The following is a 72,089-nucleotide window of genomic DNA, read 5'->3' as shown; positions in this document are numbered from 1 at the left end:
GCACATGCACGCGAAAATAATCATTAGTTCCTGCCTGTGCTTGGTAAAGATATGAGGGGGGCAACATGAACCCCTCCTTAGGACCATCTGGCAAAATGCCCAGAATATGTTCCATAAGTAAAGATAGGAGATAGGTGTGCCAGACACATGCATGAACCAAACCGATGTAACTTGTCTGTAGTTACTATAAGAGATCTAATGGGACTGTGTCTAAGTTTGACTGTGACCTCTCCAGCTAAACAATGATTAATTTCAGATTGACTTCGAGTGTCCAATTGGTAGAATTTTCACAACAATTTTGCGTCAATGAACAGGATGATTGATTCTGCCTATAGAGCTGTCCAGTGGGGGTCTGTGAGGAACACCGGTGGCGCATTTTATGAAGCGTGAGGGAAATTCCCTTCTTACCAAAAGACGACGATGACCCTTACTGTGAGCTGCCCAGGAGGAGACATCATCCACAAACAATTGAGGGACAAGGTGACTGAATTTCATTTAGTCAATATAAGTGAATCTGTATAAAAAATAATTCAAATGAACGATAAAACTGAATTAACCTGTTGGGGATGGGGGCGCTGTTTAGACTATTTATGCTAATTTGGCAAATTTTTTAAACGGCTTCCCACAAAATCCTTGATCGTACAATATGCATATTATTATTATTATTGGATAGAAAACAGTCTATAGTTTCTATAGGAGTTGAAATTTTGTCTCTAAGTGGAACAGAGCCCATTCTACAGCAATTTCCCTGACATGGAGTCAGATTTGAGAAATGTTGGCCACTCTTCTGAAGTCATTTAAAAGGGCACTGTCGTTGCTATGACTATACGGACACTTCTTACGTCTTCCCCTGGATGCCTTTACGTGATGACGATTCCAACGGGGTCGATTGCGCGTTCACAGGCCCTACAAATGAAAAAACCCTGAAGCTAGTCATTCTTTGGGAGCTGCGTCATGAGCCTAGAGGACACCGGCGCGCACCTGTTCCAAGCGTTAGTTTAGCCTGTTATATTTCTCCGGTCATCTTTTCACTCGTTATAGGAGTTAAAAACATCATAAGGTAGTTAATTTAAAGCGTTTTATAGCAATTTATATCCGTTTAGTGCGATTTTGGGACATTTATTTTTGCAACGATGTGAAAAGTTGGGCACGCTTTTCAGTTCATCCCGAACGCAGTTGACATTTCCACATGGCAAGAGGACAGCTTTCCACCAAAAGACGATTTCTCCCAAGAAAGGATCCTTTGCCCAAGATACTGATGGAAGAACAGCTCAAGGTAGGACATTTTTATTATGATAAATCGTGTTTCTGTCGAAACATTTTAGTGGCTTAGGACGCCATGTTTTTTGACGTAGCTTCGCTTGGCGCAAACTGTATTGAAAAGTAAGGATAAATTTAAAAATGTAATAACGCAATTGTATTAAGAATTAAATTGTCTATCAATCCCTGTCCACCCTATATTTTTTAGTCACGTTTATGAGTATTTATGTATAAGAGTAGATCACTGTCTAAGTGGCGCAAGGACATTTTCTGACCAGCTGAGCTACATTTCACATTGTCTAACCATGATTTTGGTGGCTAAATATAAACATTTTCGATCAAACTCTATATGGATTGTGTGATATGATGTTACAGGAGTGTCATCTGAAGAATTCTGAGAAGGTTAGTGAAAAAATTAATATATTTTTGGCGATGTTGACGTTATCGCCCACTTTGGCTAGAATCAATGCTGGGCTGCTATGTGCTATGTGCTATGCTAATATAACGATTTATTGTGTTTTCGCTGTAAGACACTTAGAAAATCTGAAATATTGTCTGTATTCACAGGATCTGTGTCTTTCGATTCGTGTATGCTGTGTATTTTTACGAAATGTTTGATGATTAGTAGTTAGGTAAACACGTTGCTCATTGTAATTATTCTAGTCCATTTGTGATGGTGGGTGCAATTGTAACCTATGCCATCTACCTGAAATATGCACTTTTTTCTAACAAAACCTATCCCATACCATAAATATGTTATCAGACTGTCATCTAATGAGTTTTTTTGTTGGTTAGGGGCTATAAATATCTTAGTTTAGCCGAATTGGTGATGGCTACTGGTGTTGGTGGACAAATAAAAGATGGTGGATTATGCTAATGTGTTTTTAGGTAATAGATGTACATCTTTACATATTGTGTCTTCCCTGTAAAACATTTTAAAAATCGGAAATGTTGACTGGATTCACAAGATCTGTGTCTTTCATTAGCTGTATTGGACTTTAATGTGTGAAAGTTAAATATTTAAAAAAAATATTTTTTTTGAATTTCGCGGCACTGGTTTTTCAGTGGGGGGGGGGGGGGGGTGTGCCGCTAGCGCCACGCTGATCCTAGACAGGTTAAAATGTACCCATAGTCTTATGAGTAGGCTATTTACTAATTTATGTGAGAAGACTAGAGTGAGGGCAAGAACTGTCATGACATTGCCCTCTTTGGACACAGCTAGCACCATCCCCCTACCTCTGCACAATCCCCCTCTCTCTGTTTCCTACACTCAGGCTGCTGTGGTCAGAGAGGTCGTAAATTCCTGGAGTAAAATCTCTCCTGGCCAGAGTAGAGAGAGTGAGTTTTCATAGAGAAAAAATGAATTTCTTCCACCTCACAGAACTTGACAACCGAACAATATTCATGTTCTGGAGAAGGTATAACAGGTCGGTGAAGAATCCAGCTACGAATTGGCCTGTTCGGTACAGTTTTGTGAAACTGTTTATAGAAGAGTCTCAGTTATGAAGCTTACATCTAATGGTTGTATAAAATAAATGAGTAAAGATGAAACTATTTGTGAAATTATGTAATGTGATGTTACACTGTTTAACTTCTTTGGGGTAGGGGGCAGTATTTTCACATCCGGATGAAAAGCGTGCTCAGAGTAAACTGCCTGCTACTCAGGCCCAGATGCTAGGATATGCATATTATTAGTATATTTGGATATACTAAAACTGTTTGAATGATTTCTTTGAGTATAACAGAACTCATATGGCAGGCAAAAACCTGAGAAAAAATCTAACCAGGAAGTGGGAAATCTGAGGTTTTTAGTTTTTCAATTCTTTGCTTATCTAAGATACAGTGGAAATGGGGTCATGTTGCACTTCCTAAGGCTTCCACTATATGTCAACAGTCTTTAGAACCTTGTTTGATGACTCTACTGTGAAGTGGGGGTAAATGAGAGGGTTTTGAGTAAGGTCTCTCCCAGACTGCCACGAGCTGACCATTCGCGTGGCAGAGTTAGTTTGAATTAGCTTGAGTTCCATTGCATTTCTGAAGACAAAGGAATTCTCCGGTTGGAACATTATAGAAGATTTATGTTAAAAACATCCTAAAGATTGATTCTATACTTCGTTTGACATGTTTCTACGGACTGTAATATAACTTTTTGGACTTTTCGTCCGTACTTTCCGCTGGACTTTTGTGTACAGATTGTGTACTGAATGCGCAAACAACAATGAGGAATTTGGACATAAATGATGGACATTATCGAACAAAAAAATTTTTTTTGTGGAACTGGGATTCTTGGGAGTGCATTCTGATGAAGATCATCAAAGGTAAGTGAATATTTATAATGCTATTTCTGATTTCTGTTGACTCCAACATTGCAGATATCTGTTTGGCTTGATTTGTCGTCTGAGCGCCGTACTCAGATTATTGCATGGTTTGCTTTTTCCGTAAAGTTTTTTTGAAATCTTACACAGCGGTTGCATTAAGGAGAAGTATCTTTTATCAATGTTTATTATGAGTATTTCTGTAAATTGATGTGGCTCTCTGCAAAATCACCGGATGCTTTGTAACTACTGAACATAACGCGCCAATGTAAACTCAGATTTTTGGATATAAATATGAACTTTACCGAACAAAACATACATGTATTGTGTAACATGAAGTCCTATGAGTGTCATCTGATGAATATCATCAAAAGTTAGTGATTAATTTGATCTATATTTCTGCTTTTTGTGACTCCTCTCTTTGGCTGGAAAAATGGCTGTGTTTTTCTGTGACTTGGCTCTGACCTAACATAATCGTCTGGTTTGCTTTCGTCGTAAAGCCTTTTTGAAATCGGACACTGTGGCTGGATTTACAACAAGTTTATCTTTAAAATGGTGTAAAATACATGCATGTTTGAGGAATTTTAATTATGGGATTTCTGTTGTTCAGAATTTGGCAACCTGCAGTTTCACTGGCTGTTGACGAGGTGAGACGCTACCGTTCCACATACCCTAGAGAGGTTAATGAAGAAAACTAAATCAGAGGGTATAAAGAGGATATAAATCAGAGGATATGAGCACAGTTATGGTCTGGCGAAACCCCCACCCAGGTTTTATATCACCAGACCGAGCTTACCTCAATTACGAGAGGGCTAAGGTTTGAGACGAGACCAGCTTACCTCGATAACGAGAGGGCCAAGGTTTGAGACCGGACCAGTACCTCTATCACAGAGGGAAATAAGGTTAACCTGTTTGGGCTGCAGGGGCAGTATTGAGTAGCCGGATAAAAGGTGCCCATTTCAAACGGCCTCGTACTCAATTCTTGCTCGTACAATATGCATATTATTATTACTATTGGATAGAAAACACTCTCTAGTTTCTAAAACCGTTTGAATTATATCTGTGAGTAAAACAGAACTCATTTTGCAGCAATCTTCCTGACAGGAAGTGGAAAATCTGAAATCGATGCTCTGTTCTAGGGCCTGCCTATAAATGTCCTTGATATATATCAGTATACATGCACTTCATACGTCTTCCACTAGATGTCGACAGGCAGTGAGAGAAGAAATTGAGTGTATAACTTGATCTGGGCTCGAATAAATGCTCTTTGTATGACGTGTCACCAGTTTCCTGTTTTCTGGAGAGCGCGTGAAGGGACCTGGCTTTGCCTTCTGTACAGCTGTCGTTATAGACGACTAATATCTCCGGCTTTGATTTTATTTGATACATGTGACAATATCATTGTAAAGTATGTTTTTTCAATATAGTTTTATTAGATTATTGAAATTTTTTCGGGACGTTAGGCGTGTTGCGTTGTCTGCGTTTGTTCACGAAGGAGAGCTTAGCGCCACTATGCTATCTTTCCGTGCTAATTGACTGGAGAAGAGGACATTCTAAATCCAAACAACGATTGTTCCCGACAAAGGACCCCTTGTACAACATTCTGATGAAAGATCATCAAAAGTAGGACCCATTTTATGATGTTATTTCATATATCTGTCGAACATGTTGTACTAGTAGTTTGCGGCCAGGTTTTGGGCACGCTCTCGCCATAACGTAAACTGCATATCGTAATGAAGTTATTTTTTGAATTTTAACACGGCGATTGCATTAAGAACTAGTGTATCTATCATTTCCTATACAACATGTATTTTTTAGTTATGTTTATGAATAGTTATTTGGTCAGAATATGTGAGTGCCAGAAAAATATCCGGACGTTGTGGGAAAAAGTAGCTACGTTAGCACAATGTATAACCACTGATTTCAGCTCTAAATATGCACATTTTCGAACAAAACATAAGTGTATGTATAACCTGATGTTATAGGACTGTCATCTGATGAAGCTTATCAAGGTTAGTCAAAAATTATATATCTTTTGCTGGTTTGTTACGATCGCTAACTTTTGCTGCTGGGGAATGGCTTGTGTTTCTGGCTATTGTGGTAAGCTAATATAATGCTATATTGTGTTTTCACTGTAAAACACTTAAGAAATCGGAAATATTGGCTGGAATCACAAGATGCCTGTCTTTCATTTGCTGTACACCATGTATTTTTCAGAAATGTTTTATGATGAGTATTTAGGTATTTGACGTTGGTGTCTGTAATTACTCTGGCTGCTTCGGTGCCATTTCTGATTGTAGCTGTGATGGTAGCTGCAATGTAAAACTGATTTATAGCTCAAATATGCACATTTTTCGAACAAAACATAGATTTATTGAATAACATGTTATAAGACTGTCATCTGATGAAGTTGTTTCTTGGTTAGTTTGGTTGGTTCTTGGTTAGTTAGGTTGGTTTTGTGCATGCTACCTGTGCTGTGAAAAATGTCTGTCCTTTTTTGTATTTGGTGGTAAGCTAACATAAATATACGTGGTGTTTTCGCTGTAAAACTTTTTAAAAATCGGACATGTTGGCTGGATTCACAAGATGTTTATCTTTCAAATGCTGTATTGGACTTGTTAATGTGTGAAAGTTAAATATTAAAAAGAATATATATTTTGAATTTCGCGCCCTGCACTTGAAGTGGCTGTTGTCATATTGTGCCCGGCTTCGGGCTTGCAGCCAGAAGAAGTTAAGTAGATTGCTGAAACTTTTAACCATCCCACGTGGTTAAACTCTTAGACTACCGACAGAATAAGAACAAGTCTTTGATCTTAATTACTAGTCTGCAGCTAGGAATTCGGTATCATTGAACGCGAAGACCGACAACCACCAAAACATCTATTCTAATACAACATTTCTGAATGGGACTGAAGTATCCATTCTAACCACGAAAGATGGGCGGATGAACTTCCAACAGAAAGAAGAATGATTCCAACAGAGGTCACGTGACACACTGAGCGTAAATAATATTGATTGCAATTATTCCCGAATGAGCGAGCATTCATGTGCAAAGGATTAGCATTTCAATTGTTATAATTATCAACTTTGTAGTGTCTTTTATCTTTTGCGCCCCTCAGTCTTTTGTCCACCAAGCCGTCATACCAGTTTAGCCCACTAGGGCACATTCCCCTATCATTTCTTTGTAACCATATCTACTTTGTTTGTTTGTGTTATGCATTTCTGTGAGTACTTAGTTAGTAAATCAATTATTTTAAGACAATTGATGTATGGATGACTCAGTGAAGACTGGGTTCGTGCAGATAACCAACAATTTACGACGCTTGGAATGAGACTAACTTGAGGTAAAGAATAATTCATTAATCAAAAGACTAAGTGATCAGATATTAAAATATCTGAAAGTTATATAAGGAAAACTATAACTTTGTAATCTGAATATTTTCTCTGGTGCCCCGACTTCCTAGTTACAGTTAATTTATTAAGTAGTTTAACCTGTTTAGCCCAGGATTAAGTAGTTTAACCTGTTTAGCCCAGGAGTAGTTTAACCTGTTTAGCCCAGGAGTGGAATGTGGGAGGAGTTCCGCTAGCGGAATGTGCAGTACATCAGGAGACGTGGAGGAGGCCGTAGGAGGGCATTTTGCAGGGCGCTGGCAGTGCACCTCCTTGCACAAAGGCGGAGGTAGCGGTCCTGCTGCTGGGTTGTTGCCCTCCTACGGCCTCCTCCACGTCTCCTGATGTACTGGCCTGTCTCCTGGTAGCGCCTCCATGCTCTGGACACTACGCTGACAGACACAGCAAACCTTTTTGCAACAGCTCGCATTGATGTGCCATCCTGGATGAACTGCACTACCTGAGCCACTTGTGTGGGTTGTAGACTCCGCCTCATGCTACCACTAGAGTGAGAGCACCGCCAGCATTCAAAAGTGACCAAAACATCAGCCAGGAAGCATAGGAACTGAGAAGTGGTCTGTGGTCACCACCTGCAGAATCACTCCTTTTTTGGGGGTGTCTTGCTAATTGCCTATAATTTCCACCTTTTGTCTATTCCATTTGCACAACAGCATGTGAAATTTATTTTCAATCAGTGTTGCTTCCTAAGTGGACAGTTTGATTTCACAGAAGTGTGATTGACTTGGAGTTACATTGTGTTGTTTAAGTGTTCCCTTTATTTTTTTGAGCAGTGTATTTTTAGTAATATTTTGCGCCCTGCAATTCAGCGGTTGTTTAGGAAAATAATCCCGTAAAGGGAATCCGTGCGCAGAGAAGTTAACAAGAAGTTCTTTAAAATGGTGTATAATACCTGTATGTTTGAGGAATTTTAATTATGAGATTTCTGTTGTTTGAATTTGGCGCCCTGCAATTTCACTGGCTGTTGGCGAGGTGGGACGCTCACGTCCCGAATGATCCCAGAGAGGTTTTAACACCCCGGCTATCCTACAATCTAAGCTTGATGCCCTCAATTTCACACAAATTATCAATGAACCCACCAGGTACAACCCCAAATCCATAAACATGGGCACCCTCATAGATATCATCCTAACCAACTTGCCCTCCAAATACACCTCTGCTTGTCACGCCCTGGCCTTAGTATTCTTTGTTTTCTTTGTTATTTTAGTTAGGTCAGGGTGTGACATGGGGAATGTTTGTGTTTTGTCTCGTCTTAGGTGGTTATATGGTAAAGGGGGTGTTGGGTTTAGTGTATGGGGTTGTGTTTAGTGAATGTGTCTAGGTATGTCTATGGTTGCCTGAGTGGTTCTCAATCAGAGACAGCTGTCTTTCATTTGTCTCTGATTGGGAGCCATATTTAAGGCAGCCATAGGCATTATGCGTTTGTGGGTAATTGTCTATGTAGAACGTTTGTAGCTTTTGTATTGCACTTACGTTTGTAGCTTCATGGTTGTTTTGTTATAAGTGTTCGTTTCGTGTTTCACTCGTCTCAAATAAAAGAGATGTATTTTTCACACGCTGCGTCTTGGTCCACTCATTATCCTCAAGACGATCGTGACACTGCTGTTTTCAACCAAGATCTCAGCAATCACTGCCTCATTGCCTGCATCTATAATGGGTCTGCGGTCAAACGACCACCCCTCATCACTGTCAAACGCTTCCTAAAACACATTAGCGAGCAGGCCTTTCTAATCGACCTGGCCCGGGTATCCTGGAAGGATATTGACCTCATCCCATCAGTAGAGGATGCCTGGTTATTCTTTAAAAGTGCCTTCCTCACAGTCTTAAATAAGCATGCCCCATTCAAAAAATGTAGAACCAGGCATGGGTTCTCTCCAGACCTGACTGCTCTTGACCAGCACAAAAACATCCTGTGGCGTTCTGCATTAGCATCAAACAGCCCCCGTGATATGCAACTTTTCAGGGAAGTGAGGAACAAATATACACAGGCAGTTAGGAAAGCTAATGCTAGCTTTTTCAAGCAGAAATTTGCATCCTGTAGCACAAACTCCAAAAAGTTCTGGGACACTGTAAAGTCCATGGAGAATACGAGCACCTCCTCCCAGCTGCCCACTGCACTGAGGTTAGGAAACACTGTTAACACCGATAAATCCACTATAATTGAGAATTTCAATAAGGATTTTTCTACAGCTGGCCATGCTTTCCACCTGGCTACCCCTACCCCGGTCAACAGCCCTGCGTGCTCCACAGCAACTCGGCCAAGCCTCCTCCATTTCTCCTTCACCCAAATCCAGATAGCTGATGTTCTGAAAGAGCACCTTCTGAAGTAAAAAATCCCAGAGCCCTTTCCTTGGAAAGGATGCACACACACACACTCATGGCCTTAGTCACAGACACACACACACACTCATGGCCTTAGTCACACACACTCATGGCCTTAGTCACACACACTCATGGCCTTAGTCACACACACTCATGGCCTTAGTCACACACACTCATGGCCTTAGTCACACACTCATGGCCTTAGTCACAAACACTCATGGCCTTAGTCACACACAAACACATACTGTAACAGTCTTGACTTGAGGTTATTGTTTATAGGGGTGCCAGGTAGGTTGTGCCTACCAGAGAAAATATTGTTTTCTCCTTTTGGTTTGGGAGGGAATGAGTCCCATCTGGTCCGTCAAGTCTACACCAATACAAATGACTTTTAAAAGTCAGGATGGACATACACTTTTCATAAACCCTTTAAACATTGTTAATAACTTAAAAAAACCACTATTCTTTTGCGTGGGTTGTATTACCAACATAAATGATCACACACATATAACAATATAACAAATAATGAGCTCCGGTTCCTCCAGAAAAGTCGTGTACCTCGGGCCTAAAAAGAGTCCAGCCCGGTAAAGAAGTGCAGGGAACTCAAGTGACCTTAGTCACGCAATGTTTGTCCGTTCATACAAAAGCACACTTTTAAAGAAGAACAAAACAAACGGAATAGAGACGCTTCGGAACTGAGGGTTGAACAATTCCTCATTCGCGGCTCCATCACAACCCCACTTTTGCGCAGCTGAGGCTGGCTATTTAATTGGTAATTTAAGGGGAAGCACCCTATTGGAAGGAGAAGCACTGAGACGGTTCAGACAAATTCAGGGCCGTCACAATACACTCACACACCCTGCCCTGTCTGAGCCAGAAATACACACGCAGGCACTCCAAAACAGATCACACACATACACCGTACACACTAAATATCCCAATGAACCAAAGAAATTATGGGCTCAAATACACAATAAATTCAGGCTGACATTCCTCCTGCTTTTCTCTATCTCTTTACCTCTCTCATCCTTCATTTTCTCTCTTTCCCTCCTTTGATCTGTGCCTCAGTGCTGTCTGGTCCTGTCTCATTCTGTGATGTCAAACACATTTACAATATCTTGCCCCCATATCTCATCTCTCTCTTTGCACTGTGTCTCTCCCTTTCTCCTCTCTCCTGTGGGTGTGTGTTTGTCATTCCTTCCTGTGTAATGGATTTTGTGGGGCTGTTCAGCACTGCTGACCCAGTCTTTGTATTAACCCAACAGTCCCTGCTGATGGTATTGAATTAATGTTACTGATCCCAAGCTGATAAACACATCTGTCTACTGTACTGTAGATGTGAGCGTTTACGTGTGTGAGCATGTGTGCGAGCTTGTGTGTGCATGCGACTTAGGAAGAGATGTACTGTTCTCCATGTTTTCTGTGTTTGTGTTCGCCTTTGACTCTGAGCTCAACCTGTCACCCAACTGCCATTTTCTATCCTCCCTCGCCTTTCAAACTGTAAAGAAACTTCCCTCTGTAAAATTAAAAAACAAAGCACCACCACTTCCAGTGTAACTAACTAATGTGAATCCTGAGTATTGTGTGAGTGTGAATTAATGATAATATTGGGGAGGAGATCATTATCAATATTTCCACCTTGTGAGAGAGAGAGAAGCCTACCGATTGAGAAAGAAAGAGAGAGGGAAGGAGGGAGGGAGAGAGAGATGTGTCTTAACGCCAAGCCAAGAGAGAAGCAATAAAATACAAGATGGAAACACTTTATTCTTTCGTCTCTATATCTATATTCGTCTCTATATCTATAGACAATATTATGTATTTATACAACGGGTGGGTCTAATCCTGAATGCTGATTGGTTAAAACAGCATTCCAGCCGGTGTCTATTCCACAAGTTACCATAGGCTAAATCTATGACGTTAATAAGGCAATTTACACTGTTAGGTCTGACCTCGCAATCCGCTGTCTCATCAGCCCAGCCAGACACTTTAAGAACTTGATCTCCACAGCAGAGATTTGTGTCCACCTTAAACATATGCAGGTGTGGCTACTTTGCTGTTATTCTGGCTGCACTTTTTGACGTGACTAAGTTAGCCATAGTTGTTTAGCTAGCAAGCACGGGATAAGAACGTTGCCAGCCAGTATGGCAATGGAACATTTAGAACAAACGACTGGGTCGCGTCCATAGATACAGAACCAAAAGACTGAACGACTAGGTTGCATCTCTGGCAACCGAACCGATAGAACGAGCAACCAGTTGGCTTGGGTAGCAACTCCAGACTTGTGTCGGGACAATATCTTGTTGAAGGATGAAGCGGAATGAATAAATTAAAGGAAATATCTCAATCATTATTTGAATATGTTGGTCACCCGTTGTATAAGAGTGATAATGCCCTCGAAGCTGGTGTTTGGAGGATATATTGGCACGGTTGACTGGCCCCTGACACCCGTGCAAATATATCCTCCAAAATCCAGCTTTGAGGGTATTATCACTTAAACAAATATATGTATTTGCAGATACTCTCAAACCTCAATCACTGATGGTTACAATCAGAGAGTCACACATTCATAGCCTGGTCTCAGATCGGTATGGTCTTGAACCAACTACATGTCATGATTAGTCAGGAGAGATGTTTAAAGCACATAAAGATATGATCTGGGACCAGGATAAAACATTACATTTTAGTCATTTAGCAGACACTCATATCCAGAGCAACTGCAGGAGCAATTTGGGTAAAGAGCCTTGCTCAAGGACACAACAACAGATGTTTCACCTAGTTTGCAATGTGTAACTAATGATGAAACTTGTAGGATTGTCACGAATACTACCGAAGGTGGCTCCCCTTCCCGTTCGGGTGGCGCTCGGCGGTCGTCGTCGCCGGTCTACTAGCTGCCACCGATCCCTTTTTCCTTTTCGTTTATGTCTGTCTAATTGTTTTCACCTGTTCCTTGTTGGGGTTTTGGGAGGTGTACTATTTAGTTTCGTTTCGCCCGCTAGTGTTTGTGCGGGCTTATTGGTTGTCATTGTACGTAGGAGGTGTATTATTGATTTTGGGTTTTCGCTGTCCAGTTTATTTAACAGTGGTCTTTGGGTTGTGTTTTGCGCCTGTGTTTTGCCGTCACCCCTTTTGTACCTATTCCTGTTGACTGTGGACATTAAAGCGTTTGTTCCCGTGAAACTTCTGCTCTCTGCGCCTGACTCTACACCCATCATTCTCCTGACGTTACAAGGATATTATTTTGGAGAGAATAAAGAGTGCAGCTATGCTTCAGAAGTGTATTCAATCATACAAGTGCTGAATATGAAACAGATACACACAATAAATCACACAATAGATCTGCTGATTTTATTTAGCCATGTACTCAGAAACAAGAATTTTTACTTTAAGATACTGGAGTGTGTTCGATCAATGCTAGAAAATTACAAATCGTATTCAATGTATTCAAAGTAGATTAACTTAGATCAGGAAATGAACAATTTAGGTAAAATGTTCAAAATGCACATTAACATGAATTATTCACATCCTCTTTAGAAAAATACAGAAAGATACAACGAGATTAGCTCTATAACAGTGTTCAAACTAGGGGAGAACTATACTCCCTTTGGCATTGATTTGACCATGAAATATATGATGTATAGATGTGGGTCAAGGCTGTGATGCCAACCTGGACTGTATATGTTAAGAATTCCAATTTGCTGTGGCTTACGTTAGCTAGGTGGATAACGTTAGCTAGGTGGATAACGTTAGCTAGGTGGATAACGTTAGCTAGGCTAGGGGTTAGGGTTTAGGGTTTAGGGTTTAGGGGAAGGATGCTATGTTGTTGCAAAGTAGCTAACATGTAGTAAGTAGTTGATAATTAACTAAAATGTGAAAGTTGTCAGTGATATGATACAAACACCTTTGGATAATAGAGTGAGTAGCTGCTACTCATACTCACTCAGTGGATATTGAACATGTTTCTGTTTTAGGAAATTATTATGATTATGATTATGATCATTATGATTACATTATCAGCAGTGAGGCTTAAGAAATAACCCATTGTATTTTTTCCCCTTGGCAATGAAACCATGTCACCCTAGCCTATGAGAGACAGAGGACTTAGCTAGAGCTAATTATATTAAAGCAATTGTAATTTACATTAACATTTTTGTCATTCAGCAGACACTCTATTACAGAGCAACTGACCGTTAGTGCATTCATCTTAAGATAGCTAGGTGGGACAACCACATATCTCAGTCATAGTAAGTACATTTTTTCTCAATCATCCATCCTCATCCATCAGAAAAGTCAGTGCTAGAAGGGGGAAAAAGGCAAGTGTGAGTGTTAGTTCATGAAAGGCAAGGGTGTTATATTTATATATACAGTACCAGTCTAAAGTTTGGACACACTTACTCATTCAAGGGTTTTTCTTTATTTTTTACAACACAACTGATTGGATCAAATGTATGAAGAATGAAATAAATTAATTAACTTTTATCAAGGCACAACTGTTAATTAAAATGCATTCCAGGTGACTACCTCATGAAGCTGGTTGAAAGAATGCCAAGAGTGTGCCATCAAGGCAAAGGGTGGCTACTTTGAAGAAATTCAAATGTAAAATATATTTTGATTTGTTTAACATTTTTTTGGTTACTACATGATTCCCTATATGTTATTTCATAGTTTTGATGTCTTACCTATTATTCTACAATGTAGAAAATAGTAAAAATTAAGAAAAAGCCTTGAATGAGTAGGTGTGTCCAAACTTGTGACTGGTACTGTGTGTGTATACGTGTATATATTTCGGAGAAGGCCCCTGAGGTACAGGACATACTACTGTCTGGGTCACACTGGCCCCAGGAGGAATGGATTAAATATGATGAGGGAGATGATTATGGGGGAAGTGAAGAGAACTGCTAACTAGACTACACATCTCAGGTGGCTGACAAATAATTTGGGGAGTATTATAGTTTTATTTCGGGGAAGTATTTTGTGTTCAGTTATTAAACATTACATGAACGAGGAACTGCCTTGGGCCAACCGGCTACACACACACACACACACACACACACACACACACACACACACACACACACACACACACACACACACACACACACACACACACACACACACACACACACACACATACACACACACACACAGTGGTGGTGCATTCTCTTTCACAGAGAGGGAAGAGTTGAGGGGAACCAATGGGAAACCAGGCAGCGGAAGGCGGTGTGACGAGAGGAGGAGAAGGAGGAAGGCGGAGTGGAAGGGAGGTGGAGTGGAAGAGGAGCAAAGTGACCTCTGTTGGTTACATCTTGGTAGTGCAGGTCAGGTCCTAATAGAAGAGGAGATATCAGAAGTGTCAGAAGGAACATAAGATATGATTCTGTGACTATGTGAATGAATCCATTCCTAAGAAATAATAACAAGAAAGTAGCTCATAAAGTCCTCTCCACTCACCAGAGCATACTCATAGATGATGGGTACGTCTGAGGCCCCATGCAGTCGGAGGCTGTGTAGCACCGCGTCGTGGATCGTAGTGAACACACAGCTCTTAGGGATGGACTCAGAGAAGAAGCCTGCACTCGATAACTGCTCCACCACACAGACTGGAGGAAAGACAAACCAGGTTAGACAATACACACGTGAACCACAAACACACACAGACAACACAAGCTAAGGCCAGAGTGACGAGCCTGAATTACCACACATAGCAGTGGCGGTCGGTGCCGTTTAAGAAGAGGGATGGCGATAATTTTTTTATGAGCATGGCCTAACAGTGTTTCTATTACAGCATATTGGATGACTGTCATTCATATTCTAGTCACCCAGCGAAACGTAACATCGATAGTTTTAGGCTACTACATGATACTCAAATGTTTCCTATACCCATCATGGGGTTGAAACAACCTAGCATATGAATGAACGTTTACAATGTAGGTGCACAGGTTGAGAGAAATTTTAGTAAACAAGGTAAAAGACATTCAATACCGCCTTACACACTCTTTCCAGCGTCTAGCTGATCTGGAGCGTAATCATTAGTCCAACAGTTGCAAATTATAGTTTTTATTGGACAAATTCAGGTATGTTTACAATTGGTTCATTCATCCTCCCTCCTCTTCTCTTTAACTATTCCCCAGGTCGTTGCTGTAAATGAGAATGTGTTCTCAGTCAACAAAGCTGGTAAAATTAAATATATCAAATAAATGTTTCTCTGTTTGCTTCCGTTTAAGAAACATTTTTCAATAGAATTGGCGGAATGAATACAACCCCTGATCAAAGCAAACACGTTTAAATTTCTTATCAGCCACATACAAACAGCATGATCTCTTTTGATCGTTGTATAATTCCTTTTCGCATCTACGCGCTTTCCTCCTCTCACCTTTTCTGTCACGTTCCTGACCTATTTATGTTAGTTTTTGTGTGTTAGTTGGTCAGGACGTGAGGTTGGGTGGGCATTCTATGTTATCTGTTTCTATGTTGGTTTCGGTTTGCCTGGTATGGCTCTTGATTAGAGGCAGGTGGTTTGCGTTTGCCTCTAATTAAGAGTCATATTTAGGTAGGGCATTCTCACTGTTTGTTTGTGGGTGATTGTCTCCTATGTCCGTATGTTATGTTCGTACCACATAGGACTGTAGCGTTTGTTTGTTTCGTTTCGTTTCGATGTCGTCTGTTTTCCTGTACGTAAGTTTATGTTTAATTATGTAAGTTTATGTTCAGGTTGCGTCAACGTCGTTTTCTTATTTTGTAGTTTGGAAAGTGTTTTGTTTCGTTTCGTGTGCCATCGTAATTTATAATAAAGATGGCTTATTTCCCTGAGCCTGCGTTTTGGTCTGAAGATCCTTCTCTCCTCACCTCTTCCGAGGATGAGGAGAGCGTCACCCGTTACAGAATCACCCACCTACAAGCTAAGACCAAGCGGCAAAGGAAAACGAAACGGAGTAAGGGACAGGAGAGAAAGGATTTCTGGACATGGGAACAGATAATGAATGGAGAAGGTCCCTGGGCTAAGGCAGAAGAAAATCGCCGTTCACAGGAAGAGAGGGAGGCAGCTAAAGCCCAGGAGCGGTGGTTTGAGGAGGCAGCAAGGAGACGTGGCTGGAAGCCCGAAAAGCCGTGGGAACAGGTGGAGGCACTGAGGAGAGCAGAGGCTACCGGGGAGAGGAACCGGAGCTATGAGGGAACGCGTCTGGCACGGAAGCCAAAAAAGCCCGTGAGTAATTCCCAAAAATTTCTTGGGGGGGGGGCTAGGAGATAGTGGGCCAAGGGCAGGTAGGAGACCTGCGCCCACTTCCCAGGCTTACCGTGGAGAGCGGGAGTACGGGCAGGCGCCGTGTTACGCAGTAGAGCGCACGGTGTCTCCTGTACGAGTGCATAGCCCAGTGCGGGTTATTCCATCTCCCCGCACTGGTAGGGCTAGATTGGGTATTGAGCCAGGTGTCATGAGGCCGGCTCAACGCGTCTGGTCTCCAGTGCGTCTCCTCGGGCCGGCATACATGGCACCTGCCTTACGCATGGTTTCCCCGGTTCGCCTACATAGCCCGGTGCGGGTTATTCCACCTCCCCGCACTGGTCGGGCAACCGGGGGTATTCAACCAGGTAAGGTTGGGCAAGCTCAATGCTCAAGAGTGCCAGTACGCCTCCACGGTCCGGTATTTCCGGCACCACCTCCCCGCCCCAGCCTAGTACCTACAGTGTATACACTACGCACTAGGCTACCAGTGCGTATCCTGAGCCCTGTTCCTCCTCCACGCACTCTCCCTGTAGTGCGTGTATCTAGCCCGGTGCCTCCAGTTCCGGCCCCACGCACTAAGCTACCAGTGCGTCTCCAGAGCCCTGTACACACTGTATATTCTCCCCCTACTAATCCTGATGTGCTTGTCCTCAGCCCGGCGTCACCAGTGCCGGTACCACGCATCAGGGATAGAGTAGGCTTTGAGAATACAGTGTGCCCTGTTCCTGCTCCCCGCACTAGTAGGAAGGTGCTTGTCATTAGCACGGTGCCTCCAGTTCCGGCACCACGCACCAGGTCTACAGTGCGCCATATCCGGCCAGAGCCATCCGTCTCCCCAGCGCCATCTGAGCCATCCGTCTCCCCAGCGCCATCTGAGCCATCCGTCTCCCCAGCGCCATCTGAGCCATCCGTCTCCCCAGCGCCGTCTGAGCCATCCGTCTGCCAGGAGCCTGCAAAGCCGCCCGTCTGCCATGAGCCCACAGAGCCGTCAGCCAGACAGGAGCCGCTAGAGCCGTCAGCCAGACAGGAGCCGCTAGAGCCGTCAGCCAGACAGGATCTGCCAGAGCCGCCAACCAGACAGGATCTGCCAGAGCCGCCAACCAGACAGGATCTGCCAGAGCCGCCAACCAGACAGGATCTGCCAGAGCCGCCAACCAGACAGGATCTGCCAGAGCCGCCAGCGAGCCATGAGCAGCCAGAGCCGTCAGAGCGCCATGAGCAGCCAGAGCCGTCAGAGCGCCATGAGCAGCCAGAGCCGTCAGAGCGCCATGAGCGTCGAGAGCCGTCAGCCTGCCATGAGCGTCGAGAGCCGTCAGCCTGCCATGAGCGTCGAGAGCCGTCAGCCTGCCATGAGCGTCGAGAGCCGTCAGCCTGCCATGAGCGTCGAGAGCCGTCAGCCTGCCATGAGCGTCGAGAGCCGTCAGCCTGCCATGAGCGTCGAGAGCCGTCAGCCTGCCATGAGCGTCGAGAGCCGTCAGCCTGCCATGAGCGTCGAGAGCCGTCAGCCAGCCATGAGCGTCGAGAGTCGTCAGTCAGCCATGAGCTGCCCTTCAGCCTGAAAAGGCTAGATACCCAGAACTGCCCATCAGTCCAGAGCTGTCTCTCTGTCCGGAGCTGCCTTTCAGTCCGGAGTTGCCCCTCTATCCTGATCTCCCTCTCTATCTTTATCTACCTCTATAGTCTTATCTATCCCTCTGTCTTGGTTTATCTCTCTGTCCCGGTATTGTCATTATTAGATATGTTATTAGGAGGATTTTGTGGGGGAAGTAAGAGGGTGGACATTCTTGAAGGGAGGGGGCTAGGATGGATTATGGTGGGGTGGGAACCGCGCCCGGAGCCTGAGCCACCACCGTGGTTAGATGCCCACCCAGACCCTCCCCTAGACTTTGTGCTGGTGCGTCCGGAGTTCGCACCTTGTGGGGGGGGTACTGTCACGTTCCTGACCTATTTATGTTAGTTTTTGTGTGTTAGTTGGTCAGGACGTGAGGTTGGGTGGGCATTCTATGTTATCTGTTTCTATGTTGGTTTCGGTTTGCCTGGTATGGCTCTTGATTAGAGGCAGGTGGTTTGCGTTTGCCTCTAATTAAGAGTCATATTTAGGTAGGGCATTCTCACTGTTTGTTTGTGGGTGATTGTCTCCTATGTCCGTATGTTATGTTCGTACCACATAGGACTGTAGCGTTTGTTTGTTTCGTTTCGTTTCGATGTCGTCTGTTTTCCTGTACGTAAGTTTATGTTTAATTATGTAAGTTTATGTTCAGGTTGCGTCAACGTCGTTTTCTTATTTTGTAGTTTGGAAAGTGTTTTGTTTCGTTTCGTGTGCCATCGTAATTTATAATAAAGATTGCTTATTTCCCTGAGCCTGCGTTTTGGTCTGAAGATCCTTCTCTCCTCACCTCTTCCGAGGATGAGGAGAGCGTCACCCGTTACAGAATCACCCACCTACAAGCTAAGACCAAGCGGCAAAGGAAAACGAAACGGAGCAAGGGACAGGAGAGAAAGGATTTCTGGACATGGGAACAGATAATGAATGGAGAAGGTCCCTGGGCTAAGGCAGAAGAAAATCGCCGTTCACAGGAAGAGAGGGAGGCAGCTAAAGCCCAGGAGCGGTGGTTTGAGGAGGCAGCAAGGAGACGTGGCTGGAAGCCCGAAAAGCCGTGGGAACAGGTGGAGGCACTGAGGAGAGCAGAGGCTACCGGGGAGAGGAACCGGAGCTATGAGGGAACGCGTCTGGCACGGAAGCCAAAAAAGCCCGTGAGTAATTCCCAAAAATTTCTTGGGGGGGGGCTAGGAGATAGTGGGCCAAGGGCAGGTAGGAGACCTGCGCCCACTTCCCAGGCTTACCGTGGAGAGCGGGAGTACGGGCAGGCGCCGTGTTACGCAGTAGAGCGCACGGTGTCTCCTGTACGAGTGCATAGCCCAGTGCGGGTTATTCCATCTCCCCGCACTGGTAGGGCTAGATTGGGTATTGAGCCAGGTGTCATGAGGCCGGCTCAACGCGTCTGGTCTCCAGTGCGTCTCCTCGGGCCGGCATACATGGCACCTGCCTTACGCATGGTTTCCCCGGTTCGCCTACATAGCCCGGTGCGGGTTATTCCACCTCCCCGCACTGGTCGGGCAACCGGGGGTATTCAACCAGGTAAGGTTGGGCAAGCTCAATGCTCAAGAGTGCCAGTACGCCTCCACGGTCCGGTATTTCCGGCACCACCTCCCCGCCCCAGCCTAGTACCTACAGTGTATACACTACGCACTAGGCTACCAGTGCGTATCCTGAGCCCTGTTCCTCCTCCACGCACTCTCCCTGTAGTGCGTGTATCTAGCCCGGTGCCTCCAGTTCCGGCCCCACGCACTAAGCTACCAGTGCGTCTCCAGAGCCCTGTACACACTGTATATTCTCCCCCTACTAATCCTGATGTGCTTGTCCTCAGCCCGGCGTCACCAGTGCCGGTACCACGCATCAGGGATAGAGTAGGCTTTGAGAATACAGTGTGCCCTGTTCCTGCTCCCCGCACTAGTAGGAAGGTGCTTGTCATTAGCACGGTGCCTCCAGTTCCGGCACCACGCACCAGGTCTACAGTGCGCCATATCCGGCCAGAGCCATCCGTCTCCCCAGCGCCATCTGAGCCATCCGTCTCCCCAGCGCCATCTGAGCCATCCGTCTCCCCAGCGCCATCTGAGCCATCCGTCTCCCCAGCGCCGTCTGAGCCATCCGTCTGCCAGGAGCCTGCAAAGCCGCCCGTCTGCCATGAGCCCACAGAGCCGTCAGCCAGACAGGAGCCGCTAGAGCCGTCAGCCAGACAGGAGCCGCTAGAGCCGTCAGCCAGACAGGATCTGCCAGAGCCGCCAACCAGACAGGATCTGCCAGAGCCGCCAACCAGACAGGATCTGCCAGAGCCGCCAACCAGACAGGATCTGCCAGAGCCGCCAACCAGACAGGATCTGCCAGAGCCGCCAACCAGACAGGATCTGCCAGAGCCGCCAGCGAGCCATGAGCAGCCAGAGCCGTCAGAGCGCCATGAGCAGCCAGAGCCGTCAGAGCGCCATGAGCAGCCAGAGCCGTCAGAGCGCCATGAGCGTCGAGAGCCGTCAGCCTGCCATGAGCGTCGAGAGCCGTCAGCCTGCCATGAGCGTCGAGAGCCGTCAGCCTGCCATGAGCGTCGAGAGCCGTCAGCCTGCCATGAGCGTCGAGAGCCGTCAGCCTGCCATGAGCGTCGAGAGCCGTCAGCCTGCCATGAGCGTCGAGAGCCGTCAGCCTGCCATGAGCGTCGAGAGCCGTCAGCCAGCCATGAGCGTCGAGAGTCGTCAGTCAGCCATGAGCTGCCCTTCAGCCTGAAAAGGCTAGATACCCAGAACTGCCCATCAGTCCAGAGCTGTCTCTCTGTCCGGAGCTGCCTTTCAGTCCGGAGTTGCCCCTCTATCCTGATCTCCCTCTCTATCTTTATCTACCTCTATAGTCTTATCTATCCCTCTGTCTTGGTTTATCTCTCTGTCCCGGTATTGTCATTATTAGATATGTTATTAGGAGGATTTTGTGGGGGAAGTAAGAGGGTGGACATTCTTGAAGGGAGGGGGCTAGGATGGATTATGGTGGGGTGGGAACCGCGCCCGGAGCCTGAGCCACCACCGTGGTTAGATGCCCACCCAGACCCTCCCCTAGACTTTGTGCTGGTGCGTCCGGAGTTCGCACCTTGTGGGGGGGGTACTGTCACGTTCCTGACCTATTTATGTTAGTTTTTGTGTGTTAGTTGGTCAGGACGTGAGGTTGGGTGGGCATTCTATGTTATCTGTTTCTATGTTGGTTTCGGTTTGCCTGGTATGGCTCTTGATTAGAGGCAGGTGGTTTGCGTTTGCCTCTAATTAAGAGTCATATTTAGGTAGGGCATTCTCACTGTTTGTTTGTGGGTGATTGTCTCCTATGTCCGTATGTTATGTTCGTACCACATAGGACTGTAGCGTTTGTTTGTTTCGTTTCGTTTCGATGTCGTCTGTTTTCCTGTACGTAAGTTTATGTTTAATTATGTAAGTTTATGTTCAGGTTGCGTCAACGTCGTTTTCTTATTTTGTAGTTTGGAAAGTGTTTTGTTTCGTTTCGTGTGCCATCGTAATTTATAATAAAGATGGCTTATTTCCCTGAGCCTGCGTTTTGGTCTGAAGATCCTTCTCTCCTCACCTCTTCCGAGGATGAGGAGAGCGTCACCCGTTACATTTTCCCTTCACATGTGGACTTCAGTAACAACACATCAGCTGTCTAAAACCAGACGAAAAAATCTTTCCAAGCCAAACCTTAATATAATAACCACTAACCTCTACACACAGCCTACATGCACTGCTAGCTAGCTGTAACTTTCAGTACTACGTTCATTCTCTGCACAACATGTCAGTTCATACTGCGAGAACTCTAATAGGTTGGAGGATGTCCTCCGAAACTGTCATAATTACTGTGTACGTCCATGGAAAGGGGTGAGAACCACATGCCTCCTAGGTTTTGTATTGAAGTCAATGTACCCAGAGGAGGACAGAAACTACGGTGCTACGCTACAGAGTGCTGTTGAATATACTGTAGACCTTCATTGCAAAACATTGTGGTTTAATAAATGATTTGGTGACGTGAATATATTTAGTATAGTTTATGTTATATGTTTGACTATTTTTTTCTCAGAATTTCACTGAAGAGGATGGTCCTCCCCTTCCTCCTCTGAGTAGCCTCCACTGACACATACTCACCTTGGCATCCAGTTAAAAAAATGTCAATGTCGATCTTTCTGTAGTTTAGGAATATCTGCAAAAAAAGAAAGTGAGAGACAGAGAAGGTCAAAAAGAAGTCCATGTTTCTCTCAGGGACTGTTTTAGTTACAGTTTGATTTATCTTGTTTTTCTCTTCCATACCTCTTCATTTCCACCCCCTCTTTCTATCTGTGCCTCTTTTATGTACATAGGGTACATAAAATAGAATTTAGGCCTCTGTTAACCTAACCTCTCTTTCTCTCTCACTTTCCTTGTCTCCTCTCTATCCCCTTTGCACTCAAACCCCACTCCTTCATCACCATTGTTCAAAAACAGACACTCTTACGTTTTTCAGCGTCTTCACAGTGGCCGTGTCAGCAAAGTTGGTTGTGGATAGGTCCAGGATGATGGTGTGTGTGTTGTTGACGGAGGTCCTCCCCATCTCTCCTTCTTCTTCGGTACTGGACGTCTGGGTTATGTGATCATCGCCATGAATACCAGTTTTAGAGTCCTGGTCGAACCCGTTACCTTGCTGCTCAAAGGCCCAGTTCACCTTAGATTGACAGAGAGACAGAGTTTCAATCTTTACTCTGCTCTGATAAAAGACACATTTCAAAAGCATTATGGGCTAACCTAGGTGCACCTGGATGTTGTACTGAAGCACTAAATTTAGCACAGCGGTAGATTTATGTAAACTGAAAAATGTCGATATGGAGCCACCCTAGATTTGGCCCATGGGGGAATTTGGCAGCAATTTTTTTAAATAGCCGTATACGATAACACTATTTTACAATTCAGAAGGTATATTTTGAGAAAAACACAGATTTATCTAGCATGAAAAATTTTAGATATGGAGCCACCATAGACTTGGACTATGTAACATTGCAATAATTTGAAACTTTCTGTCCAAAATTGATGCAGGAAAATAAATCCATGCATTTGTCACTTCTAGGTTAGACTACTGCAATGCTCTACTTCCGATAACCCAGATAAAGCACTAAATAAACCTCAGATAGTGCTTAAACGGCGGCAAGAATCTAGACTAGAACCCCAAAATTGTATCATATTACCCCAGTGCTAGCCTCTCTACACTGGCTTCCTGTTAAGGCTAGGGCGGATTTCAAGGTTTTACTGCTAACCTACAAAGCAATACATGGGCTTGCTTCTATCTATCTTTACGATTTGGTCCTGCTGTACATACCTACACATACGCTACGGTCACAACACGCAGGCCTCCTTACTGTCCCTAGAATTTCTAAGCGAACAGCTGGAGGCAGGGCATTTTTATGGAAGTGTCTGCCTATCCATGTGAGAGAAGCAGACTCGGTCTCGACCTTTTAGTCTTTATTTAAGACAAATTTCTTCTATAGGTCTTATGATTGAGTGTAGTTTGCCCCAGGAGTGTGAAGGTGAACGGAAAGGCACTGGAGCAACGAACCGCCCTTGCTGTCTCTTCTTGGCCGGTTTCCCTCTCTCCACTGGGATTCTCTGCCTCAAACCCTATTACAGAGTCACTGGCATAGTGATGCTCTTCCATGCAATCCCTAGGAGGGGTGCGTCACTTGAGTGGGTTGAGTCACAGACGTGATCTTCCTGTCCTGGTTGGCGCCCCCCTCTTGGGTTCGTTCCGTGGGGGAGATCTTCGTGGGCTATCCTCGGTCTTGTCTCAGGATAGTAAGTTGGTGGCCAGAAGACCACTGGCCACCCCTCATAGCCTGGTTCCTCTCTAGGTTTCCTCCTAGGTTCCGGCCTTTCTAGGGAGTTTTTCCTTAAAAACCGTGCTTCTACGGCTGCATTGCTTGCTGTTTGGGGTTTTAGGCTGGGTTTCTGTACGACACTTTGTGACATCAGCTGATGTAAGGGCTCTATACATACATGTGATTGATTGATTGGACCCTGGGGGCTGTGGCAGCCATCTTACAAAAAGGCCACTGTCAGTAATACAATGTTAGATAAACACACCAAATTTGTCACAGAGGAAGATGCATGTATCCTGTAAAGATTTAGATATAGTCCCATCATAGATCTGGCCCCTGGATCGTGACAGACATTTTACTAAAAGGTTGCAGACTGTACCACTACTTTACTAACCTTTAGTCTACAAAAAGTTATTGCCTATACTTCTTTTATGTATTTTTGGCCTATACTTCTTGCCCTGGATCACCTGAAAACCAAAATCTGTATCAGTAACACAGTATATTACAGTAGGCCAAATTGTAGAATAAATACATTTTCTGAGATGAATGCAGTGGAGGTGAGTTAAAACACACTCATAACACCAACTTCGGCCAAACACAGAACAATATTTTGGATTACTGGTTAAGACGTTTGGTCCCGGAGCGGGAGACCGGGGTTCACGTCCTATCACATGAGGTATTTAACAAATGGCCACTAAAGCTACTTTGGAAAATATCCTAGCCAATGAGGTGGAATAGTGAACTATTATCTCAGGTTATGTTTCAGTCAGAAATGTGCCTGTCGAGCAAAATATTTTAACTTCATCCAGTTTTTCTAATTCCAGCTGATTATAATGGACTGCAATTGGAAGAAATTAAAGTCTATAACAGAGTTTAGTCTGACATGGATTTAGCTGGTAACTGTTGATTTGAGACAGCATCAGGTAAAGGTGTATTTCATGCACCCTCAGGGACCTCTAAAATCATCATTCAAAAAATAATGACTGGGTCAGTGGAGCCATACACAGAATAGAAAGAGATGAGTACAGCATCAAAGCCATGACAGTAACCAGCTAATTTACTAGTGGCTAATAAACAAAATAAACTCAGGCCTTGGACCTGACCTAAATCCCTGTATTCAAGTGTATGCTGCACATCAACCAATGCTGTATATCAACCAATGTCAGGCATGTTACAAAAATGTTAGCAGATGCACACAAAGGTTTCTTCACTATAACATCCAGTATATCATCTAGCCTAATTGGGATCTAATGCATTTTGTAAGACAGCTGCCACAAAGATAGATTGAGCCACATTACCTTTGAGCATACTCAGTCCATGTTTATGCGTGCGGACAAGCAGACCCACACACACCCCCACACACACCGACACCCACACACACCCCGATGCACACACATACAAGAATGGGTCCAACCATATGACACTGGTCAGAAATAGGAGGGTCCAAGACTCTTGCCACCAGCCCAAGCCACCCGGGCCGACAAGCCCATCGACCGCCACAAGAGTGACCAGTAGAACAGCGAGATTGCACAGCCAGCCTGTCAATAATTTAACTCTCCCCAACACTATTTCCTTCCCACCTTTTTTTTATAAATTCCCAAGGGAAAGGTTTAGAAACAAATGTCAAAGGTGAAACATCAAAAACACAAATATTCATACATATACACACAGACAAAGCACAGCCTCCATAGAATTCATCTCATAATAATAATAATGTAGAGTTCTTTACTGGCACCCAATATAGCTGGGTTGCCCCACCTGCATGCCCCTAGGAATCTACCTATATGGCACCTTCTGTAAGTGTATCTAAAAAAAGGCCTTCGGTACTGTAACATTGTATTACCAACAGCGGCCATTGTGTAAGATGCCACGACCCCCAGGGGCCAAATATGTGGTGGCTCCATATCTAAGTTTTTTCAGGGTTCATAAATCTAGCTCTGTTTTTTTTTAAATATATGATGTCTCAATCTCTAAATCTTTCCAGGGTACATTAATCTACCTCTGTGCCAATTGTGGTGCATGTATCTCAAAAAAGGCCCTCAGAATTGTAACATTTTAATACAGACAGTGGCCATTTGTAAGATGGCCACCATGGCCCCCAGGTGCCAAATGTGTGGTGGCTCCAGATGTAAATATTTTCAAGCTACATAAATCTACCTCTGTGCCAGATTTGGTGTGTTTAAAATGTAAAATATTGTTGCCATATGCTGCCATTTTGAAAAATGGCTGACACACCCCCAGCGGGCAACTCTGGTATGGCTCCATATCTGAATCTTTTCAGGGTACATACATCTACACAATTGTTTTGCTTAAATGCCTCACTATACTGTAGTACATCACACTACACACCTGTCCGTTGATGGGTCGGTCAACTAGGGCAATGGCCGTCTGGTTCAATTTCAGGTCTGGAGAACCTTTCTCTTCATCCCCCTTGTCCTCTGGATGGACTGTATTGTTGGGTAGGCATCCATTCACACCATTCTGGGAAGGGAAGAGAAATAAGGTCACTAACAGTGCAATTTTTGTGTGTGTGTTTGTTAATCCTACACTACCGTTCAAAAGTTTGGGGTCACTTTGTTGTTGAAAGAAAAGCACAATTTTTGACCATAAAAATAACATAAAATTGATCAGAAATACAGTGTAGACATTGTTAATGTTGTAAATGACTATTGTAACTGTAAACGACTGATTTTTAAATGAATATCTACATAGGCGTACAGAGGCCCATTATCAGCAACCATCACTCCTGTGTTCCATTGGCACGTTGTGTTAGCTAATCCAAGTTCATCATTTTAAAAAGCTAATTGATTATTAGAAAACACTTTTACAATGATGTTAGCACAGCTGAAAACTGTTTGTCCTGATTAAAGAAGCAATAAAACTGGCCTTCTTTAGATTAGTTGAGTATCTGGAGCATCAGCATTTGTGGGTTCGATTACAGGCTCAAAATTGCCAGAAACAAAGACCTATCTTCTGAAACTCGTCAGTCTATTCTTGTTCTGAGAAATGAAGGCTATTCCATGCGAGAAACAGCCTAGAAACTAACTTCATTAAATAGTACCCGCAACACACCAGTCTCAAAGTCAACAGTGAAGAGGCGACTCCGGGATGCTGACCATCTAGGCAGAGTTCCTCTGTCCAGTGTCTGTGTTCTTTTGCCCATCTTTAATCTTTTCTTTTTATTGGCCAATCTGAGATATGGATTTTTCTTTGCAACTCTGCAAAGAATTGGTTCAACCATATCAGGTTGGTTCCATTGTCAGCATCCTGGAGTCGCCTCTTCACTGTTGACGTTGAGACCGGTGTTTTGTGGGTACTATTTAATGAAGCTGCCAGTTGAGGACTTGTGAGGCGTCTGTTTCTCAAACTAGACACTCTAATGTACTTGTCCTCTTCTTTCAAAAACAAGGACATTTCTAAGTCAATTCAAATCAAATGTATTTATATAGCCCTTCGTACATCAGCTGATATCTCAAAGTGCTGTACAGAAACCCAGCCTAAAACCCCAAACAGCAAGCAATGCAGGTGTAGAAGCAAGTGACCCCAACCATTTGAACAGTGGTGTGTTGGACGTGTGTGTATAATACCTTTTTTGCCTCTTTTTTAGCTTTGTTTTTTTCTTTCTTGTCTTTCCTCTTTTCTTCAGTGTCTCTTTTCTTCTTCTTCATCAGCAGCATTCCAACGTCAATTCCACTCTGTGTAAGAAAATGAAACGGTGCGCTTGAGATAATGAGAGAAAGCAATTCAGAGAAAGAGGGCTATTGAGAGAATGACACACAAACACTAGTGATGCGTGGGTGAGCTGTTTGTTCACCCGCACACACCCATAATTGCTAATAACACATGTTCAACCACAGGGGTGTGTCAGGTAATATTTGTGCTATTTTCACAGTGGAAATTACGAGCGCAATAGGTGGAAGTGGCACAAAACGACTGTTTTAATGAATAAATAAATTCATTGTAGGTGTGACGAGGGCATGGCCACTCACTGGCCAATCAACATGTTTCATGACCTAATGCCGTGTCCACATGCTATCGGAGTTATCGGAAGCTACTAGTTACCAGTGGGAAATTTCACTTGAATGACCCTTAATCCAAGTCAGAATAACAAGTGGGAAACTCTGAGAAAATGTTGTTAGCCGAGTTGCCGAGTTGTGACGTTTCACCACTGACTTTTTACTCTTTCAACCAAAAGATGGAAATAAATTGCTCATCAATATGAATAATGAAGCTGGTCTGACCATATTGTCAATGTTAAGCAAGCTGGCTACCTAATTATTAGCTTGATACCCTTGCTGACATTGCTATCTAAAATCTTATTGGTTGAAGAATTGTTCAGAGTTCAGAAGCACTTGAACACATCCACGTCAGACTTACGACTTCCCATGAGCAAGTGAAGCCAACCTAATATGGCATGCCGTTGTCTCAAGTTCATTGAGAGTCTTTGCATTGTCAACAACTCTGAATATTCCTAGTAGAACACTTCAACCAAAGAAACATATCCGCATTTTTTTTTCAGATGAGTACTGATGTATCTTATTATTACTGGAATGTTCAGAGTTCTCAACTGACATTAATGTATTTCAATCAAATAACATTTTATTAGTCACATGCGCCGAATACAAGATGAATACAAGATGTAGAACAGTGAAATGCTTACTTACGAGCCCCTAACCAACAGTGCGGTTTCAAAAATATGGATAAGAATAAGAGATAAAAGTAATTAAAGAGCAGCACTAAAAAATAACAATATACAGTTGAAGTCGGAAGTTTACATACACTTAGGTTGGAGTCATTAAAACTTGTTTTTCAACCACTCCACAAATTTCTTGTTAACAAACTATAGTTTTGGCAAGTCGGTTAGGACATCTACTTTGTGCATGACACAAGTAATTTTTCCAACAATTGTTTACAGACAGATTAATTCACTAATAATTCACTGTATCACAATTCCAGTGGGTCTGAGGTTTACATACACTAAGTTAATTGTGCCTTTAAACAGCTTGGAAAATTCCAGAAAATGATGTCATGGCTTTAGAAGCTTCTGATAGGCTAATTGACATAATTTGCGTAAATTGGAGGTGTACCTGTGGATGTTTTTGAAGTCCTAACTTCAAACTCAGTGCCTCTATGCTTGACATCATGGGAAAATCTAAATAAATCAGCCAAAACCTCAGAATTTTTTTGGGACCGCCACATGTCTGGTTCATCCTTGGGATACATTTCCAAAAGCCTGAAGGTACCACATTCATCTGTACAAACAATAGTATGCAAGTATAAACACCATGGGACCACGCAGCCATCATTCCACTCAGGAAGGAGACGCACTCTGTCTCCTAGAGATGAAAGTACTGTGTGCGAAAAGTGCATATCAATCCCAAAACAACAGCAAAGGACCTTGTGAAGATGCTGGAGGAAACAGGTACAAAATTATCAATATCCACAGTAAAACGAGTCCAATATTGACATAACCTGAAAGGCTGCTCAGCAAAGAAGAAGCCACTGCTCCAAAACCACCATAAAAAAGCCAGACAACGGTTTGCATCTGCACATGGGGACAAATCTCGTACTTTTTGGAGAAATGTCCTCTGGTCTGATGAAACAAAAATAGAACTGTTTGGCCATAATGACCATCGTTATGTTTGGAGGAAAAAGGGGGAGGCTTGCAATCCGAAGAACAACATCCTAACTGAAGCACGGGGGTGGCAGCATCATGTTGTGGAGGTGCTTTTCTGCGGGAGGGACTGGGGCACTTCACAAAATAGATGGCATCATGTTAAAACTTGGTCGTAAATGGGTCTTCCAATTGGACAATGACCCCAAGCATACTTCCAAAGTTATGGCAAAACGGCTTAAGGACAACACAGTCAAGATATTGGAGTGGCCATCACAAAGCCCTGACCTCAGAGTTTGTTCTGTTAGGTGACCTAAACTAGGCTATGCTTAACACCCCAGCAGTCCTGCAATCTAAAATAGATGCCCTCAATCTCACAGAAATTATCAAGGAACCCACCAGGTACAACCCTATATCCGTAAACATGGGCACCCTCATAGATATATTCCTGACCAACTTGCCCTCCAAATACACCTCTGTCTTCTTCAACCAGCATCTCAGCAATCACTGCCTCATTACCTGCACCCGCTATGGGTCCGCGGTCAAACGACCACCCCTCATCATTGTCAAACGCTCCCTAAAACCCTTCTCCGAGCAAGCCTTTCTAATCGACCTGGCTCGAGGATCCTGAAAGGATATTGACCTCATCCCGTCAGTCGAGGATGCCTGGTCGTTCTTTAAAAGTAATTTCCTCACTATCTTAAATAAGTATGCCCCTTTCAAAAAATGTAGAACTAAGAACAGACATAGCCCTTGGTTCACTCCAGACCTGACTGCCCTCAACCAGCACAAAAACATCCTGTGGCGGACTGCAATAGCATCGAATAGTCCCCGCGATATGCAACTGTTCAGGGAAGTCAGGAAACTATACACGCAGTCAGTCAGGAAGGCAAAGGCTAGCATTTTCAAACAGAAACTTGCATCCTGTAGCTTTAACTCCAACAAGTTCTGGGACACTAAAGTCCATGGAGAACAAGAGCACCTCCTCCCAGCTGCCCACTGCACTGTGCATAGGTAACACTATCACCACCGAGACATCCACGATAATCAAGAATTTCAATAAGCATTTCTCTACGGCTGGCAATGCTTTCCTCCTGGTTACCCCTGCACCGGCCAACATCTCTGCACCCCCCGCAGTTACATGCCCAAGCCTAAACAGCTTCTCCTTCACCCAAATAGCAGATGTTCTGAAAGAGCTGAAAAACCTGGATCAGTACAAATCAGCTGGGCTAGTTAATCTGGACCTTCTCTTTCTAAAATTATCCGCCCGCCATTGTTGCAACCCATATTACCAGTCTGTTCAACCTCTTTCATATCGTCCGAGATCCCTAAAGATTGGAAAGCTGCCGCGGTCATCCCCCTCTTCAAATAGGGTGACACTATAGACCCAAACGGTTATAGACCTATATCCATCCTGCCCTGCCTTTCTAAAGTATTCGAAAGCCATGTTAACCTGTTGGGGATGGGGGCGCTGTTTAGACTATTTATGCTAATTTGGCTAATTTTTGAAACGGCTTCCCACAAAATCCTTGATCGTACAATATGCATATTATTATTATTATTGGATAGAAAACAGTCTATAGTTTCTATAGGAGTTGAAATTTTGTCTCTAAGTGGAACAGAGCCCATTCTACAGCAATTTCCCTGACATGGATTCAGATTTCAGAAATGTTGGCCACTGTTCTGAAGTCAGTTAAAAGGGCACTATCATTGCTATGACTATACGTACACTTCTTACGTCTTCCCCTGGATGCCTTTACGTGATGACGATTCCAATGGGGTCGATTGCGCGTTCACAGGCCCTATAAATCAAAAAACCCTGTAGCTAGCAAGTCTTTCCTTGGTGCGTAACGCGCGTGCTGGACACCGACCCTCTCCTGTTCCAAGCGTTAGTTTAGCCTGTTATATTTCTCCGGTCATCTTTTCACTCGTTATAGGAGTTAAAAACATCATAAGGTAGTTAATTTAAAGCGTTTTATAGCAATTTATATCCGTTTAGTGCGATTTTGGGACATTTATTTCTTTAACGCTGTGAATAGGTGGGCACGCTTTCAGTTCATCCCGAACGCAGTTGGCATTTTCACATGGCAAGAGGACAGCTTTCCACCAAAAGACGATTCCTCCCAAGAAAGGATCCTTTGCCCAAGATACTGATGGAAGAACAGCTCAAGGTAGGACATTTTTATTATGATAAATCGTGTTTCTGTCGAAACATTTTAGTGGCTTAGGACGCCATGTTTTTTGACGTAGCTTCGCTTGGCGCAAACTGTATTGAAAAGTAAGGATAAATTAAAAAATGTAATAACGCAATTGTATTAAGAATTAAATTGTCTATCAATCCCTGTCCACCCTATATTTTTTAGTCACGTTTATGAGTATTTATGTATAAGAGTAGATCACTGTCTAAGTGGCGCAAGGACTTTTTCTTTACCAGCTTGTCTACATTTCACATTGTCTAACCATGATTTTGGTGGCTAAATATAAACATTTTCGATCAAACTGTATATGCATGTTGTAATGTGATGTTACAGGAGTGTCATCGGAAGAATTCTGAGAAGGTTAGTGAAAAAATTAATATCTTTTGGCGATGTTGACTTTTATCGCTCACTTTGGCTAGAATCAATGCTGGGCTGCTAATTGCAATGTGCTAAGCTAATATAACGATTTATTGTGTTTTCGCTGTAAGACACTTAGAAAATCTGAAATATTGTCTGTATTCACAGGATCTGTGTCTTTCGATTCGTGTATGCTGTGTATTTTTACGAAATGTTTGATGATTAGTAAGTAGGTAAACACGTTGCTCTAAGTAGTTTTTCTATTCCATTTGTGACGGTGGGTGCAATTGTAACCTATGCCATCTACCTGAAATATGCACTTTTTTCTAACAAAACCTATCCCATACCATAAATATGTTATCAGACTGTCATCTAATGAGTTTTTTTGTTGGTTAGGGGCTATAAATATCTTAGTTTAGCCGAATTGGTGATGGCTACTGGTGTTGGTGGACAAATAAAAGATGGTGGATTATGCTAATGTGTTTTTAGGTAATAGATGTACATCTTTACATATTGTGTCTTCCCTGTAAAACATTTTAAAAATCGGACATGTTGACTGGATTCACAAGATCTGTGTCTTTCATTAGCTGTATTGGACTTTAATGTGTGAAAGTTAAATATTTTAAAAAAATATTTTTTTTGAATTTCGCGGCACTGGTTTTTCAGTGGGGGGGGGGGGGGTGTGCCGCTAGCGCCACGCTGATCCTAGACAGGTTAAATAAAGGTGAAATTAAAAAACTCAATCCTATAGAACATTTGTGAGCAGAACTGAAAAAGCATGTGCCCCGCACAGGAGGCCTAAAAACCTGACTCAGTTACACCAGCTCTGTAAGGAGGAATGGGCCAATATTCACGCAACTTATTATGAGAAGCTTGTGGAAGTCTACCTGAAACGTTTGACGCAAGTTAAACAATTTAAAGGCAATGCTACCAAATACTAATTGAGTGTATGTACATTTCTGACCCACTGGGAATGTGATGAAATAAATAAAAGCTGAAACAAATAATTCTCTGTACTATTATTATTTCACACTCTTAAAATAAAGTGGTGATCCTAACTGACCTAAGACAGAGCATTTTTACTAGGATTAAATGTCAGCAATTGTGAAAAACTGAGTGTAAATGTATTTGGCTAAGGTGTTTGTAAACTTCCGACTTCAACTGTATACAGGGGGGTGCCGGTACAGAGTCAATGTGCGGGGCACAGGTTAGTTGAGGTAGTATGTACAAGTAGGTAGAGTTAATTAAAGTGACATAGATAACAACAGAGAGTGGCAGTGGTGTGGAGATGGGGAGGGGGGGGGTGCGAATCGTCTGGGTAGCCATTTGATTAGATTTTCAGGAGTCTTATAGTTTGGGGGTAGAAGCTGTTTAGAATCCTCTTGGACCTAGACTTGGCGCTCCGGTAGCGTTTGCCGTGTGGTCGTAGGGAGAACAGTCTATGATTAGGGTGGCTGGAGTCTTTGACAATTTTTAGGGCCTTCCTCTGACAACACCTGGTATAGAGGTCAAGGTTGGCAAGAAGCTTGGCCCCAGTGATGTACTGGGCTTTTAGCACTACCCTCTGTTGTGCTTTTAGGTCGGAGGCTGAGCAGTTGCAATACCAGGCAGTGATGCAACCAGTCAAGATGCTCTCGATGGTGCAACGTGGATCTGACGACCCACGCAAAAACTTATAGGTTATAATAGGTTTTGTCGTGCCCGCTTCACAGCTGTCATGGTATGCTTGGACCATATTAGTTTGTTGGTGATGTGAACACCAAGGAACTTGAAGCTCTCAACCTGCTCCATTACAACCCTGTCAATGAGAATGGGGGTGTGCTCGGTTCTCTCTTTCGTGTAGTCCACAATCATCTGCTTTGTCTTAAGTTGCATTTAACTCATTTAGCAGACATTCTTATCCAGAGTGACTTACAGGATCAATTAGGGTTCCATGCCTTGCTCATGAGCACATCGTAAGATTTTTTACCAAGTTTGATCTGGGATTCAAACCAGCAAACTTTTGATTACTTGCCTAACCCTCTTAAGCACTAGGATACTTGCTTATGGTCTGTATATAATATCAAGACCCTGGATGATACATATCGACGTGCTGCTAACGTCTCTTATGAACGAAAATAACTTCTGGACATCAGAACTGGGATTACTCAACACGAACTGGAAGAATCTTTTTCCTTTAACGATGAGAAAGATATACTGCTCTCCCGGGAACAGGCCCAGATCCCCGTCATTTGTGTGATGAAAGAACGGAGGAAAAGAGGACGCAGATCGGGCTGCCTTTTGAGAATCCGTAGGCGAGCGAGTAAACTCCCACTACCATCAATTCTACTTGCTAACATGCAATCATTGGAAAATGAAATTGATGACCTACGTTTACGATTATCCTACCAATGGGGCACTACCCCAAGCCATAAGACTATTGAACAATTAATCAAATGGCCACCGGACTATTACATTGACTCCCCCCTCCATTTGTTTTGTACACTGCTGCTCGCTGTTAATTATCTATGCATAGTCACTTCACCCCTACCTACACGAACAAATGACCTCTAACCTGGACCCCCGCACACTGACTTGGTACTGGTGCCCCCTGTATATAGCCTCGTTAATGTTATGTTATTGTGTTACTTTTTATTATTTTTTTACTTTCGTTTATTTGGTAAATATTTTATTATCATTTTCATATTTCATCATCAAATAATTTCCTTTAGAATTGTTTTAAGTATGTTAAAATGCAGATTTTCTGTGTTGGAAGGGTGTGGGTGTATACCTTCTCCTGCAGTGCATCCAGGTATAGCTGAGCGTTGGTATAGTACATTGTGGTGGAGGAACGGAATATAGTGATACCTGGTATCTCTTTTGCCTGTGGGACAAACCAACACACAAACAGGGGACTTCAATAGATGGTCATCTAAAAACTGTTTTAAAACCCACTGTTGAATAACCCACTCACACCCACCTAATTACATATTACAGTTCTGTTTTTTTGCTTTGGTCGTATTTTCAAAAGTATGTGATGAGTTTCCAAAACTCTTAGTACAAAGCTCCAAACTGGTAACACTTGTAACATGGACAGCCTTGCATTCAAAACCTTTCATTGTGCATTAATGTTGTTTGTTCACCACACAACCACTGAAATCGTTGCATGCCTCATCCATGAGGTGGTACGCTCATGGGGATGGCAATCATAAATCTTTCACCTGTATTGTAATGATGTAATGTGTATTTTACAGTAATGTATTGTACTTATGTATTGTAGTAGTCCTGTACATGGCTCAGTTTGTAAGAGCATGGCACTAGCAACACCAGAGCTCTGGGTTCGATTCCAACTGTGGTCACATACCAAAAATGTTGTCACTTTGAACAAAAGTGTCTGCTAAGGAATTGGCATATATTACAGTACTGTATTGGCCAACACAATTTTAGTAAAGCAGTGTCGACTCTGCATTTTATTGTGAAAGGCAATTACTTTATATGAACATGTGTTGCAATGTGAAACATGTATTTCTATATGAAACAGGGACTGTATGATTTTGTGTTGTAGTAGTTCAGTTGAAAATGTACTTTTTGATGACCTGTTTTGAGTTTTGTACTAAAAGTTGTGAAAATGTACTGCATGCTTGTAAAAATTGCACTAAAGCGATACAAAAAAACCTCTAAACTCTTCCGACTCACCTCCTCATATGTGTCTGTATCCAGGTAGAGCTCAGTCCCAGGAACATGCCCCAGGATAGAGTACCGCGGCCTGGGAGAGAGAGAGCACGAGAGAGAGAGAACAGATGTTATCTACTTTATGAAGAAAGAGGAAGAAAGAGTCGCGACCTACAGGGTCGCCCCAAATATTATAATAATACGAGTACAGATTTTTGTATGGGACAATATATAACATTTATGTATGGGACAATATATAACATTTTTGTATGGGACAATATATAACATTTTTGTATGGGACAATATATAACATTTTTGAGAAAGATATTTACTGGTTTCATTTCTTTTCGGTAAGAGATTAAAATGTAATGAAGGTTATTTTTTGATGTAAAAATGTAAATGTACCGATTTTGAGGTTTTATCATCATATTTGGGGTGGGGTCGCGAGAAATTATTGTGCAAAAAAATGGGGTACCCGCTGAAAAAGTTTGAATACCACTGTTTTAGAAGGTAAATCTCTCTTATATATTATCTCTCTATTACTCTCTCTTATAACAAAACAAAGCAAACAAACACGTGAGCTCATGCACACACACACATACACACTTTTAAAATTGTATAAACTGCCTTAATTTTGCTGGACCCCAGGAAGAGAAGGCAGCAGCTAATGGGGATCCATAATAAATACAAATAAAATACATTCAGACTCACAGTTGTGTTCTGAAGATGACAGTGAGCATAGCGAAGCCGATGGATGCAGCCAGGCCGAGGTCCAGGTTCAGCAAGATAGTACACACAAAAGTTACCAACCACACCAGCTAGGGGACAGCAGAGACACAGGTAATCAATATGGGGAATACCCAGGAATCAGGGTTTCCCAAACCCCATTTGAGTCATATGCGTTAATCTCAAGTTAGGATGCATGTTTTAGTGTATAGATGTGTTGCTCACCACTCGGACTCACGAGTGGTGCGGCGGTCTAAGGCACTACATTTCAGTATACAAGGCGTCACTATAGACCCTATTTCGAATCCAGGCTAAATCACATCTGGCTGGGGTTGGGAGTCCAGCCGGACACACAATTGGCCCAGCGTCGCCAGGGTAAGCCATCAATGTAAATAAGAATTTGATCTTAACTGACTTGTCTAGCTAAATAAAGGTAACAATAATAATAAAAGTTCTCACCAGGTCGACCTTACTGCTCTTCCAGAGTTCAGGAATGTCTTTAAATTGCATAAAAAGGCCTCTCAGGTTCACAAGCACTATACAGGCCAGGACAGCCTAGGGGACACACAAACACTCATCAGATCAGTGGTGGTATCTTTGTTTGGCTGGCGTGGAGGTGATGGAGAGATAGATACCTTGGGTAGCTCCTCAAACAGTGTCCCCAGTTGCAGAATGAAGATTAGCACAAGCACTGAAGAAATCAGCCCCACAACCTGACAAAATGTACAAACACACACCTCAGTTAGTGTGTACGTTTGCGTAGATATTAGCAAGTGTAGATGCGTGTATGTGCATGCATGAGTGTATATCTCTGTGTGTTACCTGTGTCTTGCCCCCAGTGCTATCCTGGAGGAGGGTACGGGGTGGAGAAGCAGCAACAACGTGGCATTGAAAGAATCCTCCCACTATGTTACTGAGACCAATAGCCACCATCTCCTGGAAAGAGAGAAAGAAGACCAAGAGAGTGAAAGAGAGGGGGAGGATTAGAGGAATGCAGAGGCTCAATTACATTGGGGTTTATTTACTTGTGGCCACCCCCAGTAAATAAGTCATAGTGCTTATTCAGTGGTATATTCAGTATTTGGTGTACTTCTCCTTCATATTTGACTGAGCAGAGCGTGTCGGCAATTAAACATTCAGGACCAGAGCTGTAAGCTGGTACAGACACTGTGTGTTCCCTTCCTGTCTCACTCCTTCAGAGCAAAGCAACCCCAAGCACATGCCTCTGTTGGTCTGCTTGCATGCCAGTGTGTTTGTGTTTGTGTTTGTGTTTGTGCGTGTGTGTGTGTGTGTGTGTGTGTGTGTGTGTGTGTGTGTGTGTGTGTGTGTGTGTGTGTGTGTGTGTGTGTGTGTGTGTGTGTGTGTGTGTGTGTGTGTGTGTGTGTGTGTGTGTGTTTGTGCGTGCGTGCGTGCATGTCCCACCTGGTTGCTGTCCACAGTGTAGCCGTGTTTTTGGCCGAAGATTTTGCCCAAGGAGATGTTAACGGCATATCCCACTATGCCAACTGCGAATGCATCACCAACTATCGAACCCCACAGACTAATGTCAGGTGAACTGGGAGGCTGTAGTCTAAGGATAGAGAGGAAAGGGAGATGGGGAGAAGACAGGAGTGGAGAGAAAGGGAGAGAAGGAGAGGGAGAGATTCAAGTGGACAGGGGGAGGAAGGGATAGAAGAGAATTATGTGGTTCAAAGACACTGTAAAAATGTATCTCATTGATTACTGCCTCATCCAGACCCTTCCTTGCCCAACACATCCCCTTGATTATTGCTGCTGGTAACAAGTGTTAAAACATGTACACAAACAAATAATTACATTGGGGTTTAATTGTGTATCAATGCACAGGCTATGTTATGATGGCTCAAAGTAACCTAAATGATAAACAAAGTGATAAAGGACCTATAGGCTACCTGAGGTAAAGCATTCTTATGAAGAAAATGATTTGATACTTGAAAGAATGAAATGATCAATTTACACCAGTAACAATGATCAAGCTTATGAATACTGTCTCCTCCATTCAGATAAGCTGCCTACCACAGCTGCTATTGAGCAGTAGCAGTAGCCACTTTCTACTGTAGCTTTTGTCTTTGGCAGTCCTGAAATCTGAAGACCATGCAGAATCAGCTAAAACACATGTACAAAACTGCCTTAGCAAATCCTGATGAAACAGGTTGACATTTACAGACTGTTGATAATTGTTTCACTGTCAACACACTTCTCTGCTCACTGTATCTGTGTTTCCTTATCTGACTTTGACATTTTTATCTATTCGCCTTATGTAGCCCGGCCCACTCGACCCAGTTCCATTCGAACGCGATTGTGTTTCCCTTTCACAACTTCTGTCAACGCTAGCGAATTACCTCAGAGTGGTAGCCAGCTAATAATTAAAAAACATGCGTCATTAACACATCTTAACAAATTAACAAAAACAAAACATTTAGGAACACACACAAATGGCTCTTCTATCTCAAGCTATCCATCTTGTACATGTGGTGTCCTCCTCTGACAGCTGTGTGCCTCTTTTTGTAAAGGTTGGAGTTGTTCATTTGACCTTCCTGTCGTGTAGCAGATCACGGATTGTGAAGCTCCGGTCACCCATGACCTCATCACCTGGATAGAGGTACTCCAGGAACCCAGATTCCGATGTTATATATTTGTCGCTACATATTTATTTATTTTTATTTCACCTTTATTTAACCAGGTAGGCTAGTTGAGAACAAGTTCTCATTTGCAACTGCGACCTGGCCAAGATAAAGCATAGCAGTGTGAACAGACAACAACACAGAGTTACACATGGAGTAAACAATAAACAAGTCAATAACATGGTAGAAAAAAAGAGAATCTATATACAATGTGTGCAAAAGGCATGAGGTAGGCAATAAATCGAGTAATTACAATTTAGCAGATTAACACTGGAGTGATAAATCATCAGATGATCATGTGCAAGAAGAGATACTGGTGTGCAAAAGAGCAGAAAAGTAAATAAATAAAAGCAGTATGGGGGATGAGGTAGGTAAATTGGGTGGGTAGTTTACAGATGGACTATGTACAGCTGCAGCGATCGGTTAGCTGCTCGGATAGCAGATTTTTAAAGTTGTTGAGGGAGATAAAAGTCTCCAACTTCAGAGATTTTTGCAATTCGTTCCAGTCGCAGGCAGCAGAGAACTGGAAGGAAAGGCGTCCAAATGAGGTTTTGGCTTTAGGGATGATCAGTGAGATACACCTGCTGGAGCGCGTGCTACGGGTGGGTGTAGCCATCGTGACCAGTGAACTGAGATAAGGCGGCACTTTACCTAGCATAGCCTTGTAGATGACCTGGAGCCAGTGGGTCTGACGACGAACATGTAGCGAGGACCAGCCGACTAGGGCATACAGGTCGCAGTGGTGGGTCGTATAAGGTGCTTTAGTAACAAAACGGATGGCACTGTGATAAACTGCATCCAGTTTGCTGAGTAGAGTATTGGAAGCTATTTTGTAGATGACATCGCCGAAGTCGAGGATCGGTAGGATAATCAGTTTTACTAGGGTAAGTTTGGCGGCGTGAGTGAAGGAGGCTTTGTTGCGGAATAGAAAGCCGACTCTAGATTTGATTTTGGATTGGAGATGTTTGATATGAGTCTGGAAGGAGAGTTTGCAGTCTAGCCAGACACCTAGGTACTTATAGATGTCCACATATTCTAGGTCGGAACCGTCCAGGGTGGTGATGCTAGTCGGGTGTGCGGGTGCAGGCAGCGAACGGTTGAAAAGCATGCATTTGGTTTTACAAGCGTTTAAGAGCAGTTGGAGGCCACGGAAGGAGTGTTGTATGGCATTGAAGCTCGTTTGGAGGTTAGATAGCACAGTGTCCAAGGAACGGCCGGAAGTATACAGAATGGTGTCGTCTGCATAGAGGTGGATCAGGGAATCGCCCGCAGCAAGAGCAACATCATTGATGTATACAGAGAAAAGAGTCGGCCCGAGAATTGAACCCTGTGGTACCCCCATAGAGACTGCCAGAGGACCGGACAACATGCCCTCCGATTTGACACACTGAACTCTGTCTGCAAAGTAGTTGGTGAACCAGGCAAGGCAGTCATTAGAAAAACCGAGGCTACTGAGTCTGCCGATAAGAATATGGTGATTGACAGAGTCGAAAGCCTTGGCCAGGTCGATGAAGACGGCTGCACAGTAATGTCTTTTATCGATGGCGGTTATGACATCGTTTAGTACCTTGAGCGTGGCTGAGGTGCACCCGTGACCGGCTCGGAAACCGGATTGCACAGCGGAGAAGGTACGGTGGGATTCGAGATGGTCAGTGATCTGTTTATTGACTTGGCTTTTGAAGACCTTAGATAGGCAGGGCAGGATGGATATAGGTCTGTAACAGTTTGGGTCCAGGGTGTCTCCCCGTTTGAAGAGGGGGATGACGGCGGCAGCTTTCCAATCCTTGGGGATCTCAGATGATACGAAGGAGAGGTTGAACAGGCTGGTAATAGGGGGTGCGACAATGGCGGCGGACAGTTTCAGAAATAGGGGGTCCAGATTGTCAAGCCCAGCTGATTTGTATGGGTCCAGGTTTTCCAGCTCTTTCAGAACATCTGCTATCTGGATATAGGTAAAGGAGAAGCTGGGGAGGCTTGGGCGAGTAGCAGCGGGGGGGGGCGGGGCTGTTGGCCAAGGTTGGAGTCGCCAGGAGGAAGGCATGGCCAGCCATTGAGAAATGTTTGTTGAAGTTTTCGATTATCTTGGACTTATCAGTGGTGACCGTGTTACCTAGCCTCAGTGAAGTGGGCAGCTGGGAGGAGGTGCTCTTGTTTTCCATGGACTTTACAGTATCCCAGAACTTTTTGGAGTTAGAGCTACAGGATGCAAATTTCTGCTTGAAAAAGCTGGCCTTTGCTTTCCTGACTGACTGCGTGTATTGGTTCCTGACTTCCCTGAACAGTTGCATATCGCGGGGGCTCTTCGATGCTATTGCAGTTCGCCACAGGATGTTTTTGTGCTGGTCGAGGGCAGTCAGGTCTGGAGTGAACCAAGGGCTATATCTGTTCTTGGTTCTGCATTTTTTGAACGGAGCTTGCTTGTCTAATACGGTGAGGAAGTAACTTTTAAAGAATGACCAGGCATCCTCAACTCACGGGATGAGGTCAATATCCTTCCAGGGTACCCGGGCCAGGTCGATTAGAAAGGCCTGCTCGCAGAAGTGTTTTAGGGAGCGTTTGACAGTGATGAGGGGTGGTCGTTTGGCCGCGGACCCGTGGCGGATACAGGCAATGAGGCAGTGATCGCTGAGATCTTGATTGAAGACAGCAGAGGTGTATTTGGAGGGCAAGTTGGTCAGGATAATGTCTATTAGGGTGCCCATGTTTACGGATTTAGGGTTGTACCTGGTGGGTTCCTTGATGATTTGAGTGAGATTGAGGGCATCAAGCTTAGATTGTAGGACTGCCGGGGTGTTAAGCATATCCCAGTTTAGGTCACCTAACAGAACAAACTCTGAAGCTAGATGGGGAGCGATCAATTCACAGATGGTGTCCAGGGCACAGCTGGGAGCTGAGGGGGGGTCGGTAGCAGACGGCAACAGTGAGAGACTTATTTCTGGAGAGATTCATTTTTAAAATTAGAAGTTCGAACTGTTTGGGCATAGACCTGGAAAGTATGACAGAACTTTGCATTCTATCTCTGCAGTAGATTGCAACTCCTCCCCCTTTGGCAGTTCTATCTTGACGGAAAGTGTTATAGTTGGGTATGGAAATCTCAGAATCTTTGGTGGCCTTCCTAAGCCAGGATTCGGACACGGCAAGGACATCAGGGTTGGCAGAGTGTGCTAAAGCGGTGAGTAAGGCAAACTTAGGGAGGAGGCTTCTGATGTTGACATGCATGAGGCCAAGGCTTTTTCGATCACAGAAGTCAACAAATGAGGGTGACTGGGGACATGCAGGGCCTGGGTTTACCTCCACATCACCCGAGGAACAGAGGAGTAGTAGGATGAGGGTGCGGCTAAAGGCTATCAAAACTGGTCGCCTAGAGCGTTGGGGACAAGGAATAAAAGGAGCAGATTTATGGGCGTGGTAGAATAGATTCTGGGCATAATGTGCAGACCAGGGTATGGTGGGGCACGGGTACAGCGGAGGCAAGCCCAGGCACTGGGTGATGATAAGAGAGGTTGTATCTCTGGACATGCTGGTCTCAATGGGTGAGGTCACCGCATGTGTGGGGGGTGGGACAAAGGAGGTATCAGAGGTACGGAGAGTGGAACTACGGGGTCCATTGCAAACCAAAACAATGATAACTAGCCTGAACAACAGTATGCAAGGCATATTGATATTTGAGAGAGACATACAATAAGGCATAAAGTGATTGCAGGTCTTGATTGGGAGAGCTAGCTAAAACAACAGGTGAGATAACAGCAGCTAGTCAGCTAACACAGCAACAGCAGGTAAAAATGGCGACGACTAGGCAGAGAGGGTCGGATTAACTACACACAGATCCTGAGTTAAAGCACAGAGCCGACAGATAAAAGACAAATAAACCGAATGGAGTACCGTGAATTAATGGACAGTCAAGCAGGCATCAGCTATGTAGCCAAGTGATCATAGTGTCCAGGGGGCAGCCGTAGATGGAGCAGTGAGGCCTCCACTAAGCTAGCCCGCGGCGTTTAAAGTTAGTAGCCCGGGGGGTGGTCTGCTCAGACGGAGGGGGTCTGCTCAGACGGAGGCCGGTTGAGGGCACAGCGGATGGGGTATTCGTCTGCAGACCAGACGTGGTCGTGTCGACAGAGAATCCAAGCCGGATGGCGATGGCGAAAGAGTGGTTGTGAATTGTAGAATTGTGTTTGCTAACTGGTGCTAGCTTCGTGATTCAGACAGCTAGTCATGGGTAGCAAGCTAGCAGAAGATGGAGGTCTGTTTTTAGCCACGCCGTGCATTTCCGTCGGTAGATTAGTGGGGTTCCGTGTGGTAGAGGGGACCAATCCAAATGTCAAAATAGTTATAGTGGCCTAAGAAGATTGTTCGATAGACCTGTTCAGATAGCAGCCGATATGCTCAAGACAGCTAACGATTAGCGAGCCGCAGTTAGCATATGGGCGTTCAGGTTACGTCGCGATGGAGGGGCCAGTTGAATAACTCCCTCGGGCAGATTACGTCGGTATCCCAGTCGTGAAGGCCCGGTGGGGCTCCGCATCGGCAGTAAAACAGGTCCGGATAGGTGATTGTAGCCCAGGAGTGGCTGATGGAACTCTTCAGCTGGCTAGCTCCGGGATAATTGGTGTTTGCTCCGGAATTGATGTTAGCCAATAGTCACTCGGATAGCAGCTAGTTAGCTGCAAGATCCAGGTGTAAATGTCCAGAGCTTGCTGTAAAAATCCGGGGATATGGAGAGAAAATAGGTCTGGTATGCTCTGGTCTGAGTCGCGTTGTACAAAACTGGCAATAGTTTTCCGAGCTAAAGGATAGCTGATGAGCGCTAGCTGTGGTTAGCTGAACTACTAACGTTAGCTTGTGAGCTGGGTAACTTCTGGCTAGCTTCTGTTGTAGATTTCGGATACGAGGTGAATAATACTTTTGAGGAAAAAAAACAGATCCGCACCACATTTGGTGAGGTGGGTTGCAGGAGAGTGTTTTGAAGTTGAGTTTTTAAGAAGAAAAAAAATATATATAAAAAGATATGCGAAGAAAAATATATAAAATATATATACACGGGACAAGACGAGGACAAAGGACGTCTGACATTATAGTCTCATACATTATTTTAACATTTCTACAAACTTCAAAGTGTTTCTATCCAATGGTACCAATGCTAGCTAGCCAACTTCTACCGAATAGCAGCACTGTAGAAACTATTACATTACAACGGAACGATTTGAATAGTGTAGTGTTAGCTAGCTAGTGTTAGCTAAGTACATAGTTGTCTTTACTGTCCTTGTATCTAAGACAATTGTGTAGTTTTAGACTAATTATCTGGCCAGTTACCGAGGTTACCTAGCTAGCTATCGAGCTACACTTTCAAACAAAGCCAACAACGCAGCCACTGCTAGCCAGCCTACTTCAGCAGTACTGCATCATTTTAATCATTTTAGTCAATAAGATTTTTGCAACGTAAGCTTAACTTTCTGAACATTCGAGACGTGTAGTCCACTTGTCATTCCAATCTCCTTTGCATTAGCGTAGCCTGTCAACTATGTGTCTGTCTATCCCTGTTCTCTCCTCTCTGCACAGACCATACAAACGCTTCACACCGCGTGGCCGCGGCCACCCTAACCTGGTGGTCCCAGCGCGCACGACCCACGTGGAGTTCCAGGTCTCCGGTAGCCTCTGGAACTGCCGATCTGCGGCCAACAAGGCAGAGTTCATCTCAGCCTATGCTTCCCTCCAGTCCCTCGACTTCTTGGCACTGACGGAAACATGGATCACCACAGATAACACTGCTACTCCTACTGCTCTCTCTTCGTCTGCCCACGTGTTCTCACACACCCCGAGAGCTTCTGGTCAGCGGGGTGGTGGCACCGGGATCCTCATCTCTCCCAAGTGGTCATTCTCTCTTTCTCCCCTTACCCTTCTGTCTATCGCCTCCTTTGAATTCCATGCTGTCACAGTTACCAGCCCTTTCAAGCTTAACATCCTTATCATTTATCGCCCTCCAGGTTCCCTCGGAGAGTTCATCAATGAGCTTGATGCCTTGATAAGCTCCTTTCCTGAGGACGGCTCACCTCTCACAGTTCTGGGTGACTTTAACCTCCCCACGTCTACCTCTGACTCATTCCTCTCTGCCTCCTTCTTTCCACTCCTCTCCTCTTTTGACCTCACCCTCTCACCTTCCCCCCTACTCACCTGGCAGGCAATACGCTTGACCTCATCTTTACTAGATGCTGTTCTTCCACTAACCTCATTGCAACTCCCCTCCAAGTCTCCGACCACTACCTTGTATCCTTTGCCCTCTTGCTCTCATCCAACACTTCCCACACTGCCCCTACTCGGATGGTATCGCGCTGTCCCAACCTTCGCTCTCTCTCCCCCGCTACTCTCTCCTCTTCCATCCTATCATCTCTTCCCTCTGCTCAAACCTTTTCCAACCTATCTCCTGATTCTGCCTCCTCAACCCTCCTCTCCTCCCTTTCTGCATCCTTTGACTCTCTATGTCCCTTATCCTCCAGGCCGGCTCGGTCCTCCCCTCCCGCTCCGTGGCTCGATGACTCATTGCGAGCTCACAGAACAGGGCTCCGGGCAGCCTAGCGGAAATGGAGGAAAACTCGCCTCCCTGCGGACCTGGCATCCTTTCACTCCCTCCTCTCTACATTTTCCTCTTCTGTCTCTGCTGCTAAAGCCACTTTCTACCACTCTAAATTCCAAGCATCTGCCTCTAACCCTAGGAAGCTCTTTGCCACCTTCTCCTCCCTCCTGAATCCTCCTCCCCCTTCCCCCCTCCTCCCTCTCTGCAGATGACTTCGTCAACCATTTTGAAAAGAAGGTCGACGACATCCGATCCTCGTTTGCTAAGTCAAACGACACCGCTGGTTCTGCTCACACTGCCCTACCTTGTGCTCTGACCTCTTTCTCCCCTCTCTCTCCAGATGAAATCTCGCGTCTTGTGACGGCCGGCCGCCCAACAACCTGCCCGCTTGACCCTATCCCCTCCTCTCTTCTCCCGACCATTTCCGGAGACCTTCTCCCTTACCTCACCTCGCTCATCAACTCATCCTTGACCACTGGCTACGTCCCTTCCGTCTTCAAGAGAGCGAGAGTTGCACCCCTTCTGAAAAAACCTACACTCGATCCCTCCGATGTCAACAACTACCGACCAGTATCCCTTCTTTCTTTTCTCTCCAAAACTCTTGAACGTGCCGTCCTTGGCCAGCTCTCCTGCTATCTCTCTCAGAATGACCTTTTTGATCCAAATCAGTCAGGTTTCAAGACTAGTCATTCAACTGAGACTGCTCTTCTCTGTATCACGGAGGCGCTCCGCACTGCTAAAGCTAACTCTCTCTCCTCTGCTCTCATCCTTCTAGACCTATCGGCTGCCTTCGATACTGTGAACCATCAGATCCTCCTCTCCACCCTCTCCGAATTGGGCATCTCCGGCGCGGCCCACGCTTGGATTGCATCCTACCTGACAGGTCGCTCCTACCAGGTGGCGTGGCGAGAATCTGTCTCCTCACCACGTCCTCTCACCACTGGTGTCCCCCAGGGCTCTGTTCTAGGCCCTCTCCTATTCTCGCTATACACCAAGTCACTTGGCTCTGTCATAACCTCACATGGTCTCTCTTATCATTGCTATGCAGACGACACACAATTAATCTTCTCCTTTCCCCCTTCTGATGACCAGGTAGCGAATCGCATCTCTGCATGTCTGGCAGACATATCAGTGTGGATGACGGATCACCACCTCAAGCTAAACCTCGGCAAGACGGAGCTGCTCTTCCTCCCGGGGAAGGACTGCCCGTTCCATGATCTCGCCATCACGGTTGACAACTCCATTGTGTCCTCCTCCCAGAGCGCTAAGAACCTTGGCGTGATCTTGGACAACACCCTGTCGTTCTCAACTAACATCAAGGCGGTGGCCCGTTCCTGTAGGTTCATGCTCTACAACATCCGCAGAATACGACCCTGCCTCACACAGGAAGCGGCGCAGGTCCTAATCCAGGCACTTGTCATCTCCCGTCTGGATTACTGCAACTCGCTGTTGGCTGGCCTCCCTGCCTGTGCCATTAAACCCCTACAACTCATCCAGAACGCCGCAGCCCGTCTGGTGTTCAACCTTCCCAAGTTCTCTCACGTCACCCCGCTCCTCCGCTCTCTCCACTGGCTTCCAGTTGAAGCTCGCATCCGCTACAAGACCGTGGTGCTTGCCTACGGAGCTGTGAGGGGAACGGCACCTCAGTACCTTCAGGCTCTGATCAGGCCCTACACCCAAACAAGGGCACTGCGTTCATCCACCTCTGGCCTGCTCGCCTCCCTACCACTGAGGAAGTACAGTTCCCGCTCAGCCCAGTCAAAACTGTTCCACCCCAATGGTGGAACAAACTCCCTCACGACGCCAGGACAGCGGAGTCAATCACCACCTTCCGGAGACACCTGAAACCCCACCTCTTTAAGGAATACCTAGAATAGGATAAAGCAATCCTTATGCCCCCCCCCCCCCTCCCCCTTAAAAGATTTAGATGCACTATTGTAAAGTGGCTGTTCCACTGGATGTCATAAGGTGAATGCACCAATTTGTAAGTCGCTCTGGATAAGAGCGTCTGCTAAATGACTTAAATGTAAATGTAAATGTACCAATTAAATGCATATCCTGGCTTCTGGGCCTGAGTAACAGGCAGTTGACTTTGGGCACGTCAATCAGACAGGAAGTGGAGAAAAACAGATCCTAGCCTGAAGAAGTTTTAATTACATATAAAATGTGAGTTTTTATTATTGAGTTGTAGAGGAAAAAAATGCGTATATTATGAGACTGTGCTAAGATACAAATGTAAGAGGGAGACACAAAATGAGAGCAGGAAAACTGCTCAAGCATTTGGCTTACCTGTCACAGATGACTGCCTGACCAACACCCGATGCTTCTTCATGAGTGGAGCATCGTAGCCAAGCCATTTTTGGGGGTAAGGATGCTCCACTGTAGGCTTCTTGTCAAAGAAGTGGTAGGAGCCCACAAAGGGATGTTTTGGTGATTTCTTTAGGTTCAACGCTTTGAGACAAATCCGCAGTCTCCGCATCTTTAGGAGGTGGATGCAGGTCGTATGGGGCTCCACAGGTACATTCAGATCGACGTAGAGGTTGGTGTTCAAAACATTGCTGTAAAAACTGCCTCTTCATCCAATTGTTGAGACAGCCTCGTACTGAACATATGTTTGTCATGTTGACCAATTTTATGATTCTGTGCGGTTCTGTCAGTGTAAAACTATCAAGCTCTCAACTAAAAGTACCACTTTTGCATGTGCCAGCGTCGCACAAATGTTGCCGGAAATAGAAACACAATTGCAACTAACTCGCGATCACTGTGACGTTCCAGAACAAGGCGAATAGGATGACTCTCTCCCAATGAACTACACCATATCACCTTCCCCTATCTTTCCTCTTCCTCTCCTCTTCTCCTGTGGATTCAACTGATCTTAGAACACCCTACCCATCCACAAACAAACACTAACGCACAAACCCACACTCATAAACACTCACCCTTTGGGGATCTGTCCGATGACGGCCACTTTGTATTGGCTGCGCAGTTTGCAGTAGTAAGAGATAAGTGTTGCTCCTATGATCTGTAACACACACATAGACACACATAAGTTACCATGCTCACAAAAACACAACATCGCCTGTCCTGTTGTGTACATGTGCATTTTTTAGTAAATCATTATTTCAGACCTTTGTGGCTTTGCTGTGTTTGGATTCCATGCACAAATACAGGCCGATTATTTAACATAACTAATCACTTCACCATATTTTAATGGATCAATGTGACTGACTAGGCACACACACACATGCACACAGAGAAAACATACACTCCTCTTGATGAAATTACAAAATGATGTGAAAATATGGAACATTAAACTGAAAATAAGGTTAACCACATTCTGGCCTTACTCTCCTATCAGGCCATGGGGACAGGTTGCCCTCTAGTGGTTTTCACTAGAAGTGTCGTTCAAGAGACCAAAAGAGAGAGAGAGGAATGAGGAGAAAAAGACTAGAGGATGATTGTATGACAAATAAACGGAAACACACAGAGAGGTGTTAGGTGTAGAGCAGGGTTTCCCAAACTTGGTCCACGTGTTTGTTTTTGCCCGTTGCACTACACAGCTGATTCAAATAACCGAGGTTGGTTAACCCTGGTGTAGAGGACTTACCGTTATGAGTTCTATAGGAACAGGCACAGGCATTTTCTTCTCATAGTAAATGTTGAGTTCTTTGACCGTTATGAGGACCGCCAAGGCCACTAGAGTTACCACCACGGCCGCAACGTTAGTCTCTGGCAGATGTCTACAGATATCTATTAGGAGCTAGAGAGAGAGAGAAAGAAGAGAAGACAGAGAGAAGATAATAGATAGGGATAGAGAGAGAGAGAGAGAGTGTTTCTGCATACATGCAGTAGTTGGAAAACATGTACAACTTTTGCACGTGTGAATCATCTGTTTCTGTGTGTGGATGTGTTGTGTGCACTCACATAGACCTGAGACAGCGGTCCGGAGAAGCGTGCAGTGCGGATCCCAAAGAGGCTTGCGAGTTGGGAAAGTACTACCTGTATACCTGCTCCTGTCATGTAACCACGTACCAGGGGATCGGACAGGAACGTCACCACAAAACCAAACCGAATCATTCCCAGCAGAAACAGAAAGATCCCACTCAGTAAAGTGGTGCTGGCTGCTATCTGTACTCTGAGGGCATCGCGGGCTACTACATCTAGAACTGCAGTCCCATTGGTTCCATTTAGGGTCATGAAGTTACTGTTTGGGGCCAGCCTCTCTGTTGTGGTGCCTATCATGATGCTGGTCACAGCAAATGTGCCTGAGGGAACACACACACATAACACACACAAGATCATGTTAGTGAATTAATTAGCATATTCCTTTGACCAAATGATATTAAAACATTCAAATTCTCTCTCTTTCTCCTTCCCCCCTTCAACGCTCTGTCTTGCCTACGGAGATGTGTTTGGAGGTGCCAAAGATGCAGTACATGAGTACAGGGTAGAAGGAAGTGTAGAGGCCATACACTGGGGGCACAGAGGCCAGGAGAGCATAGGCCAAACCTGGGGAAACATTACAGAAATGTCAGTCTTCATCGTCTTCACCAAATAGATAGTTATCATATAGTATTCTCAGCCCAAAGAGATGCAACACTAACTTGAGATCAACTTGTGTAAATCAGGCTTTCACCTCAAGCATTGGTATCAATGAAAGATTTACATGTGGTTACATGCAGTGACTTAAAGTAACTAAGTACTCAGTGGTGTAAAGTACTACTTAAGTAATTCATGTGGGAAGGCCTTTCTGTACTTTAATATTTCTATTTGTCACAACTTTTACATTTACTCAACTACATTCCTAAAGAAAATAATGTACTTTTTAAACATTTTCCTTCACCCCCAAGAGAACTGGTTACATTTTGAATGCTTAGCAGGACATGAAAACGGTCCAATTTATTCACTTATCAAGAGAACATCCTTGGTCATCCCTACTGCCTCAGATCTGGCGAACTCACTAAACACAAATGCTTCATTTGTAAATAATGTCAGATTGTTGGAGATTTTTTTGTGCTGCTGTCTGGTTGGCTTAATATAAGAATTTAACTTTACTTATACTCAAGTATAACAATTGGTACTTTTGAACTTACAGTAAATACATTTTAAAATAAATAGTTTAGACTTTTATTCAAGTAGTAGTTTACTGGTTAACTTTCACTTTTACTTGAGTCATTTTCTATACATTTTGGTCAGGTTCGACAATTTAATACTTTTTCCACCATGTGTTGTTGATTTCAAGTTAGGATTGGGCCCTGTTTGTGTGTTCAAACAGTAGAGGTGGTACAGACCCATAGGCAGGTGCATGATGCCAACGCTTATGCCAGATATGAGGTCTCCCAGTGCGTCTTGTCTCAATGAGTAACGAGGCAGCCATGACAGGATAGGTACAAAGCTCAGCACAGAACGCTTCAGCTTGGGCACTGAACACCTGAGACCAGGGGGAAGAGTTGGAGTGGTGGAGAGGTGGAGAAGTGGAGAAAAGAATAATACATTTTTGTTATCCATTTGTGACAACAGATATTTGTCTGCTGTGTGTTGAAGTTGAAGTTGGTGGATAGGGCATGCAGGCAACTCAGCTCCTTGAGTGCCACAGTGAGTGCAGGATTTGGTTCCATTCCATCTCTTACACATCTAATTAAACGAACCAGGAGTCTTACAGCTAGGCTGGAACATAAGACAGCACATATTGTGGCCATTCAGGACCAGGTTTCATCTCCTTTAGTGGCACATGGAGCCTGGTAACACTGTGCCATAGGGCTGTAGGTAAAATCGAGGGAGTAAGCCTACATAGGATTTAGAAAAATGGCAAAATTCTGCAATTAAAATAAATTTTCGATCACTTTGACAATATTATTTAGGGGAAGCATAATTGATTCTAAGTTTAAACATCTTAATAAGATTTGAAGTTCACAATGTAGGGGGGAGGTTCTAAGGCAGGGATCCCCAAAGGGCGTCCTACTGGCCGAATTTGGCCCACAAATGGTTTTATTTGGCCCCCAAAATTGCCTTTTGTCATTGGACACAAAAGACTGTAAAAACACCAAGAAATCAGCTCCAAGTGATTTTACATTTTTGAAATCTGTTCCCAAGTATTCCCACACATGGTAGAGTGACATGATCGTATAAAAATGAAAGAAAGTTTTGAAATTATTATGTTTTAGTCAAATATTATATCTGTTTGGGATTCTTTCCGTCAAATTGACTTGTAATTATGTTCCGGCCCCCCAACCATCCGCCTAGTTGATGATCCGTGTTCTAAGGGTTGCGCTACATGGTGATGAACTTAGAGATCAGCCAATTAAAACCAGCAACTGTTTTTGCAGCTCCTGCCATAGACTCCTGGTCAAGTCCCATTCTGAGGCATTGTGAATCCAGACATCTTGACAGAGGAAGAGCCGGCTGGTTGACGAGACTATTACTTTTTAAAACAGTAAATAGCCTAAAGTTACTGCTATCTTACAAACGAATGTAACTGTGTTTATTAGTGTGCTTGCTGAAGGCAAGAACACTCTAGATTTCTGGTGGGTCCTCACCAGGGTCTTGACTTGACTGCAGTTTGGCGTCGTAACTGACTTTAGTGGGCAAAAGCTCTACTTCGATGGCCACTGACACACTGGAGGAGTGTGCTCTTCATGGATGAATCCCGGTTTGAACTGGCAGATGGCAGACAGCATGTATGGCCTTGTGTGGGGGAGCGGTTTGCTGATGTCAACATTGTGAACAGAGTGCCCCATGGTGGCGGTGGGGTGATGGTATGGGAAGGCATAAGCTACGGACAACGATCAAAATTGCATTTTATTCATGTCAATTTGAATGCATAGACATACCATGATGAGATCCTGAGGCCCACTGTCGTGCCATTCATGTAATTTTTGTGCACATAGAAAGAGGCAAAGTGTCACGATCGTGTGGCGGATTAACGGACCAAAATGCAGCAGTTGGAAAATAAGCCATCTTCTTTAATTATAACATGAAGATGAACACGACACAAAAACACTTTAACAAAACGACCGTGAAGCTACAAACGTTGTGCACAAACATACAGGCTACTAACGTTCTTACATAGACAATTACCCACAATCAATGAGAGCCTATGGCTACCCTAAATAAGGCTCCCAATCAGAGACAACCGAAATCAGCTGTCTCTAATTGGGAACTCATTCAGGTAACCATAGACTCTCCTAGATAACTAACCAACATAGACAACTCTAGACATATACACTCAACACAAAACCATCTACTACACCCCATAACCCCTTTACCAAATAAACACCCAAAACCAACAAAACATAAACCTTCCCTATGTCACACCCTGACCTAACTAAAATAATAAAGAAAACAAAGAATAATAAGGCCAGGGCGTGACACAAAGGTTGGTTCCTTTGAAGAATCTCAGAATATTAAATATATTTTAACTTGTTTAACACTTTTTAGGTTACTACATGATTCCATATGTGTTATTTCATAGTTTTGACGTCTTCACTATTATTCTACAATGTAGAAAATAGTAAATATAAAGAAAAACCCTTAAATGAGTAGGTTTGTCCAAACTTTTGACTGGTACTGCATACAAAAATATTAACTCAACATGTAAAGTGTTGTTCCCAAGATCCAAGAAATGTTAGATACGCAATAAAAGCTTATTTCTCTCAAATGTTGTGCACAAATTTGTTGACATCCCTGTTAGTGAGAAATGTATCCTTTGCCAAGATAATCCATCCACCTGACAGGTGTGGCATTTCAAGAAGCTGGACAAACATCATGATCATTACACAGGTGCACCTTGTGCTGGGGACAATAGAAATATACTCTAAAATGTGCAGTTTTGTCACACAACACAATTGCACAGATGTCTCAAGTTTTGAGGGAGCGTCTAAATGGCATGTTCACTCCAGGAATATCCAACAGAGCTGTTCCCAGAGAATTTTATGTTAATTTACCTACAATAAGCCGCCTCCAACGTCGTTTTAGAGAATTTGGCAAAACGTCCAACCAGACTAAAAACTGCAGACCACATATAACCATGCCAGCACAGGACCTCCACATCCGGCTTCAGGTAGAAGAATCATCTCAGACAAGCCACCCGGACAGCTGATGAAACTGAGGAGTTTTTCTGTATGTAATAAAGCCCTTTTGTTGGGGAAAAACTCATTCTTATTGGCTGGGTCTGGCTCCCCATTGGGTGGGCCTGGCTCCCAAGTGGGTGGGCTTATGCCCTCCCTGGCTCACCCATGGCTGCGCCCATAGATTAGTCCCTAATTCATTTATATTAACTGTAACTCAGTAAAATATTGAAATTGTTGCATGCTGCATTTACATTTTTGTTCAGTATATAAAGTGCATTCGGAAAAGTATTCAGACCCCTTAACTTTTTTCACATTTTGATACGTCACAGCCTTATTTTGAAATGTATTAAATTATTTATTTTTCCTTGTCAATCTACACACAATACCCAATAATAACAAAGTGAAAACAGTTTTTTTGAAATTTTGCAAATGTATTGACATAAGTATTTAGACCCTTTGCTATGAGATTCATCTCAGGTACATTCTGTTTCCATTGATCATCCTTGAGATGTTTACACAACGTTATTGGAGTGGTAAATTCATTTGATTGGACATGATTTGGAAAGGCACACATCTGTCTATATAAGATCCCACAGATGACAATACATGTCAGAGCAAATACCAAGCCATGAGGTCAAAGCAATTGTTCGAAGAACTCCGAGATAGGATTGTGTCGAGGCAAAGATCTGGTGAAGGTTACCAAAGAACTTCTACAGTTTTGAAGGTCCCCAAGAACACAGTGGTCTTCATCATTCCTAAATGGAATATGTTTGGAACCACCAAGAGTCTTCAATAAGGCTGTAACGCAACAAAATGTGGAAAAAGTCAAGGGGTCTCAAAACTTTCAGAATGCACTGTATATATGTATAAAGTATATGTATATATATATATTTATATATAGTATACACTCCGGACTCCAACATTGCTCGTCCTAATATTTAAATAAGAGCGTCTGGTAAATGACTTAAATGTAAATGTAAATGTTAAATATTTCTTAATTCTATTATTTTACTTGTAGATTTATCAAATCAAATCAAATCTTGTGCTTCTAGGTCCGACAGTGCAGTAATATCTAACAAGTAATCTAACAATTCCACAAGAACTACCTTATACACACAAATGTAAAGGGATGGAATAAGATTTGTGCGCATTGTTGTGTATTGTCAGATATTACTTCTCTGTTGGAGCTAGGAACACAAGCATTTTGCTACACCCGCAATAACATCTGATAAATATGTGTATGCGACCCAGAAAATTTCATTTGATTTTGATTTAATCCATATCGCGGAAGTGCATTGCAATTGCACGATTGAAATGTAAAGTAAATTTCTGATTGAGCCAAGATATGCAGCATTTACCATCAATGCGAACGCATTGTGAACATTGGGTTTAAATTGAAATCCCACCATTATGCTGAACTTCTACCATACAGGTCGAATCGAGCCCCAAATCAGATCAAACTTTATTTAAATTTTGATTGGATTTAGACCAATTCTTTAACTTAGATTTTTGGTTGCGATGGAGACGTGAATTCAACATATTAATTATTAACTTGTGGAATAAATGTGAAATCAACCAAAGCTTGAAACCCTAGGCCGATATTTTTGTTGAATTCTGGGTTGAATTAAAATGACAGATGTTGAAGACATGGGCCTAAAAAGCATAATTGATGATATATGATTGATAAAGTATATTTACTTTTCATTTGCTCTGTTAAATCTACCCTTTGAAATGACTTTGATTGCAATAGTGAATGTAGTTTTTAAGTGGAGACACATTTATGCAAATTTATTTGCCCATTTATTTGTCTATGTTGAAAATTGGTTACCATGACATACTAATCCCGTTGTTGAAATGTCACCCTCTAAATATCAGTCTACATTGATTACTTTTTCAATCCAATGTATTTTACTAAGTTCCACATCACAATACGTTGACAAATTACATTGAAACAACGTTGATTCAACCAGTTTGTGCCCAGTGGGATGTTACTATCTTACCTGAGGGAATCTTTCACCCGCTCCTTCAGGGGAGGTCTGGTGGAGTGAGTCCGTCTTCTGGCCAACTTGTCCAAGCAAAGCTCATTCATAACATCCCTCTCCACGTAAAACTCCCCAGCCCTCTGCTCCTCAACTCCCATGGCTGTCTTCCAACACTGAATGTCTGTGTGTTTATTGCTTTGTGTGTCTCTCTCTTTTCTTTCTGTCTATGTCTCTTTGTCTGTCCTTCTAGTCTGAAACAATGTGCAGAAGAGAAACCTCTTGTTCCAAAACAACAAAGGTCTCACAATTATCAACAAACTGTCAAACGCCCTGATAAGAGGTACAAAAAACAAGAAGCTACTCTATGTTCCTAGCTAGTCTGAGTGTACTCCTGGCTGTGTCTTTGTTTGTATCTCAGTCGGAACCTTCTTCATATCTGGGTGCAGGACAATCCCTGGTATTCTGGTTCTAACAGAGACTTAGCTGACTGATTCGGTCTTGGATAAGGACATTGAGATTTGTGGTTAAAATATCTTCAGGTGTGATATATTGCAAAAAGGAAAGGAGTGGCTGTCTATGTAAAAACAACACACATAGCATCATGTTGTCTAAATATTACTGTTCCCAAGAAAATTAGCGGGTTATAGATAAGCCAAATAAACCCAAATACACATGTATTTGTTGTTGGGATTTACCACTGTGATTAGTGAAAACAGAGGATGGATCAACAACATTGCAGTTAGTTACAGTATGGGATCTTACTTTGAGCCAGGAAAATAATCCTGCAGCAACAGGAAATGTGAATTATTATGTGGATTGTAAGGGAAGGGAAAATCAAGTGTGAAAATTACAGACTTCAGAAGACTTTTTCAACCTCAAATAGACTACACGTTTTATGTCAGGGTGATCAAATGAATAACGGTTAATGTAATAACTTTTTCTAAATGTAATAACTTTTCTAAATGTAATACCTTCTCAATTTCGTTTGATAAAACCAGTTAATGTAATAACGTGTCGGACGTAATAAAATGTTGAAAGTTTGATATAACAACTTTTTTTCGCTAAATGTAATAAGTTATTACATCAACCAGTAGTTATTACCTTAACCGGTGAGTAACAACTGTTTTGATGAATAAGGTAATAACTTCAACCGATGTAATAAAATACCAAAATCAATGTTTTAACGTACTATTTCCCTCAATTTGATATACATAACACCACCAACAAACTCATGCACATCACACGTTAATACTCAGACATTCATAAGCACTCATTTATATGTAGGCTACGCACATGCACAGTCATAGAAGCACACGAACACCAAAGTAACGGAATAGTCATAAACTCATACAAGACACGTAAGTATGTTCACCAAACTACCAAACTTCATTTAAATGCACACACACACGCACACGCACACGCACACGCACACACACAGGCACCTGAGCAATGGAGCAAACGGAGGAGCTGCATCCCCACTTTCAAAATAGGTGTCACGTTCCTGACCTGTTTTCTGTTGTTTTGTATGTGTTTAGTTGGTCAGGGCGTGAGTTGGGGTGGGTATTCCATGTTGTGTGTCTAGTTCGTCTGTTTCTGTGTTCAGCCTAATATGGTTCTCAATCAGAGACAGCTGTCAATCGTTGTCCCTGATTGAGAATCATATAAAGGTGGCTTGTTTTGTGTTGGGGATTGTGGGGGGTTGTTTCCTGTCTCTGTGTTTGTGGTCTGCACCAGATAGGACTGTCTCGGCGTTCACGTTTGTTATTTTGTTATTTGTTAATGTTTATTGTTTAATTAAACATGTTGAACACTAACTGCGCTGCATTTTGGTCCTCTCCTTCATCCCAGGAAGAAAGCAGTTACAATAGGGGTTTAAATGTGTTTTTACACCCCCACTTTTTACCAGAAAAGTATCTTTATCCATTGAGTAATCTGTCATTTTCAGTGATGAGTAATGTTTTGAGCTAGTCGGTATTAAAATAGATTTGACCATTATAAACATTAAACAATAATTAACTATTTGCATTTTGCACACCTTCCCCTGTCGCCTCATGATGAATGGTTTTGCCCACTGGAAAGTTCTGCAATCATTATGTCACGTTCCTGACCTGTTTTCTGTTGTGTGGTATGTGTTTAATTGGTCAGGGCGTGAGTTTTGGGTGGGTAGTCTATGTTATGTGTTTTCTATGTTGGGTTAATGGGTTGCCTGGTATGGCTCTCATTTAGAGGCAGGTGTTTGGCGTTTCCTCTGATTGAGAGTCATATTGAGGTAGGTTGTTTCACATTGTTTGTTGGGGGTGGTTGTCTTCCGTGTCTGTGTATGTTGCGCCACACGGGACTGTTTCGGTATGTTTGTTCGTTCGGTTTTTGTGTAGTCTGATTTTCCCTGTTCGTGCGTTCTTCGTGTTACATGTAAGTTCTTACGTTCAGGTCAGTCTACGTTGTTTTGTTATTTTGTAAATCTTTCCAAGTGTTTGTTTTCGTGTTTCGTCTTTTGTCTAATAAATCATTATGTATTCACAACCCGCTGCACATTGGTCAAATCCTTGCTAATCCTCTTCGGATAAGGAGAAGGAGGAAGCACGTTACACATTACTGCTCCACTGTTTTGTTCAGTGCAGTTTGAAAACACTAGTTGCACTGCTGGTGTTTAAAATGGAAAAGGCTTGCAATTTTTTTTTTTTATTATTCATCATTTGAGAGGCGTTCACCATGAGCAAATTTTGTCATTTCACTTTGCTTGTAAGAACCACGATGAACACGGGCATGTCTGATTTGCTGTATAGTATTATATTACATTATTAAATATATGAAAATGTTTTGTCCTCAAGCGGTTTACAGGCATTTAATACCATTCTGCATTTTGCCATCTTTTTTCCTAACATGAATTGGTTAAATCACATTGCTGAAATGTTTCATTCACAGAAGTAAGTCCTGGCTGAGCCCCATATAGAAGCGTACTCTGGCCGCTTTGCGGTTACAATGTTGCCAAGCTGTATGCTGTGCCTGGCTATGCGCAAAATGAGAAAGCACAGGGTATTTGTACCTTGATAAAACAGTTCTGCTTTGCTTGGTAAGTAAAATCAACCAAATAAGTAAATTCTACCCTATATGGATCAAATATGTATGCTGCTGGGACAGGGTGAGCAACATTTTCATGGTGATACTGTGACAGCGCTTTAAAAAAACATGTTAGAGATAGGGATGGCGTGAGTTTCGACGGATGACAAAACTCGATCTTTAAACAGAGATCACACATTTTGAAATGAATTTTCTTGGACTATGCTGTTCCATAGGTCTACATGTGCCTTTGCAGGGCACAACAAAAAAGAAACCAAGCCATGTTCCTCTCTGTACATTCCCTTTCCCCTCTGTGTCTCACTCACTCAATTGCGTTCTTACCCCTCCCTCTACCCACGTGTCCAGAATGTGCGCACAAGCACCCACTAGACATACAGAAATAAATGCCTATAAAAACGTATCTAACTGATGGGATACACAAGCTACATTCCTTGCCAAACAGATGGTGTGACCGTAATTCATCACCATGCAGTCTTCAAAATGGAATTGCCCATTTAGAAAACGTCAAAGAACAGGCAGAATAAAATAAATCAAACATATGTATATAGAAAGGAAGACCAATTTTGGTTTGTAACCATGGAAAAATTGTCTTTCAACTTCGCCAAACCCATTTCAAATGATCACTCTGAGATGTGCATTACTTTGCACTGCCAACTTTTTCCATTTTGAAAAATATTCTATTATATTTTATTCTGTTATAATAAATAATGTTCTTTACTATAAAATAGATGTGTCTTGACTGTGATACGTGTTTGGGAAATAAGGAGCGTCTGTCTACTAAATGAACAAAACATGGCTGGCTGTGTCATTGCACAGCCATAGGCTTCTACAAGCAACAATATATATCTACAATATAACCAGCTGATATTACTGTTTCAATAAATCAATCTTAAATGCCACTTATTTTATGGACTGAATATACAGCATATTGCGCAGGTTAGCTATTGGGATTTGTTATCTGTAATTGTAATGATAAATTAGGCGTTGTTGGCATGTAGATAAATATACACATATTTTCTTCTGGACTTTCTTTAATTTTTTACATTTATTTATCCAGTTCAATATAATTTATTGTGGCAGAACCTAAGAAAATTATGTGTTATATATATATATATATATATATATATATATATATATATATATATATATTCTAACCTGTTTAATTCTATATAAAAAGTATGCACCTCCACTTTGAGATGATCAATTAAGAGAACTTGGATTAATAGTAAATCATATCAAAAGTAATATGAGCATTGCATTGTGAAAAGCATGTACTTTATATGAACACGTGTTGCAATGTAAAACATGTATTTCTAGATGAAACACTGATTAAGTTTGGTGAAAAAAATGACTGTATGATTTTGTGTGTTGTACTTAGTCAATTGAACATGTGCTTAGAATTTAGAGTTTTGTACTAAGCGTTGTGAAAATGTACCACATACCGTTTTGAAAATTGCACCAAAGCAATTAAAAAAATGTTATTCATTAAATGTCAACCGCGCAACAATGCGGATCGAAATTGACTCCTGGAACTTGTGTCAAGGGTTGGGCACTGTGACAGCAAAAACACAACAGGATGTGTATCATGATGAGTAACCTAGCTTGCGACTTTGTGGTGGTTAGAGAGACCCGGGTCACAATCCAGTCTCTGCCCAGAAAGGTCTAAAATTGTAAGAGAGGGTTGTTTGTTAATGAACCGCACTTGTATGTTGTGTAATTTTTGTGTGGGAGCTGAAGATTGCATTAGCTCCCCCGAGATAAAGAAGATTACATCTTGGAATTGTTTTGCAGTTGTGGCGTGCTCAAGGGTACAACAGCAGGAGATGGAATCTAGAATTAGATACCAGCAACCCTCCATTTGCTGGTTCACATCCACCAGATCTTTCCAATCAGACACAGGATTCAAACCAGCAACCCTCTAACTTCTAGGCTACATAGTTCAGCAGGGTCTTAGTACTCCCTGTATATACTGTAGCTTCATTCTGTGTGTTTTATTCTTCTTGTGTTACTATTTTATTTGTGTTTATTTTTTACTCTGCATCGTTAAGAAGTGCTTGTAAGCAAGCATTTAGCTGTAAAGTCTAGACCCGCTGTATTCGACGCATGTGAGAAATAAAATGCGATGTGATTTGATTTGAACTAAGTCGAAAACACCACCAACTGTCTATCTCACACCCGGCAGATGTTTCCTGTCAGTCCTAGGATTCAAACTGGCAACCTTCCAGTTACTGACCTGCCACTTTAACCTCTTTAGGTATCAAAAAAGGTTTCTAATGGTTTACAGAACCACATTTCACTTCCTCACACACCTATCCAGGTCACGGCACCAACGGGACAGACTAGTTCCTAACCTAGGTCTCCTGCAGGCCACAGAACACTGTTACCCTACTAAGTTTAAGCATATGTATTAGATCAGGGATTGCTTTCAAACACCAAAAATCAAATAGAATTCCTGATCGAAAAGGAAATGGGAAATATCACAATGTGTGCAGGATTCATTCATCACAATCCAATTTCATGTATTCAATATAAAGACTGGTCTGCTCATAGTTTTGTAGACTTTACCTTCAGCAAGCATAAACACAATCCCCAATACAAATAAGGAATGGTGAACACAGTGGAGGAACACAACTGATATGAATGTATAGGCCTCAACTACACCAAAGCAACGCTCTGCAATGGTAGGTCACAATGTTGAAATGATGACTTACAGATGCCCCATCTTAATTTGATCATTCTCTTCTTGCATACATTTGAAATGCAAACTTGTAGTGTATGCATGGTTTAAAAATACATCCACATTTAATTTCCACTTTAAAATGCCAGACTTGATACGCCCTAACCAAAAAATGTATCAACCCCTCAAAAATTTAAATTAATTATAAGCGTATAGAAATAGAAGGCCCGCACACTGTTAAAGCTCCCAATGCACTGCTTTATTGACAATGCTTCCATCTGAAACGGATCTTTGTTTCAGATCAAAGTGTTGTCAATAAAGCAGTGAATTGGGAGCTTTAACAGTGTGCGGGCCTTCTTGTTCTACACTAGAATGATTTATTAGCCCAGCACCTACAGTATGTTTTTAAGGATGTGCGTATGACCACAAACTTTTCATTAATTATAATCCACATGACAATTCACATTTCTTGTTGCTGCAGGAATATTTTCCTGCTGTGTGAAACTGGCTCAAATTAAGATCCGACATATGTACATGTAGGAGTAACCCAAAGTTACTTAGAAGTAGAAGTAATACAAACTTCCTTATCTGCATCTCTGCATGTTCACAGTGTTGTAAAAAAAATCATACAAATCGATAGCCCCCGTTGCCTAGATCTTTCCCTATATTATACCTGATTGACGACTGATGAAGCCATTCACAATTTTGTTTAGTAGTATTTACTGATTTCCATAAACAGTCATGTTTTCTGATGTTTTCTGATGAAAACAAACTGTTAATGTTTCCTGTGAACAAAACACAGTACAATAAATGTTCTATTTAAAGTTTTACAAAAGTGGGTCTAAGACCCCAAAAAATTACCAGACATTATGCAAATGTATTTAAAGACATACTTACAATGATTATTTTTTGTTTTCCTGTTGAAAAGGGATTTCCCAAGTTTAAATACACTAAAGTGTAAAAAAAAGTGTTCAAATTTTATTTGATCATTGTTGTTCTGCTATTGGTACTTTCAACCACAGTTCCAGGAAGTGATTGTACGTAATTGAAAACGGTATTATTATTTTTTATTGTTCTGCGTTTGGTGTGTCATAGGGTTGGGCACAGTGACAACAAAAATACTTGTTTCCATTATACACATGCACACCCTGTATGTGTGGGAATATAGCAGTACATTATGTGTATTTTGTCAACACAAAAGCGGGTATACCATAATGCGTTCATTAGACCTTTATTAAATAATTAATAACCCCTTCATGAATGTTGCAAAGATTGCATCATTCATGATAACCCTCATACCACATTAATACAACATCAATCATATGCAATCTTCTAAACCAAAGCCCTGTTCATTACAGTATTACAAGTTATTTTGCAGTAGAAATATCTGGTGGGATTGAATTGGATAGTCGCTGGTGTTACTGACGAGAATAATTCTGCACACCAAAATACTTTGATAGACTCTGCTAAACTTAAGCCAAGATGTTAGCTTGAGTAGCTAATGAAAGGTTCAGGTTTCCAGCAAGGAAACATTTTCAAAAGACACGGTGCATTCCAGATCTTGGTTCAAATAGTATTTGAAATACTTTTAGCTTTGCCCTGATTGGCCAGATTGATGGGTTCTGCACTTCTGGAACGATTCCATGAACATCAAAATAAAGGACATAATACATAAAAACATAGATTTTAGTATGCTATTGTCACGCCCTGATCTTAGATGTCTCTGTATTTCTATATACTTTGGTTAGGTCAGGGTGTGACTAGGGTGGGTACTCTCGTTTTTGTATGTCTAGGGTTTGTGTATTTCATCTAGGGGTTTTGCATGTTTATGTTGGCTTGATATGGTTCCCAATCAGAGACAGCTGTTTATCGTTGTCTCTGATTGGGGATCATATTTAGGTAGCCATTTTCCCCATTGTCATTTGTGGGATCTTGTCTACCTTGAATTGCCTGAGTACACATCTGTAGCTTCACGTTTTGTTTGGTTGTTTGTTGTTTTGTTAGGTGAGTTTCAGTTGATTAAAATGATGTGGAACTCTACTCACGCTGCGCCTTGGTCTCATCATTACGACGATCGTGACAGCTATTACATGATCAGTTGAAGTTATTACGTTATTCATCCAAAAAGTTGCTACTCACCTGATAATGTAATAACCACCAGATAACATAATAATAAACAGGAAAAGGTAATACGTTAACCGGTGAACAATTTATCGGATTGAATCCCGGCCTAAGTAAAGGTGTTTTCTATTGCAACTTTTATTTTGAAAATCACATTCCACTGATGTCGAATGGTTTCAAAGGTTTCATGAATGCCAATCTCATTTCAATGTGTGCTTGTGAGTGTGTCTCAATGTATGATTATTCCGTTACTTTATTTTGTGTGTGGGCGTGTGAGAAGGGTGGGCATCCTTCTGAGAATCCGGAGGCGAGCGAGTGAGTAAACTCCCACTGCCTTCCATACTTTTTGCTAACGTGCAATCATTGGAAAATAAAATTGATGATTTAGACCGCTTCTCTCTCCCGGATCCGGGATCCTCCTCATCAAAAAAGCTGACTAGCATAGCCTAGCCTAATGCGACAGTGTAACGTCCTGACCAGAGTTCTTATGTGTTTTGCTTGTTTAGTGTTGGTCAGGACGTGAGCTGGGTGGGAATTCTATGTTGTGTGTCTAGTTCGTCTGTTTCTATGTTCAGCCTGATATGGTTCTCAATCAGAGACAGCTGTCAATCGTTGTCCCTGATTGAGAATCATATATAGGTGGCTTGTTTTGTGTTGGGGATTGTGGGTGGTTGTTTCCTGTCTCTGTGTTTGTGTTCTGCACCAGCTAGGACTGTGACGGTATGTTATTTTGTATAGTGTTTTTGTTTTGTCCATTAAATTCATTATGTCAAATTACCACGCTGCACATTGGTCCTCTGATCCTTCTCGCCTCTCCTCGTCTGAGGAGGAGGACGAAGTAGACTGCCGTTACAGACAGGGATATCATATAATATAATTTCATGAAATCATAAGTCCAATACAGCAAATGAAAGATAAACATCTTGTGAATCCAGCCATCATTTCCGATTTTTTTAATGTTTTACAGCGAAAACACAATATATATTTATATTAGCTCACCACAATAGCCAAACACACAACGCCATGTTTTCACCATGTTTTCACCGCCAACATAGCTTTCACAAAACCCACAAATAGAGATAAAATGAATCACTAACCTTTGAAAACTTAATCAGATGACAGTCTTATAACATCATGTTATACAATACATTTATGTTTTGTTCGAAAATGTGCATATTTAGAGGTATAAATCATAGTTTTACATTGCAGCCACCGTCACAATAGCACCAAAACAGCCAGAATAATTACAGAGAGCAACGTGAAATATATAAATACTCATCATAAAACATTTATGAAAAATACATGTTGTACAGCAAATGAAAGATAAACATCTTGTGAATCCAGCCAATATTTCCGATCTTTTAAGTGTTTAACAGCGAAAACACAATATATATTTATATTAGCTCACCACAATAGCCAAACACACAACGCCATTTATTCACCGCCAACATAGCTTTCACAAACCCACAAATAGAGAAAAAATGTATCACTAACCTTTGAAAAGTTCATCACATGACAGTCTTATAACATCATGTTATACAATACATTTATGTTTTGTTCGAAAATGTGCATATTTATAGCTACAAATCCTGGTTTTACATTGTGAATACGGCGCCATAATGCACGAATTGTCCGGAGATATTTTGGACAGTCACGTAATCTAACCAAAAAACTCATCATAAACTTTACTAAAAAATACATGTTGTACAGCAAATGAAAGATACACTGGTTCTTAATGCAACCGCTGTGTTAGATTTTAAAAAAATAACTTTAGTACAACGTACAGCATGCAATATTGTGAGACAGCGCCCAACAATTCTCCGCCTTGTTGGAGCCAACAATATTCTCTTACCTTTGTTGATCTTCCATCAGAATGTTATGCAAGGAGTCCTAGTTCCAGAATAAATTGTTGTTTTGTTTTAGAATGTCAATTTCTTCTGTCGAATTAGCAGCTTTGGCTAGCCATGTGGAGGGCACATGTCCAAGAAATCTTAGCGCATGGAACGAAAAATTCCAAAAGTCCCAATAAACGTTGAATAAACTAGTCAAACTCTGTTGAAAATCATACTTTATGTTGTTTTTCTCATATGAATCCAATAAAATCAGAGCCGGAGCATTTCGTTGTGTATACCTAACGCATTTCAGAAGACAATGTGAGGTTCCCTGGTGCGCAGTTGAATACTGACAAAAGAGCGGTCCTGTCACTCCAAAAGCTCTCATTCGGTCTCACATCAAGCTAGACACCCCAGTTCAAATTTCTAGTGCCTGTTGACATCTAGTGGAAGGCGTATGAAGTGCATACAGATCTATAAATATAAGCCAGTTGAATAGGCAGGCCCTGACACAGAGCCCCATTTTCAGAATTTTCACTTCCTGTTTGGAAGTTTGCTGCCAAATGAGTTATGTTTTACTCACAGATATATTTCAAACAGTTTTAGAAACTTCCGAGTGTTTTCTATCCAATAGTAATAATAATATGCATATTGTATGATCTAGAACAGAGTACGAGGCAGTTTAATTTGGGCACGATTGTTTCCCAAAGTGAAAATAATCCTTAATCCCAAATATTTAGAAGAAGATTATCCTACATTTAAAAACTGTACCATCTTATGTTTCACAGAGAAGTAGCTGAACGAAGATACGGAGAGTCGTGGCCAAAAATTGAGAATTATACAAATATTAATTTTCACAAAGTCTGCTGCCTCAGTTTGTATGATGGCAATTTGCATTTACTCCAGAATGCTATGAAAAGTGATCAGATGAATTGCAATGAATTGCCATGCAAATGAACTGAATCCCCCAAAAACATTTCCACTGCATTTCAGCCCTGCCACAAAAGGACCAGCTGACATCATGTCAGTGATTCTCTCGTTAATTCTCTCGTTAACACAGATGCGAGTGTTGACGAGGACAAGGCTGGAGATCACTCTGTCATGCTGATTAAGTTCGAAAAACAGACTGGAAGCTTCAAAAAGAGTGTGGTGCTTGGAAACACTGTTCTTCCTCTGTCAATCATGGTTACCTGCAAGGAAACATGTGCCGTCATCATTGCTTTGCACAAAATGGACTTCACAGGCAAGGATATTGCTGCCAGTAAGATTGCACCTAAATCAGCCATTTATTGGATCATCAAGAACTTCAAGGAGAGCGGTTCAATTGTTGTGAAGAATGCTTCAGGGAGCCCTATAAAGTCCAGCAAGCGCCAGGACCGTCTCCTAAAGTTGATTCAGCTGCGGGATCGGGGCACCACCAGTACAGAGCTTGCTCAGGAATGGCAGCAGGCAGGTGTGAGTGCTTCTGCACGCACAGTGAGCAAAGAAGTCACTTCTCTCCAGGAAAAACATCAGGGACAGCCTGATATTCTGCAAAAGGTACAGGGATTGGACTGCTGAGGACTGGGGTAAAGTCATTTCCTCTGATAAATCCCCTTTCCGATTGTTTGGGGCATCCGGAAAAAAGCTTGTCCGGAGAAGACAAGGTGAGCTCTACCATCAGTCCTGTGTCATGCCAACAGTAAAGCATCCTGAGACCATTCATGTGTGGGGTTGCTTCTCGGCCAAGGGAGTGGGCTCACTCACAATTTTGCCTGAGAACATAGCCATGAATAAAGAATGGTACCAACACATGCTCCGAGAGAAACTTCTCCTAACCATCCAGGAACAGTTTGGTGACGAACAATGCCTTTTCCAGCATGATGGAGCACCTTGCCATTAGGCAAAAGTGATAACTAAGTAGCTCAGGGAACAAAACATTGATATTTTGGGTCCATGGCCAGGAAACTGCACAGACCTTAATCCCATTGAGAACTTGTGGTCAATCCTCAAGAAGCCGGTGGACAAACCAAAACCCACAAGTTCTGACAAACTCCAAGCATTGATTTTGCAAGAATGGGCTGCCATCAGTCGGGATATGGCCCAGAAGTTAATTGACAGCATGCCAGGGCGGATTGCAGAGGTCTTGAAAAAGAAGGTTCAACTCTGCAAATATTGACTCTTTGCATCAACTTCATGTAATTGTCAATAAAAGCCTTTGACACTGTCATGAGCCTTTGACACTGTTGCCCTCTTTGGGTACAGCAAGCCCCATCCCTGCCTCTCCCTGCCTCTCCCTGCCTCCTACAACCAGGCTGCTGTGGTCATTGAGGTCGTAAATTCCTAGTGAAGACCCTGCCTCATGGCCACACAGTATAGAGATTGAGTGAGCTTTCATAGAGAACAAAGGAATTTCTTCCACCTCACAGAACTTGAGGTCCGAACAACATTTACGTTCAAAATAAAAGATTGGTGAAGAATCCAGCTACGAACTGGTCCGTTTGTCACAACTTGGGGAAGCTCATGGGAGACAGTGCGGCCACATTACCATAGTGCTGCTTATATAATAGCCTCAGATATGAGGTTTACATCTAATTGTTGTTGTATATAAGATGAATGAGTGAGTATGATACTGTTTGTAAAATTGTGTAATGTGATTTTTGACTGTTTAATGAAGGAAACTCCAATTCCCTTTTGAGTTGAACTAAATCAGAGGACCGCCCATGAGCCCAGTTAGGGTCAGGCATCCTGGGACAGGCCCTTTTTCTCCCCTTCCGAATAAAACCCCTCAGGTTTTCTATCACCAGACCAGCTTACCTCGATACTGATAGGGCCAAGGTTTGAGACCAGACTGCTGAATCTTTTAACCATACCACGTTGTTAAACTCTTAGACTATCGATACCGACAGAATAAGAACAAGTCTTTGATATTAATTACTAGTCTGCAGCTAGGAATTCGCTATAATTGAACGCGAAGAACGACAACCACCGAAACATCCATTCTACAACAACACGAATGAATGTCACTCTGAACTACCCACGACAGAGAGAGAGAGAGAGAGAGAGAGAGGACGGAAACTCTCCAACAGAAACTAACTTTTCAACACCGATCAAGACGACACACTGAGCGTAAATAAATATATTGATTGCAATTGTTCCCGAATGAGTGAGCGTTCATGTGCAAAGGATTAGCATTTCAATTGTTATAATTATCAACTCTGTAGTGACTTCTCAGTCGACCCCCACTTCCCTTTGGTCTAACCCAGCCGCCATGCCGGTTTAGCCCACTAGGGCACATTCTCCTATCATTTCCTGTAACCATATTTACTTTGTTTGTTTGTTTATGCATTTCTGTGAATTACTTAGTTAGTAGTAAATAAATGATTTAAGACAATTGATGTATGGATGACACATATTGAAGACTGGCCTCGTGCAGATAACCAACAATTTACGACGTTTGGAATGAGACTAACGTGAGGTAAAGTAAATAATTCATTAATCAGAAGACTATTGATCAGATATGAAAATATCTGAAAGGTTATATTAGGAAATTATACCTTTGTCCTTCTGAATATTTTCCTTGGTCCCCTGACTTCCTAGTTAATTACAGTTACATGATTAATCAGTTTAATTGCCTAATACTAATTACAGAGAATCTTTGATAAAAACGAAGTCTTCATTTAATGATAGTAAAGACACGACACAGCCATATCTTCAAATATCAGCCAGAAATCAATTTCGGGATTGTATAGATAAATCTTTGGTACTCCATGTAAACATAATTTTATCTGGGTTCTTATGTCTCCAAATATCTAGAACACCTAACCTTAGACATATATTCCTTATCTCATAAACATAATTGCTATCCTTAGGAGGCCATCTATCTAGATTATCATGTAATACTGTATTAAAATCTCCACTCCATACTTCTTTTGCCAATGGAAATTTAGACATCATTTTACTTATTTTCCTCTCAATGTCTCTAAATAAAATACAGTTACTTGACTTGTTATTGGAAGCATAAGTATTTACAACAATTCATTGAACATGTTTGACATCTACCAATAGTATAATCCATCTCCCTGTATTATCTGCTTCATAACTCAATATATGGACCTTAAAGTTACCTTTTAAAATAGTGACACCTACTGACCGATTAGTACCAAATGAAAACCAAATATCATTCCCCCATTGACACTTCTAAAACGCAGTATCTGTGGAACAGGCATGAGTTTCTTGAATGAAATACAAGTCGGCACTCTTACCTTTACAATACAAAAATAAAGATTTCATTTTCAAAATATTACGGATTCCCCTGGCATTAATAGAAAAACTGAAATGGACATTTACTATCACAGTGACTAGATGAAGCACATTGCACTTGTATACGTTCACATGAATCAGGGTCTCACAAAAAGAAACGTTTTTACTAGTAGCAAATAAAAACAGTCCTTTGCACCACGCAAGTGGTTGACCTAAATTATCTATATTTTTTTATACAATTACAAATGACATTGTACCATAGATTGGTAAAAACGAATAGCTATCAAGCTAACATTAAGTGTCAGTGCAAATTTCCTTGCCATAAAAAAAATATATATTTAAAAAAGTTTGGCTCACACAAACAATGCTCATTCCTCAAGAAATATGCAAATATGCAAATAATAAATAAATGCAAATAAAACTCAGTTCTGCACAACACACTTGATAAGTCCAGCAGTCAACAAACTAGGCGTCAGCGTGAATTTCCCTTCCATTATCAAAAGCCTTAGCTCCAGCAAAGTATGCACTTTTCCCTTCCTTTCTTGCTCTCTCAATTATCGGTCACAGACGATTCCGAGCTTCTTTGTCAAATGCTGTCAGATCCTCAGGTTGTTCTTCTTTAAATAGTCATTTATCTTTGCACTTTTCCATGTCATATCCCTCGCTGTCCTGCAGATGAATCTCATGATCACTGGTCGTGGTGGCTGGTTGTTTTCCCCATCTCTCAGCCTACCCAGGCGGTGCACTACATCCAGAGAACCTACAACAACATTTTGCTCCTCCTCCGGGACTATTGCCCTGCAAATGTCCTTCACTCTTGCTTTGATGTTCTCGGCATATTTTTCTGCTATTCCATAAATTCTTAGACTCCATCTCCGGCTATACCGGTCATTCTCGTTTACCTTTGACTCCATTTCAGTGAGTTTCTTCTCCTGCTTTGCAACCTGAATGTTCAATGTTGCGTTCTGCGAGAGTTTTTACTTCCTCAGCATTGAAATCAATTGATTTCTTCAGGTTAACGATACTGATAGTGTTGTTTTACACCAATACCAATTTTACTCCATATTTGTGTGCGTACTCTGAGGTGTGTTTGAATATGAATGAGCAGCAGTGTTGTGATGTGTCCTCTCCCGTCCTCGCAGAGTGATCTTCCTTGGCCTCTTCACATGTCTCAGTGGCTCCTCCTTAGGAGGGAGGAGGACAGCACCACGGGACAGCCCCCACACTCATCGCTAGAGATCGAACTTTAGACCCTCCAAAACCACTGAACCCCTCAACACACTGAAAGAGATTAAGGTGCACACCCTTAGAGGGAGCCGGAACAGGATAACTCCCTCCAAACTCACAAAGACACAGAGGAGGAGGAACTATCCAACTCCCAGGGAGAGAGAACGAGTTACCTCAGTCGAACACAGTCAGAAAGAGGAGGTGGAAGAGGCGTTAGATAGAGGAGGAGGTTACCCCAGAGGCCATTCCTTCTGTTCATGTGAGCAAGAAAGAGCAGAAGGCTTCTGATCAGCCAAATGGCAGGCAGAGGGAGAGGTCATAGTGATTCACACCCACAGAGAGAATGACAACCCACACAACCTCTTGGTTGAGATGAACCACACAGAGGTAGAGGCAGATGGCCTTCAGGGCTAGCCAGTCAGCCTGCCTGCTCTAATCCTCAAGTCAATTGTATTTAAATTCATGTTCATTAACGATTTTTATTCAAGAATTGAAAAGTCCCATTTACTTCATGATAATTTTTCACTGTCTTCAACCCTCAGGAACCACGGTGAGTATGGGTCACCCTTCTACTGGGCAAACACAACTTGAATATGGTCATAGACTAAGCCAAAACGTTAATCTTTTAACCTTGCTTGAATAAAACAATGCATGTTTTATAGTGAGCAAGAGTTGCGCTTTTTCCTTTTCTATGATGATTCAAGTTTTTGGTTGCACCTCAACTCAAATTGGTTGAGCGCCCTTCGTTTTTTGGTTGTCAAATAATACATTTGAAAAAAAAAATTACTAAGTAAATTATTAAAAGCATTCAAATTGTGATGTTTTCCAGGTATTTACACAACCTACTCCACACTTGCAAAGTGAAAGTTTATAGAAAAGTTCTGAAATTAAGTAGTAAACAGAAGAAAAGCAGAATTGAGTACAATTATAATGCAAATAATTTAATGGTCTATGGTTCAATCCCATTTCTGAAGGTCTGATGAATAATTCATATTGTTCCTCCTCTTCCTTGTGGCAGGCGCAGCAGCACACTGCCCTCCAAAGACTGCAAAAAAATCGCCGGACTTCCCCTTTCCTAGCTCTGCATGAAACATCCAGTGTCACGTCCTTGGTGACGTGTGGGGAGACATCCGGGATGACCACAGCAACATCCTCTG

General features: G+C 42.6%; 1 protein-coding gene across 1 annotated transcript; it reads right to left on the bottom strand.

The window, feature by feature from the left end:
• Nucleotides 1-12,630: 12,630 nt before the first annotated feature.
• Nucleotides 12,631-56,248, bottom strand: LOC129824374 (solute carrier family 26 member 6-like). The gene is made up of 19 exons (XM_055883962.1): nt 55,771-56,248; nt 50,993-51,132; nt 50,100-50,210; nt 49,626-49,966; nt 49,309-49,461; nt 48,641-48,723; nt 37,914-38,061; nt 37,314-37,427; nt 37,127-37,204; nt 36,951-37,046; nt 36,477-36,583; nt 35,790-35,859; nt 34,885-34,977; nt 27,533-27,640; nt 26,295-26,426; nt 22,595-22,801; nt 22,249-22,303; nt 14,751-14,899; nt 12,631-14,625 (listed from the first exon to the last, which is right to left on the bottom strand). The coding sequence occupies exons 1-19, from the start codon at nt 55,908-55,910 to the stop codon at nt 14,599-14,601; spliced, it is 2,352 nt and encodes a 783-aa protein (XP_055739937.1). The 5' UTR covers nt 55,911-56,248; the 3' UTR covers nt 12,631-14,598.
• Nucleotides 56,249-72,089: the final 15,841 nt, after the last annotated feature.

This window comes from Salvelinus fontinalis, chromosome 26 (genome assembly GCF_029448725.1).
Source record: "Salvelinus fontinalis isolate EN_2023a chromosome 26, ASM2944872v1, whole genome shotgun sequence".
Taxonomy (NCBI): Eukaryota; Metazoa; Chordata; class Actinopteri; order Salmoniformes; family Salmonidae; genus Salvelinus; species Salvelinus fontinalis.
This window is presented reverse-complemented; position numbering and strand designations above follow the sequence as displayed.

Excerpts from the sequence above, each read along its gene's own strand:
- LOC129824374 (XM_055883962.1), bottom strand. The coding sequence starts at position 55,910 with ATGGGAGTTGAGGAGCAGAGGGCTGGGGAGTTTTACGTGGAGAGGGAT. Across the intron at positions 50,211-50,992 it reads CATCATGCACCTGCCTATGG|GTTTGGCCTATGCTCTCCTG; the intron begins GTCTGTACCACC and ends ATGTTTCCCCAG. Across the intron at positions 36,584-36,950 it reads AGAGCAGTAAGGTCGACCTG|CTGGTGTGGTTGGTAACTTT; the intron begins GTGAGAACTTTT and ends GCTGTCCCCTAG.